General features: G+C 38.1%; 1 protein-coding gene and 1 long non-coding RNA gene across 32 annotated transcripts; both read right to left on the bottom strand.

Annotated features, from left to right (window-relative positions):
- Positions 1-1475: 1475 nt before the first annotated feature.
- On the bottom strand, positions 1476-3625 carry LOC141410235 (uncharacterized). The gene is made up of 2 exons (XR_012434499.1): positions 3465-3625; positions 1476-2723 (listed from the first exon to the last, which is right to left on the bottom strand). It is a non-coding gene; the product is annotated as an uncharacterized lncRNA (long non-coding RNA).
- Positions 3626-34583: 30958 nt separating this feature from the next.
- Positions 34584-59564, bottom strand: SLC35B3 (solute carrier family 35 member B3). 31 transcript variants are annotated; one of them, XR_012434490.1, is made up of 12 exons: positions 58775-59236; positions 58086-58131; positions 53265-53558; positions 51319-51440; positions 45935-46089; positions 44198-44305; positions 41046-41143; positions 40200-40341; positions 38854-38946; positions 38326-38437; positions 36386-36455; positions 34584-35208 (listed from the first exon to the last, which is right to left on the bottom strand). XR_012434490.1 is itself a non-coding variant. In XM_065544455.2 (12 exons), exons 4-12 carry the CDS (start codon positions 53463-53465, stop codon positions 35058-35060), a joined length of 1110 nt encoding a protein of 369 aa, XP_065400527.1. In that variant the 5' UTR covers positions 53466-53558; positions 54165-54288; positions 58086-58131; positions 58775-59236; the 3' UTR covers positions 34584-35057. The 31 variants fall into 31 exon arrangements, 22 of the variants coding, with proteins under 22 accessions (XP_065400527.1, XP_073895193.1, XP_065400526.1 ...); XR_012434492.1 differs by having other exon boundaries at positions 41046-41110; XR_012434491.1 differs by having other exon boundaries at positions 59042-59236.
- Positions 59565-72089: the final 12525 nt, after the last annotated feature.

The raw sequence follows: 72089 nt of genomic DNA, 5'->3' as shown, positions 1-72089 counted from the left end.
TTCTACTCTGATTTGGCTATAAACGACTTCCAGAGAATAAATAAAAGTACAAATCACTTGCTCTGGGGAAAGAGAGAAGGGAAAGGGGTTTATAGAGAGATAAAGGTTGAGTGAGATTTTTATTAAAAAGAAAGATTGGGATGCTTTGACAAAAGGATTTGAGGCGAGAGGGAAAAATATAAATGAAGGCACATTATTGGTATGAGTTCAATAAACATGCATCTTTCCACTCATCTTCATCACTTAGATAAAAGACACGGTCCCTGTTCTAGAGTTAAAGATCACACATACAATGCCGCAAATGCCGTACTAGAGCTAAACATGGCATGCTAATTGACCTCAAAGGAAGGCTGCATGACACAGCGGAGGAAAAATAAGAGGACAACAAAAAGCATATGCACCTAAGAGGAATCTTAAAACAAGAAGCGATTAGCCAGAGCAAGCAGGAGGGAAGGCCATTCTGTGCAGAGGGAATCATATGGTGAGGGTGAGGAGGAAAGAGAAGAGACACACTTCTCCAGTGCCTCAGTTTGGCTGGAGGGAGGTTTGTGTGCCAGGGAACAGTGAATGATGAGGTTGGAGACACAGGCAGGGGTGAGGCTGGGGAGGAACTGGCAAATCATACTAAGGAATTCTGATTTTACTCTGAAAGCAACATGGGACAAATATCACACTCAAAGAACAGCAAGAAGGAAGAGGGTCTGGTTGGAGCACAAGCTTCCGTGGAGGAAAATAAAAGGGGCGGGGGGTGAGACGAGGTAAGAGAAGGCTTTACTTGTCCTTCACAAGAAGTTTGGATTTGACCTGGGAGGTAATGCGACGTCAGTGTAGGTTTGTGTTCTTGTTCTGATTTTGTGTGTGTGTGTGAGAGAGAGACTCATTTGGTGTGAGTCTCACGTACATGATGATACGCAGTCAAAATAATCACACCAGACTGTGTGAATGGGGGCAATCAAAGTCATACTCTCTGATTTAGCAAACATCACTAAATGATGACAGGCAGAAAATTAAGGTTATGTCCTTAATAAGCTCAGTGAATGACAATCTTTCTCAAATAATGGGTTTTGTCCCAATTTCTGATGTGTTTAAATTCCTTATATAAAATAACTTGTACTAAAGTAAATCTGAACATTGCAACTGGTACTTAGAATTTTTTTTTAAGTCTCTACTTACAGATTAAAAAATCTTAGAAAGTTACTTTAAACTGGCAGTATAACTGCGAAAAGTCCATGAACATTGTCTTCCTTTCTGGATTTCAATCAATCAAGAATATTTTGGATGGCTTTTAACAATAAGGTAATAGAAAATGGAAATGTACAAGAGAAACCAGGAACGGAATATTTCATTGTGACCCTACAGCATGATTCTGAAAATAAATTCACGCCATCTTGCCATTCAGTTTACTAGCCTGTAAAATGCCCTTAAAGCTTTTCTATGCAAATGCCCTGGGGATGGATAATGCAACTAGTGGCAAATTTCTTTATTACATCAGGATTTATTGGTGAAAATGAAATACACTGTTTTAGAGATTTTATATACTGCAGGAATAAGTACATAAATATTGTCAATATGTGTCCTCTTACAACATAGGAGTGGGGTCTGAATATGATGAATATGATGAAAGATGAGACATTAGAATCTCTTTAACAGGCTTATGAAACAGACAGAAACTTATTTTCAGGGTATCTTAATGATTAAGGTAAAATGAAAAATAATCTAAACTGCCTAAAAAGTGTATATAATGTAAAATTTATAGAACTTTTTAAAAACATAGTACTTAAGTATTTAGAAAAAGCATGGCTGGGCGCGGTAGCTCACACCTGTAATCCCAGCATTTTGGGAGGCTAAGGCAGGTGGGCAGCTTGAGGCCAGGAGTTCGAAACCAATCTGGCCAACATGGTGTAACCCTGTCTCCACTAAAAATACAAAAACCGGCGTGGTGGTGCATGCCTGTAATCTCAACTACTCAGGAGGCTGAGGCACAAGAATCGCTGGAACCCAGAAAGTGGAGGTTGCAGTGAGCTGAGATCACACCACTGCACTCTAGCCTAGGTGACAGAGCAAGACTCGGTCACAGAAAAAAAGAATTTAGAAAAAGCAGTTGAGATGTCACAATATTTTATGAAATCTCCAAAGAAACGGTTGCAAAAAATAATACAAAAGGTGGTGGCATAGGAAAGTGTTAGTAAATGGTATTTCTGAAATAAATACAAGAGGTAAACATAAACATGTTCAATTTGTTCTAGGTTGTTAGAAAAATCTGGCAATAAGTGTTACAGTACAAGGAGGCACATGCAAATACAGATATTACACTCTAATGATGCTTAAAAGTGCTGATGCTGGAGAACAATGATAAACTTTCAAAGATACATATCAGTTCTGGAGATATGTTTGTTAACTGTCTCATTAGAGGCACCTTGCATGTGAGTTTAGAAAACATTTTTACAATCCACTGCACAGTCCTGCTCCTTGTATCAGTCTGCTCAGGTTGCCATAATGGAATACTGTGGTGGCTAAAGCCTGGGTGGCTAAACCAAAAGACATTTATTTTTTCACAGTTCTGAAGGATGGAAGTCCAAGATGAAGGTGCCAGGGTTGGTTTCTGGGAGCGCTCTCTTCCTGGGATACCTTCTTTTTGGATCTTCACATGGGCTTTTCTCGGCGTGCACGTGGAGAGGGAGAAAGCTCTCCGATGTCTTTCTCTTCTTACAAGGACAACAATCCTATCAAATTAAGTCCACATCCTTATGACCCCATTTAACCTTTATCACCTTCTCCCAGACCCCACCTATCTCTAGGTAGTAGCAGTTAGGGCTTCAGCATATACATTTTGCCGGTGAGGTATGGGGGGAACCATTCAGTTCATTCCCTCATCAATGTCAACTCTGAGAAGAGCTAAACCACAACTTGCGTTATTAGAAGTCTAAGACATTTTCTTCTGCTGCTGTATTTACACCTAAATAGTTTTAGTCACATAAATCCTTACCCAGGTATCACTTGTAAACCCCGGGTGCATTTATAAAACTATCAGCAACACAGAAATAGTCTTTGGAGATAAAGTAGCATTCTAATAAAGCAGCGGATATGAAATCTAAGCTGGGTCTCCCAGACGGAGAAGTGTAATGAGAGAGAGAGAGCTAGACAGATGTGGGAATCAGAAGCAAGGAGAGACCTGAGAAATGCTGTTCAGACTTGTTTCTTCAGGAAGAACAACAGGCTTGGCGTTAAAAAGCTCACTTTTATTATTTTCTCTGTCTTGAGCTTTTAAGTGGGAAAATGTGTTTCACAGAAGGCAGCTCAGCTGAGAATCAGAAATCCCAGGCCAGTCCTGCCAGTAACTCAGAGTGAGACCTAGACAGTTTGCATAATCTCCAGAGCCCCGAATTTCCTCTTCTATAAAGTGAGGTATAGATCACTATAAGACTGCATTTTAACAGCCTGATTTCTATGACTCTAGGACTTACTTCTGGAGCATGTATACGCTGGGTCCAATGTTTCTAGAACAGTTCTGAATAACACATGGAAATCTTCTCCTCTGCGATGCAGGTAGCTCTGTAACGTCAACACTTACGCACAACTTGATTAAACTCTCGAGTACAATCTGGAAACCACTACACTCTGAGAAGTAGTGAAGAAGAAAAACATAGTATAAAATCCAAGTAAATGGCCTTATTTCCATGGTGCCATTATGTAGTTAGCTTGTTTAGTTAGAAGTAGCTTAGTTTTAATTACCCCAATACTGTTTCTGTAATGCTCATGTTAAAAAGGACAGACTAAATTCAAGTTTTATGCGTTCAGGATAGAATGTTTTCTTTACCAGCAGTAGAGTTTTATTTAGCAAATGCTGTTTTTCGCTTATTAGACAATTCAAAATATGTTCACTTACATGGGACATGCCATGTTGTTATCACAGATAGAAAGACCGGAACCCTCCCACAGGGTTGAAGGAATGCTACTCAGGAAAACAGTATGGAAGCTTCTGATAAAATGAAACATATGACATGAAAATCCCGCTCCTAGGTATTTAAGAGAAATGAATCATGTTCACATAAAAACCTACTTATAAATGTTTATAGCAACTTTATTTGTAATTACCAATTACAAATATCACTATATGTAATTATCACTATATGGCTATCATTCATACTTTAGAGGAGAGATTCTAAATATGGCATCCATTTATGGCAGGTGTCAATCAAATTGCATGCCTTAGTGAATCTTTCTCAGAGAATCCTTTTCTTTCTCTGAAGATCATTTACCATAGCCCTCATCAGTCAGTATTATCAATGGGTGGTTCCTTAATACGAATAAGATCAATTCTATTCTGAGCTTCTTGGTGAGTTGCACATCTGTGTGACTTCTGGGGTCACGTAGACTTCAAAGTTGGGGTCTCATTTTGGGACATTCTTCATTAAAAGGGAGCAGAGAAAGCTGCTTTGCAGGAAAGGAAATAAGAGAGAATCAAGAAGCACTCATAGGAACAGAAGGAACACAGGATCGTTCTGGAATCCTGATGGCTGTCTTTGTCTTTCTTCCGGTCCCCAGGGAGGCTAATCTGCAATTACTGCTCTTAGGCTCTTCTAAGAGATACCGCAATGCCCTGGTAATACATTTGCCTCCTACCTTGCTCGCCCCCGACCAGCCCCACCAAAATTATTTAAAGTTGACTTTGTAGCATTTGTACTCAACAATCCCTTTATCACATTCTTCATCTTGGCAGACCACTCTAGAATGTAACCAAATTTTTATTACATTTTTTTTTCCAGCCAGTGTCCTTTTATTTGTCCCTCCCCAAAGCAATACTACATAGTATGCTCATTATTACGATAATCTGGCCAAGTGTGACCATAGACTGAATTTTAATGAGCTTCTAACCCCAGTTAGTAATATGGCACAATTTCCAACAAATATGTGCCACTGGCTAAAAAGGAGGGGTTAAGGTTTAGAATACATATATCACTACAAATCCATCATCAGAAATCCAACTGGAAATGCCTGATGAGTATAGGTTGTAGTGTCAGTACAAGAAATGAATTATGTCACTTGCCATATCTGCCTTATTTATTAAATAATTGATTTCCACAAATGCTTAACAGTGATTCTCAAACCTCACCAAAGACAGAACTATCCAAGGAAGCTTTTTAAATACAAATTCCTAGGCCTATCCCAGGAACTATGAAATAGCAACCTGTGGGAGATGAGGTCTGGGAATCTATTTATTTGTACACTTATGATTCTCCAGGCCATTTTGAAGATCAATCATGTTGGAAGACCACTGTTCTAGTATATATAATGTCTAGGAGGAAACTTGCAACTGAAATTCAAACTCCAATCAATATAGAAAAATAAATTGTGTTTCTACATACCAGCAGTGAACAATCGGAAATTAAAATTTCAAAAAGTGCAATTTATAATAACCTTCAAAACATGAAATACTTAGGTAAAAATCTGACAACATGTGCAAGATATATATGCTGGAATATTGTTGAATCAATGTATTCAACAATATATTGATGAAAGAAATCAAAGAAGACCTAAATAAATGACTATTTATACAATATTCATGGATTGGCAAATTTAATATTAAGATGTCAATTCTCATTAATCTATAATCATATACAGAGAGGTCTATAATTTCAACTCCATCCCAAGCAAAATCTCAGAAGCAATTTTAAAAAAGAAATTGACAAGCTGATTCTAAATTGTACAAGACAAAGGAACTAGAATAGCCTAAACAATCTTGAAAAAGCAGAACAAAAGGGAAGGTCTCACACTACCTGATTTTAAGACTTATTATAAAGCTACAATTACCAGACAGTGCAGTGATGATAAAATGACAGACACAGAGATGAATGAAACAGAGCAGACAGTTCAGAAGTAGACCCACGCATGAATAGTCAATTGATTTTTACAAAAATGCAGGGACAATTCAGGGAGAAAGGAATGTTTTTGAAACAAATGATGCTGGAACAATTGAATATCCATATGCAAAATAATGAACTTTGACCTATACTTCATATTATATGGCAACATTAGCTCAACAAGTGTAATAGACCTAAATGTAAAAGTTAAATAGTTTCTAAATTATTCGATGACTAGAATTATCTTCTAAAAAACAATTCTAGAAGAAAACAGATGAAAAACTTCATGGTCTTGGGTAAAAATATTTCTTGGAGATGATAAAAATCATGATCTACAAAAGAAAAACATGATAAACTAGACTACATCAAAATTAAAATTAAAAGCTTCTGCTTTTTGAAGAACATGCTTATGAAAAATGAAAAGCCATGCACTGGGAGAAAATATTTGTAAAAAATTTGTAAAAATATTTGCAAAATATGTATCTGATAAAAAAAACTTGCACGCAGAATACATCAAGAATGCCTAAAAATCAATAATGAGGAAACAACAAATAGGTAAGGATTTGAACAAAGACTTTACCAAAAAAAGATATACAGATGGACAATAAACACATGAAAAATACTCAACATCATATTTATTAGGGAAATTCATATGAAAACATCAATGAGATGATACCATTGCATACCTATCAGAATGGCTAAGATATAAAAACTTTATAATATCAAGTGTTGGTAAGGATGCTGAGCAACCGGAACTCTCCCACAGGGTTGAAGGGAATGCCACTCAGGAAAACAGTTTGGAAGCTTCTGATAAAGTGAAACATATGACATGAAACTCCCACTCCTAGGTATTTAAGGGAAATGAAACAAGTTCACATAAAAACCTACTTATAAATGTTTATAGCAACTTTATTTGTAATTACCAAAATTGGAAACACCCCAAATGTTCATCAACAGGCAAAATGATAAACTGCGATACATTTGTACAATGAAATACTACTCAGCAATGTAAAGGGACGTGACACTGATACATGATGTGATATGGATGAATTTCAAATGCCTTATGCTAAATGAAAGAAGCCAGGCTCAAAGGCCAGACACACTCTTTCATTCTATTTTATATGACATTCTGGAAAAGGCAAAACTACAGAGGCAGAAACCATATCATTGGTTTCCAGGAGCTGATTGGATAGAAAGGTTGATTACAAAGGCACAAAGATCTTACAGTACTCAGTCCTTTGTAGTGAAGAAGCTGTACGTTATACTGCTGTGTGTGTTTGTCAAAATCCATAGAATTTTATGTGAAAAAGAGTGATTTTACTAAATTATGCCTATATCTCAATAAACCTGTCTAAAAAGAAAAACACAATAAAAAGCAAAGTTCCAGTTTGGTGTGTCAAGGGATATGTACTTTGCTTTCAGGTTGATCCTTTCTAAGAATCAAATTATCTTTTTCCCTCTTCCAAATGACTAAGGTAACAAATGGTCTGCCAGTGTCCCCTAACATGGAAATTCTGAGAGGACAATGTGCTATGTGCCGCTCTATTTGCTGTTGTGATGGGCTTTAGTAGTAGACTAAATAGTCTACTATTATCTACTAAATAGTAGATAAATAATCTACTATTATTTATTATACAGGTTTAGGATATAATGTGGAGGTCACCTTCCAGCTGTAGTGAGATATTAACAGACTGGGATTGATGGGGGAGAGGAAGACCATTGTTGTGTTTTTACTATATATCAGAAAACCTGTTTATGTTTTGTTTGTATATGTTTCTGTAAACATTCTGTCAACATGTTGAAGTAAACATTCAACAATCCTATAGATAATGATTTTGGGGAAATTTCAATTAAAAAAATCTAGGATCTAACTAAAATGCTAAGTTGCACACCAATTATTATACTTAAAATGGGCATAGTTAAGGGTTTCTCAGCCATTTGACCTCTGCATACATTTGCAATAGAATCTTCACCAAGAGGGGAAGAACTTCTATGATCTCAGGGCCACCTGTGTGCTGCCTCTGCCTCATGCTAAAAGAAAATACTAGCTAATCTCCAGAATGCGTTCAAACTTTCTAATATTTGGAAGTATGCAATGAATACAAAAGAGTTGAGGAATACGAATTGAATTATTAAAATGTTACATCCAACATATTTAATTTCCAGAATTTGCCATCTCCTAATAGGACCTCAGAGAGGTTAAATGATTTGTCCACAACTGGTAAGTGACAGGAATATTTTAAACTCAGGTCCTCTGACTCTAAGGCAAGTGCAGATTATATTGCTTTACTTTTTCTCTCAAAAGTTCACAAATGTATAAGCCATGATGGTGTGGTAAATCACGCCAGGAGATGCCAGCAGTATTTCTTCTCTAGACTCTAGTGCTGAGAAGTTGAATACAACAATCTGTAAATTAATTCTTACTTGGCACTCCATTATCATTAGATTGATTTAACTCAGCCACATTTTTAATATTTCAAAGATAGAAGATATATGGCACCTGATTTCATCTTATGATTTTTAAAAATACGCTAGAAATGAAGAAGGAAAATACTTAGTAACATTCTTCACCAGAACATAAAACTCCTTTCTCTTGCCTTCCATGGCAGCAGCCTCCTAGCTCTGTCTTTCCAGTTCTCTTTAAGCCCCTTGGAGGATCATCTCCCTCTGCTTGCCCATTGGAGGCTGTGTTTCCCAGAGTTCGGCCCTTAGGTCTCCTTTCTTCCCAGTGTATGTGACGCCTCCTCAGTGAGGAGACCAAAGGTCACCTGGTGACCATCAAGCAGGCCACCCGAAGACAAAACTCCTTATCTGAGGAATTTGGAAGTAATTATGAAGCGGTTTCCTTGTCTGGGGTACATACCAGAGATTCGTTGTCTTATGGCCATGGAGAACTAGGATGTGGGCACACAAAGCGGGCGATTAAGAGCAGAAGTTTAATAGGCGAAAGAAAGAGGAGAGCTCTCTATGCAGCGAGTCCCAGAGAAAACGGGTTGTGGCTTCCGCAGTGGAATGCAGGTTTCATGGAGGAGCTTGAGGGGACGGTGTCTGATTTACATAAGGCACGAAAGATTGGTCGGACCAGGTGTCTCAAATGCACAGCACAGGAAGCAGCTGGCTGCCCCGCCCTAATCTTTTATTATGCAGATTGGCTCGCTACCCGCCTGGCGCCGTGTTGCCCGGTTCTTCGCTGTACGAGTGGTGAGGAAGAAACGGAAGACGAGCCTCCATGTTGAACTTGCCTGGCCCTCAGGTAGCCCTTTTCTATTGGCTCAGCTGCCGGCATTCACTAGTGCAAGTTTCCAGCTTGCTTATTTCTGTCTGCAGCTCCATTTTTCAGGCTGCTCTTTGTTAAAAAAGAAATAATTTCGGAGCTGCTTTTTGTTAAAAGGGAAATTCCGCCAAGGACTCTGTTGTCCTTACCATCTGCCTAAATAATTTCTGTCTCCTGTATCAATTAGACTTGCCTATTATCTAAAGCTGGCATCTGGTACGAAGCTTCTTTCGTACCAGATAGAAGTTACTCACAAATTCTGGTTACTTATAAATTTATTTTATTAATTTACTTATACATTTATAAGTAACTAGAATTTCTATACATCTCCAAAATGCATGCATGCCGAAACGAAACCCATTGTGCAAACCTGGCTGACATTAAGCACAAAAAATGTCTACAAATGTAATTATCATGACTTATGTTGCTAATATGGTCCAAATTACCTTCAGCTCCTACTTTAAGGTCCATAAATACCCCTGAGGAAGAATCCACTGTGTTGCACTCAGTCCTGTCTTGCTGAGGTGCCCCGCTGCAGCTGCACTCTGCCACAGCGTTCTTTCTACCTAATAAACCTTTCCTTTTTCAGTCCTATATGGTCAGTGGTAAATTCTTCTTACCAACCCACCAGTCGACCACCTTCTGATGTTGGGGCTCTTGACACCTTGCCTGGCTCTGGATGATTGCTTTCACTCAATTCCATGACCATCTGTAGACCGATGACTGCATCTCTGGTACAGACCATTCTGACCTGCAGAACCATAGATTCCATTTCTTCTTAGTGGAGAGTTCTGTCTGAATGACCACAGAGAACCCAATCTCAACATGCCCCAGTTGAATTTCGCTGCCTTCCCTATACTCTGCCCTCTGCCCTTCCCATCTGCCCACCCTCCCCTAAATTTCCAGTGTCATAAATTTAATGACATCGTAAATGAGCTGGGAGTCATGCTCAAGTGCTTTTCCTCTTCACATCCGAGTATCCATCTAGGCTTATTGTTCTGCCAGCATTCTGTCTCTCAAAGTCTTCTCCTCTGGATATCCCTTCAGTACAACCCTCATCAAGTCTAATCTGCCTTATTCTAGTTAATCTCCTCACTAGTCCCCCTCAGCTTTGTCCCTGTCTCATTCCTGAGGGATACCTCTGAAACATGTTACTTCCAGCCAAAGGCCTTACAATAGCTGCGTACTCCCAAAGAACCAAATGCAAACTCCAAGGCCCCCCTGCTTCCATCTGCAGCCGAACCCTAATTGAAATCTGAGTTTCAGCTGCACAAACTACCTGCAGCTATCTAAACACCCTTTGCTGTTAATCATCTACAATTATATGCCTAAGCTGCTCACTCCGCCCAACCTCTTAGTGCTGGCTTGTTAGATCTTTGCCTTTAATGTCCTTGTCATTATGGATTGGTATATCTTTTAATATTTAAAATGATTTTCTTTTATTTTCACCTTTTACTCTCTGAATTTTTCACAATGACTGAGCAAATCATTTTTAAGGAGAACATCTAACATTTATTAAAATACGTAGGTGAACAGGGAACGGCTTTCTCCTTTTTCTACTTTATTTTTGTGATATAATCCAGATGAATATAGGAATTGTAAAACTTCAAAAAAGTTATTGTTTTAGGTCTAGTCGTATGTGCAAGGTTTTCAATTTTATGAATAACTCATACCATTCTGGGGCAAGTTTTGGGGCTGAGGGTTTACACCCATATCTCCATTAAGAGAACCGGGTATTCCTTTCCTGCTGTGTAGGTGTTTTCATTCCCTTCTTTTTAATAAATTAATTAAGAGAGTTTTTATTAGTAGAGTTTAAGATTTACAGAAAAATTGAGTACAGTTCCATATATGCATCCCATTCCCACCGCTTATATAGTTTCTCTATTATTAACATCTGTCACTAGTGTGGTACATTTGTTACAACTAAGGTACCAATATCAATATATTATTAACTCTGGTCCATAGTTTACTTTCAGGTTCACTCTTAGTTGTACTTTTACAGGTTTTGACACATGTATAATGTCATGTATCTGCTAGTGTAGTATCACACAGAATAGTCTCACCTGTGCTTTGCCTAGCCATCCTCCCCTTCCCTTCCCCACCCCACCCAGCCCATGGCCACTCTCATCTTTTTACTATCTGTATAGCTTTTATTTTTTATTTTTGGAGACACAGCCTCATTCTATCACCCAGGCTGGAGTGCAGTGGCACAATCTCAGCCCACTGCAACCTCTGCTTCCTGGGTTCAAGCAATCCTCCTGCCTCAGCCTCCCAAATAGCTGGGATTACAGGTGTGCACCACCATGCCCAGCTAATTTTTTTTTTTTTTTTGGACTTTTAGTGGAGATGGGGTTTCACCATGTTGGTCAGGCTGGACTTGAACTCCTGACCTCAAGGGATCTGGCCACCTCAGCCTCCCAAAGTGCTGGGATTATATAGTTTTTCAACACAGACAGTCTGTATAGTTCTTCAACACCGACAGTAATCATTGTATTTTCAGCCAAAATTTCCATCACCTTTTTAGGCAGACTTCTTTCTATTTGTTTTAAAATGAAGAAAGAATGTCTTCATGAAACATAAGTTATTCTGCATAGTCAGAAAGTGTTCACAGATTGAATTTTTAAAGTTGGTAATCCTTTTTTTCCTCAAGATCTAGTTTGCATTTTCTACTCCCATTAACCTACAGTGAATACATCATTGGTCAACCAAAGTTACAGGATGAAGAAAGACTCCCAGGAAACACATGTGGTTCCAAACTTAGACCTAGAAATGCCCATGAGGGAAATTGATTTCTCTTGTCTCTTACCAAATTGCTATTGTTGACATCAGAGTAAGAAGTTATCATTTTCCTACTATGAGAAAATAAATTAATCTGATACACAATGTAGGCAATTGAAATGATCAGCATGATCATCTTTTCTATTTTGCCATCAGAAAAAAACCCAGTGGCTTAAATTACAGACCCCAGCATGGCTTTTTCAGATGGATAACAACTCATCTCTAGAACCCCTTCCCATTTAAATTTGATAGCACTGACACCAAAGAATGGGGGGAATGCTTATCACTACTTATTTTGGACTAAATAATTATAATACCCACTTAACAAAGCTGCTAAAAGCTTGGTGCATGATTGTGGTGTTACCTGTGCGCCAACTCACAGCCAAGAAGCAGTGGCACATTATAATCATTTGACAGGAAAGAATTTCAAAGGGACATAGAAAAATTGAAAGTCCACATGGGATATGATCAAAGTTAAAAGAGAATTTCCTTTTCAACAAATGAAAGCAAGATATTTAGGTCAAACCTCACGTTGATAGGAAACAAAAAAGGCAACTGCCCATATTAGAAACAGAGTGGACTGCAGGACCCATAGGAGTTCCTGTGGTCAGGTTAATGGCTTAACAAAAAGTAATACATTGAGAGTGCTTTATGGTTTTCTAAGTGCCTTTCCTCATATCTATCTTGATACAAATTGTCCTTATCAGATGTTATTAATATAGCAGTGTTTTAATATGCTGAAAGTCTGCTACAGAGAGCAACAGATTAGAGTGGTCAGAAATGATCCTGTAGTGAAAACATAATGGGTTTCCTCTTCATCTTTGCTTTAGTGAAATGCTTGAAAGCCTGCTCTCTCTCTGAACTGAGTATGATTTGTTATTTCAAAACTATTTTAGTCTCAGCAGAGATGGAGTTTGCACATGCATTTTCTATAACTAAGGCCGACTCCCATTAGGGTGGAAAATAAAGCCTATAATTCATAATAAGAGATTGCTGCCTTTGAAATCACTTCCTACCATAATACTGGCCACTTCATTACAGTGGTAATTAGAAAGAAAAAACCAGAAATGGCCATTTGAAGGGGAAATTAGTGCTTAATTTCCAAGACTGTTTTATTTTAATGGCTGCAACCCTGGCAAGATTTTATACTTCAATTGCAGGCCCAAGAATGATAAGGCTAGTGTTTCAGATCTGTCTTCTAAACGGAAAACACTAAATGCAGCATGTGATGAAAAAGCATCTAATGACTGAATACATCCCTTAAAGTCAAATATACTGTCTTTAAAGGAGGGTTTAAAAAATAAGTATGTATGTGAAGGTAGGCATGTGTGGGTGTAAGTTACATCCATTTAATCAGCTGCTACTGTCATTAACCAAGCACACAACTTGAGCTTGTTAAAATTAATCCAATTAAGAGTAAGTACTGTTAAAAGAAAATCTCATATTTTATTAAAAATGTCAGATGCAGCCCAAAAGGAAGGAATGGATCTTTTCCTGGAAGAGGAAAGCAAGATTTAAGACGAAGAAATAAGCATAGGTTGATCTAAGAGTCTCCATTTTTAGAGAGCTGCTGAGTTATTCTAAAGAATGTTTCTTTTCTTCCCCCAGCCCACTTCCTCTTTTAGAAAACTCTTTTATTGTGGAACGTAACACAGAAAACTCCACCCAATAAAAACACACAATTCAATTATATTTCTCAAAGGGCACACTAGTGTAAACACGACACAGGCCAATAAAACATTGCCACACCACACAAGCCTCCTCAGGCCAGTCCTCCCCAGCCCTAATCTCTCCTTTCCCCCAAAATACAATTGTCTTTTACATTATCATTTCTTTGCTTTTCTTGATAATTTTACCATCAAAACATGGATCCCTAACCATTGTAGTTTTGCTTTGCCTTTTTTTTTTTTTTTTTGGAACTTTACGTAAACAGAATCTTATAGTTTATACTCTTTTTATTTATGCTTTTTCATGTGACATTATGTATGCCAAATTATTGTTGCTATGAGTAGTGGTAAGTCTTTCCTATTCACTCAATTATAGGCATAGAGCACAATATTTTTTTAACCCATTGGACTGTAGGTGACTACTGTATTTGGGTGACTCAGTTTCTACTTTTCTGAATGATGCTGCTACGAATATTTTTTTATGTGTCTTTTGATAGACACGTGCCTACATTTCTGTTGTATGTGCTTGTGAGTGGAATTTCTGGGTCACTGGATGTACATTCAAATTTTTCAGATAATACTGAATAGTTTTCTGAACTGGTTATAGCAGTTTGCACTTCTAATAGCAGCATATGAGAATTGTCAATATTTAGCCTTTCTAGTAAGGTTGTAGCAGATTTTTACTCAGGGTTAAATCTGTGTTATCACTGAAGCATAATGAGGCTTTTCAAATGTTTATGGTTATTTGGCTATCCTCTTTTGTAAAATGCTTCAAGTCATTTCCCAACTTTTGTATTATGCTGTCCTTATTGATTTGTAGCGGCTCTTTATGTATTCTAGATACAAGCTCATTTTGATGACATGTATGGGAAATTTCTTCTCCTACTTGTGGCTTGCTTTTTTACTTTCTTATTGATGTCTTTTGGTGAATATAATTTTTAAATTTGTAAACATTTTATTGTGAATTAATTTTAGATTTACCGAAGAGTAGAAAAGAGTACAGAGAGCTCCAATATATCCTCCATCCAGCTTCCTCTAATGTTAACCCATTCCATCACCATTTACCAAACATAACTAACACTTATCAAACTCAGATATTAATATAGGTACAATACTATTACATAAACAACACAATGTATTCAGATTATACCTGTTTTCCGCTGTTATCCTTTTTCTGTTCCAGGATCCAATCCAGAATACCATGCTGTGTTCAGCGGTCAGTCTCCTTAGTCTCCCTCAATCTGTGGCAATTGTCTCAGTTCATATTTTTCATGACTTTAACACTTTAGTAGTATTGGTCAGGTATTTTGAGAATAAACCTCAATTTGGACTTCTCCAATGTTTTCTCATGATTAGATGAATTCACTAATTTTTAATGTAATATAGTTTGTCAATCTTCTCCTTTATATTAATGCTTTTTGTCTCCTTTTAAAATAACTTCCCGTCCCCACAGAGCCTGCTTTGCCTTGCATATCTTGTCAAAGCCACTGTTTCACCTTTCATATGTAGTTTATAAGTTTAGGCCAAGTTCCATAGTTTCCGTATCTAAGCCATCAAACATCAATTACTGGAAAAAAAAGTTCCCTCGCTTATCTGTAGTCCCATCTTTGAGGCAAATCAAATGTCCCAGTGTGTGTGGATTTGTTTGTGAGCTCTCCATGCTGTTCCAATAGTCTATTTGTCTCTTCTTGTGCCATAGTGCACTGCACTAAATACTGGAGCCCGTAACAAGTCTTGATATCTTGTGGTACCTATTTTGTTCAAGAGATCATGAGCCATTTCGGCACTTCTCATTGCTTTATAAATTCTAGAATCAGCTTATTTTCTCATATACACCTACATAGACAGGCATGCAGGACTTGAACTGAAACCATAAATCATTTGGGAATGACAATTTACTATATTGCAACTGCCAGTAGATGAACATGAATATACCTTCATTTACGTAGGGATTCTATAATTTTGTTCAATAACTATAGTTTACGGGTAGAGATTGTGCACATCTTATATTTATTTCAAAGAATTTCATGATATTTAATACTACTGTGAATAGAATCACTTTTTTTTTTTTTTTGAGACAAAGTCGCTATGTCACTCAGGCTGGAGTGCAATGGTGTGACCTTGGCTTACGGCAACCTCTGCCTCCTGGGTTCAAGGCATTCTCTTGCCTCAACCTCCCGAGTAGCTGGGACTACAGGCGCCCACCATCATGCCTGGCTAATTTTTGTATTTTTAGTAGAGACAGGGTTTCACCATATTGCCCAGGCTGGTCTTGAACTCCTGACCTCAGGTGATCCAACTGCCTTGGACTCCCAAAGTGCTGGAATTACAGGTGTGAGCCACTGTGCCCAGCCTGGAATCACTTTTAAAATTCAGTTTTTCTAGTTGTTTGCTGCTGTATATAGAAATACAGTTTTTGCATATTGATCTTATATTGAGAGACTCTGCTAAATCCTTTTTAATTTTAATAGTGTATTTGTAGATTGCTTCAGATTTTGTGTGTACGTAATTGTGTCAGTTGTGAATATACTTTTTTTTTTTCTTACAGTTATTTTTTCTTCCTTATTTTTTGGCTTTTTCTGTACAGGATAGGAACTCTAGTACAGCGTTGAATAAATGTACTAATAACAGGAATACCCACTTATTTCTGAAATCAAAGCAAATACTTTCTAGAATTTATCATTAAGTATCATGCTTACAGTAGCTTTATTTGTAGGTACTTACATATATGGAACTATTCAAATTTTGTGTCTTCCTATGTCAGTTTTGGTAGACTGTATTTTTGTAGAAATTAGTTGTTATTGTCTAAATTTTCAAATTTATTGGCATAAAATGCTTTAAGATATTCTTTTCTTCTTCCTAAATGTTCATAGAACATACAGTAATATCCTTTTTTCATTTCAGATATACTGCACATTTTTATCTTTTTAATTTCATAATCAGACAACACAGAAGTTTATTAATTTTAATTTTTAAAAAAATAACTTTTTTTTCTTTCTTTCTTTCTTTTTTTGTGACAGAGTCTCGTTCTGTCACACCAAGCTGGAGTACAGTGGCACAATCACAGCTTATTGTAGTCTTGATCTCCTGGGCTCAAATGATGCTCCTGCCTCAGCATTCCATGGAGCTGGGACTACAGGCATACACCATTGTGCCTTGCTGATTAAAAAAAAAAAAAATTCTTATTTTTTGTAGAGATGGGGTCTCATTATGCTGCCCATGCTGGTCTCAAACTCCTGGCCTCAAGCAATCCTAACACCTTGGCCTCTCAAACTGATGAGGTCACAGGGGTGAGCCACTGGGCCTGGCCTTAATTTTTTTAATTGCATATTTTTATTTACTATTTAATTTCTGCTCTTATTACATACTTCTCTCTGCTTTCTTTGCTCTTCATTTGCTGAATATTTTCCTCACTTTTTAAAATAGATGCTCAAAACATAATAAATGTTTATAAAAAATAGGCTGTTCTTTTATGTGCATTATTTTGTTTGATCTTCAAAATCACCTTGTAAAGGTGTGCTAATTCCATTTTTCTGGATGAAGAAAATGAGAAGGTAACTAATTTGCTCCAGGTTAATTATGAAGCTGGAATTCAAATTAGGTCTGTTTATATAGAAAGTCTATATTCTTTTTAAATATCTTGAATTCACATATGATTAGTATAAAATACATTTTTATCTTTTTCAAAAATTCTATTTTGTAATTAAAGAAAAATGGTAAATATTTAGAATATGGTAAATATTTGTTTGCATTATAAAGAATCTAGGGTCAGTAAAGAAATCTAATTGTTATAAATCAGTCTTTTTGCGGATCATGTTTAAACATTTTTTCATGTATCTCGAAAACGGCACTGACAATTTCCTCCCTTTTGACCTGTTTCTCCTTCTTTTGGCTCCTTGAGATCACGCTTTCCTCCTCCTCTGACCTCTCGTTTTCAGCCCCTGTGCAGGTCCCTCTTGCTCTGTTCACCACTAAACATCAGTGTTCCTCAGTCTTTGTAAAGACTCTCTTCACTTAAAAAAAACAAAATTGGCACTCTTACCCATGCTCATTATTTTAACTCCCAAATCCAGATTCCCAAGCCTCTGAAACTACATATTATCATTGCTTTCTGAAATTGTTCATCTGGAGTTTCCAAAGTAAGACTTTAAACTCAATCATGTCCAAACTATGCTTCAACTCGCTCTCCCCACTGACAAATAAACTCTTTCTCCTGAATTGCGTATCTCAGCAAGTAACATTCATCCAGTTTTCCAGTCAGAACTGCAAAAGTCATACTAACATTCTTCCTCTCCCTCATCCCCTCCCTATCAATTACCCTTTAGATATCCCTATTATTGGTTCCCTCCTCACCAGGTCCAATGCCTGAGTGTGTATTTAGATACTCACGATGTCTTACCTGGACTTGCTTAAATGCTACCTCTTAGAAAAAGTCTTTCAGAATAGTCCTATTATGCTTCATATACATTCACATTATAGAAATTAAAACACCTAACTCTAGGCCTGCTTCTCACTAAACTTTGAGATAATTAAGTGAAGGAGCTGTGAAACAGATATATAGTCTATCTCATATACATAGATATGTATTTACATATCTCCGAAGAGACTTGCAAATTACTTGATACATATGTGGTGAATGGTTGTCATAGGAAAAATAAATGGAAAGGAAAGCTTATGATTTTCTCAGTGGTTGCTACAATTGTGGATAATTCATACTTTTCAAAATTAAGTGGAGAGGTCAAGTGGCTCCATGGAGTGTTACTATTAATCCTTCTGAAAGAGTTAGTTTAGATGGAACTATTGAGTGGCCTTGTGTCAATGTCACATAGAAATAGAGCTGAACCCTTTAAGATAGCACTCTGCCATCCAGGAAAAGTCTGTTCATAAGGTCATAATAAAGCCTTCTGCTACTATAGCCACATCACTTGAACAGTCATGTCTATTCATAAGCAAAGTTGTATGCTTAGAAAGGCTTAGGATCATGGAATTTGAGTTTTGAATATTATAATTTCAAATTACATACCACTTACTAACAAAACTATCATAAAGAAGAAAACTCAATTCTACGAAGAAGATATTTTTAATCACCCCATTTTCAGTGTGGTGAGTGAAGCACAGTAAAATCAAGCAATTTATGCCAACTCTTATCACATTACTGACAATAATTCAGAAGTATTACTTCCTAATTCTAGAGTCTCCTCTTTCTTATTGTGGTGACATTTCCAGCTAACACAGGAGAGGCACATACAATCCTTAAGTACAACTTCTGATCTGGCACTTACATCCCATATTTTAAAAATTTCCAGTGTTAATTATTTTTAATCCCTGCTCCAACTTTAAGTTTATAGGTGTTCCTCGACTTATGACAGGTTACATCCTTGTAAACCCATCCTAAGTTGAAAATATCCTAATTTGAAAATGCACTTACTACACTTGACCTATGGAACATCATAGCTTAGCCCAGCCTGACATAAATGTGCTTAGATACTTGCATTAGTCTACAGTTGGGCAAAGTCACATAGCACAAAGTCTATTTTATAATAGGGTGTTGAATATTCTGTGTAATTTATTGAATACTGTACTGAAAGTGAAAGTAGAATGGTTGTATGGGTACTCAAAGTGCGGTTTCTACAGAATGTGTGTCGCTTTCACATTCTTGATCATAAAGCCAAGAAATCAAAAGTCGAACCTTAGTGAATTGGGGACCATCTGTAGTCCCAACTGGATCTCTTGCTAAGAGAGACAAAATGACCTAGGAGTTCACAGCTAAGCAAGCCAGATTCCCTTTGCTTCTTCTCTGAGTTCGCAGCCTACACTCTCTTTTTTTTTCCCCCAGGATTAAGCTTCTGTCTTGCCTTGTACTTCCAGTGATGTCCTCTCTGTCTGGACTACATTTGCCTTGGCTCCTTTACAAAGTATCTCACTTCAATTCATTGTAAAATCCTGACTGGTCCTTGGATTTTATCCCTTACCCCCAGTTGCCCCATTTCAACACCTCTCTTTATGGTTGAGTCCCATTACCTGCTGGTAAATGACTTGAAGTGTCTACCTATATGGGCCATCTCACTCATGCACAGGTGGATTTGGCTGACTGGGGACGTCAGGCAGGAAATCCCTTCTTCTTTCACCTCTGTGCATTCTCTTAAAACCTGGCTGAAGATGCTAATCTTCTTAGGTGGGTTAGTAAGTATGACAGCAGGACTGTCCACAAAAGTCTTCCTTGGAAAAAGTCTTGCTCCCTTTACGTGGTCCTGAGAAGGAAGGCAGTGTCAGGATTTTGAGAGGACACAAACAGCTGGAGAGGATGCCAGTCCTAACCTGGTGCTGTTGTGGCTGGAAAGAGCAGGAGTTGAAGAATGGTGGGTTATCAGCTAGGCATCAGAGTCAAAGAAACCGATTTAGGTGCGTTTTGCCATTTACTATGTGTTAACCTTGGGTACATCACTTGTCTTCTTGAGGTCTGTTTCCATGTCTTCAAAATACAAACTACTTCTTCCCTGCCTTTTCCACATGATTTTTACAAATGATATACATTAGACAACAGGAAAATTAGGAAATCTCACGAAGTATACTCATTGGTATCATCTCAAATAATCAAAGCTTTATGATGAAGTTTTCCAATCACAAACAATTATGCCTATGTATTAAAAACAATCTTACCTGATTAGCCATAATATGGGACATACATTTCTGGTTATTAGGACTGAATTCTGTTTTATATTTCTATTACTTAGTCTTCTTCTAGAAGATTTGAAATCTATATTTCAGTTAGTAAAATATTTTAAAATTACATTTAAATCAGTAATTAGATTTGTAATAAAACATTACAAATCTTACTGCCGAAATTTGAATTTTACCAATTAAAACTGGTAAATGAACCAATATTTCTGAAACAGATTGAATCAAGATAGCAGCCAGCAAGTTTTCATTTGTATCGGAAAGGCAAATTTGAGAATCATTAGCAGTATAAATCACTAAGACAAAGAGTTGGGGGAAATTCTCTTTTAATTAGTTTTGGCTCCTGTCAAGATGGTGAGCTTGGATAGGCTGCTGGCTTCTTCCAAAAACAATCCTAGAGGAACTAGGAGATGGGGGAGGGTGGCGAAGTAGGGAGAAAGGAAGGGAGAGAGGGTGAGAGACAGTGAGAGAGAGCGGGGGAGAGGAAGACAGACATATTGATTCAGACAGACAGACATGTGAATTCTAGGAAAAAACAAAACAATACCAAAAGTGAGATGTTCTGGGGAGACTGAGGCTGTCTTAACCTTGGAGTTATGGACTAGAAGCACAGAAGGCAGCAAGGTGCAGAAGGCAGTGAGAAGGCTTGGAGAGAAACTGCCAATGGCTATGCTAAAGTGTGTAATTACTGGTTAAAAAAAAAAAGACGACTAAAAAATATCTACCATTGGAAACAGAATGATTAGAAGAGAGCCCAAGAATTTAAAATAACCATGATAAAGATAACACAATTAGGAACAATACTGGTAGCATAAAGCAGAACCAATAAATCATTTAAAAAATCCAGGTAGAACTATTAGGTCTGAATACATAACAGTTGAAATATAAAAAAACGTCACCACGACAAAGGGGATAAACAGCAGGTTGAACAGATGAAGAACAAATTAGGACACTGAAAGACCAGACTGAGAAACTTGCTCAGAAGCAGCAAGAAACAGCAGAGATGGAAACCATGAGAGAATAGCTCAGGGATATGTAGATGAAAGTAGAACTGCCAACATGTATAGGAGTCCCAGAGGTGGAGGAGAAAAAATAATCAAACTATTAGATATTCCTAGAAACTGTGTTAACAGATAACCCCTTAGAATTATGAAAAAAAAATCACTATGCACGCTTTGGTTTTATGAGAATGGCAAACTGCTAAGAAATAACTGAACAAATAAAGTGTATGTTAGTAAGATTAGTTTGCAGAATTTACCAAACAGCTGGGACATTTAAAACAATAAATCTCTTAATTCAGTGTGTGACTATCAGCCTGTGAATCTGCACTCTTACTGGTCCCCTAGCCATGGACGTGGTTAAGCCTAATCAATCAATCACCTGTGTAAACAGTGCAGCAGCACTTTTCTGGTTCTATGCTTCTCCTGAATCCAGCATAACTCCTAGCTGTTTAGAGATGGACATCTCTATGACTCAAACTGGCTATGGATGATTCAAATTGGCTATGGTTCATACGCATCTTACAGTAAATTCCCCCAGCCTCACCCTGTTAGATTAAACCTTAAGAGTTTTCAAATATCTTCTTTGATTTAAAGACAGGTGCCCAAGCATCCAAACAGTCCTGAGATTTTATGATTCTGTGTTGTTTAACACAGATATCATAGACCAACATCAACAATTAAAATATAGTTAGACACTAGGGAAAAAGATGATTAGATGATTACTTGTGTTTATGAAATGTCTCTGGTTTATATACAAAAATTATTCTAAACAATTACAATTAAGATCTATCTATCAATGAATTTTGGAATGTATGAAAAAATCAATTCCTACGTGCTTATATACTGTTGAGTAAGAAATGAAACACAATAAACATTTTAATTGATCTGCTTTTCATTTCTTTCACTGGAACCAGTACTAGGAGAAAAATAATGGGGGGAGAGCCCTATAATGAGATCTATAATAATCAGACTCCAAAGTGTTATTGCTGTTATTTTCTATTGTGAAAAATTATCCACATTTCTTTACTTATCTATTTAAATCTTATCAATTGTGTAAAAACTGATTAAAATGGTCTATGTTTTAGAAATTTGGGGGGTTATCATAGGATTAAGATATTTAGTAAAACACATTTTTGTGATAAAAGACTCAGAAGAATCCCTTAAGTGTTAAGACCTACTTCCCTAACGCCCTGTAATTCACAGTTCATTCTGAAACAGCAGTAAATCACCGATGTGAATATTGTCTTCATAATGTCACTACAAAACAGCATAAAAACTATCTTAACTACATGCCATAAAATTAAAACAGCAGACCATGACTGGGAAAGAACTACAGGTTTATCTTACTTTCATGAAGATTTTTAAAAAGGTAACATTTATGGAGAAAGTTCGTGAATATTAAATCTTTCAAACACCTACAATGATTAAAAAACTCTTTCTGCTTATGCCAGCAACTCTCCAACATAAGATTGCTGTTCAGTTTGCTACGGCAGGCCACAGAGAATGTGAGGTTTGAAAAGCAAACGGAACAAACTGGGGTGAAAATTATTTTGATAATTTCAGATGTCCTGATATTGAAAACTTCTGAAAGTTTGTATGCTACACCCTAGATGCTCCACGTATGGTCCATGGACCAGCAACATTAGCATCACTTGCAAGTGTGTTGGAACAAAATCTCATGTCCCACCCAACCCTACTGAATTCAGATCCTGTTTTTTCTTTTTAAAAAACTAGATCCTCAGGTGGTACATGTGCACACTGAGGTTTTAGAAGCACTACCGCCGTGGCGAAATATTCTGAAAACTTAGGGTTAATGTGATGTGTTTTTATATAACAATAACATTATTTATATAACAATCATAGCAAATCTTCCCTAGACTGGAAGGTTTTCAATAGTATGGGTTATAGTTTATTCTTTTTGCATGCTCAGCATCCAGTATAATGCCTGGCTCATATTTGGCCCAGTGAAGATGAATGAATAAATGCCATTACAGTAAAAATAGAGCAGTCATGTCAGTGAGGCTACATTAGCTATTTACAAATGTTAAGACAGCTGGCTCAATGGGCAAGAATAGGGACATTCAATAGGAACAATAAAGCAGAATAAGTGAAAATGTAAAATATTTTCGCTCAGACACATAATAGAGAAAACTTATCAAGTGTTTAATCAGGAAGAAAACACACAGCAAAGGTTTTGAGTGTCAAAATGCATAACGTGATGATTTGATAACCATGTAATTAGTTTTAGAGTTGGGGCTGGCCATGCTGGAAAGACTAATGATGTGACCGTAGGTTTGGAACTTTGAGCCATGAGGTTTGGGACTTTGAGCCATGCAACACCAACCCAACCTCTGGGGAAGGAAGGAAAGCTGAAGATAAAGTTCAGTCACATGGCCAATGATTTAATCGATCCTATGGGCTATATAGTGAAACTCCAATAAAAACCATATACCAAGACTTGGGAGAGCTTCCCTGGCTTGAACACATGGATGTACCAGGAGGGTGATGCATTGTAAGGATATGGAAGCTAGTGTTTGCAACTATCTATATAAGAGCAAACGTGATTTTGTAATGCATACATATTTGCAGTGTGCTAAGCCACATTACTGGCCCATTGCTGGTCAAGTTTTACTAAAATGCTATGCTTACTGATCAAATAAGAATCTAGAATGTAAAGTGGGTTCAAAATCTAGAATATAAAGTAGGTTTAAGGTAAAAAACACTTGGGAAAATTAAAAGCATTTGATAACAGTTCAGACAATGTTCTTTAGCTAATAGTTCTTTAATGATAGTTAACAAGCATAATGCCTGCAGTACAGTTCTGATCCTTACTACCCAGAATTAGGTCAAATGTCACATGTATTAGTCAGGGCTCTCAGAGGGACAGAACTAATAGGATATATATAAAAAAATATAATATATATGTATGTATAATATATATAATATATATTTATATATTATATATATATGAAAAGGGGAGTTTATTAAGTATTAACTTACATGATCACAAGGTCCCACAACAGGCCGTCTGCAGGCTGAGGAGCAAGGAGAGACAGTCCGAGTTCCAAAACTGAAGAACTTGGAGTCTGACGTTCCAGGGCAGGAGAGCATGGGAGAAAGATGTAAGCTGGGAGGCTAGGCCAGTCTCGCCTTTTTCTGGGAGGCTAGGCCAGTCTCGCCTTTTTCTGGGAGGCTAGGCCAGTCTTGGACATTTTTCTGCCTGCTTTATATTCGCTGGCAGCTGACTAGATGGTACCCGCTAGATTGAGGGTGGGTCTTCCTTCCCCAGCCCATTGACTCAAATGTTAATCTCCTTTGGCAACACCTTCACAGACACACACAGGATCAATACTTTGCATCATTCAATCCAATCAAGTTGACACTCAGTATTAACCACTGCAAATCTACCCCTTGTTAACTTGAACCCATACATATCTCCTGAGATCATACATAATCTTCAAATAAAGACAATAATAAAGTCATAATCATGCCTAACATAATACAACTATCCTTCATACAACTGGAAATGCACCAGTCCCCAACCCAAATACTATTACATAAAGTTAACAATACTTAAATGCTGATATGAAGTCAATAAATCTTATGTCACATGATAAAGGAAAGGAAAATAAAATGAAGATACTTTCTTAGTACAAGTGTATACATGCATAAACATGTTTTTAACAAAAGGAGGAGGAAATATTCATGACAGTTACAGTCCTTGCTTCTGTAGCTGGTCATGTGGTCATAGCTGGTATTGATGACTACCTTCTTCTACTACCCATTCTGTATTCCTTTTGCCTTCAGCAAGCACCTCAGCAGATCGTGGCTTTTTTTCCTGGTGGAGTGACCCAAATCTTCATTCCAGAGGGGTCTGGATCATTTGTAGTCCTGCCTGGATTGGGCTGTTGTAGTTTCCCATCGACCTTAATCACAGGGGATGGTAATACTAAGAGACACTGATCTCCTGTATTCCATGCATACTCTTCCTTACCTCTGTTATGGAGTAATAGACTGATTTTTTTTTTTTTTTTTTTTTTTTTGAGACGGAGTCTGGCTCTGTCGCCCGGGCTGGAGTGCAGTGGCCGGATCTCAGCTCACTGCAAGCTCCGCCCCCCGGGTTTATGCCATTCTCCTGCCTCAGCCTCCCGAGTAGCTGGGACTACAGGCGCCCGCCGCCTCGCCCGGCTAGTTTTTTGTATTTTTTAGTAGAGACGGGGTTTCACCGTGTTCGCCAGGATGGTCTCGATCTCCTGACCTAGTGATCCGCCCGTCTCGGCCTCCCAAAGTGCTGGGATTACAGGCTTGAGCCACCGCGCCCGGCTGGTATAGACTGATTTCATCTTGATAGTCTGGGTCAATCACCCCAGTCAACACTGTAACTCCCTTCTTAGTCTGTTGACTTAAAGGTAGGAGGAGCCCAAAGTGTCCAGGTGGCAATCTTAACTTCCAGTTTAATGGACCATTGTTGTGTCTCCTGGTGGCAGCATTCCTCCCTCTGGTACTAAGAACTTTAGGCCAGCAGAATGTAATGTCACCAGAACAGGAAGCAAAAATTTTGCTAGTGGATCACTAGGGGTGATGGTGAGTGGTGCCACTTCCACTTTCATCCCTTGTTTCCTGGACCCGTGAATCCTGGCTATGGGAGAAATTGTACCATATATTGGATACTGATTCAGAGCATACACGGACTTTTGGAGAACTTTGCCCCAGCCCTGCAAAGTATTGTCACCTAGTTAGGGTTGTAATTGTGACTTCAGAAGGTCATTCCACCTTCTATCAATACAGCTTCTTCAAGAAGATGGGCAACATGGTAAGACCAGTGAATTCCATGAGCATGAGCCCACTGCCACACTCCTTTAGCTGTAAAGTGAGTGCCTTGATCAGAGGCAATGCTATGTGGAATACCATGACAGTGGATAAGGCATTCTGTGAGTCCACGGATGGCAGTCTTGGCAGAAGCATTATGTGAAGGATAGGCAAACCCATATCCAGAGTGAATGTCTATTCCAGTGAGGACAAACCTCTGCCCTTTCCATGATGGAAGAGGTCAATATAATCATCCTGTCACCAGGTAGCTGGCTGATCACGCTGAGAAATGGTGCCATATCTAGGGCTCAGTATTTGTCTCTGCTGCTGGCAAATTTGGCACTGAGCAGTGGCCATAGCAAGGTCGGCCTTGGTGAGTGGAAGTCCATGTTGCTAAGTCCATGAGTAACCTCCATCCCTGTCACCATGGCCACTTTATTCATGACAGGGGAGGCTGGGGAAAGAGGCTGAGTGGTGTCCACAGAACGGGTCATCCTATCCACTTGATTATTAAACTCCTCCTCCATTGAGGTCACCTGTTGGTGAGCACTCACATAGGATACAGATATCTTCACATTTTTTCACCACTCAGAGAGGTCCATCCACATACCTCTTCCCCAAATTTCTTTGTCACCAATTTTCCAATCATGCTGCTTCCAAGCCCTTGACCATCCAGCCAAACCATTGGCTACAGCCCATGAATCAGTATATAATCCTACATCTGGCCACTTTTCCTTCCATGCAAAGTGCACAACCAGGTGCAGTGCTAGAAGTTCTGCCCACTGGGAAGATTTTTCCTTCACTGCTGTCCTTCAGGGACGTCCGAGAAAAGGGCTGTAGTGCTGCCGCTGTCCACTTTCAGGTGGTGCTTGCATATTGTGCAGAACCAGCTGTGAACCAGACCCTAGTCTTCTCTTCCTCTGTCAACTGATCATAGGAAACTCCCCATGAGGCCATCAATGCAGGCTGGAGGAGGGAAGGCAGGGTGGCAGGAGTGGAGACCATGGCCATTTGAGCCACTTCCTCATGTAACTTACTCGTGCCTTCAGGACCTGCTCAAATCCAATCACATATATACCACTTCCATTTGATGATGGAATACTGCTGTGCACGACCCGCTTTATGGCTAGATGGGTCAGAAAGCACCCAGTTCATGATAGGCAATTCAGGTTGCATGGTGACTTGATGACTCATAGTCAAACATTCAATTTCCACCAAAGCCCTGTAACAGGCCAAGAGCTGTCTCTCAAAAGGAGAGTAGTTATCTGCAGAAGATGGCAGGGCCTTTCTCTGAAATTCTAGAGGTCTCCACTGTGATTCACCCATGGAAACTGCCAAAGGCTCCAAACAGCATCCCTGTCACTGACACCTCAAGCACCATTGGATCTGCTGGGTCATGTGGTCCAAGTGGCACAGCTGCTTGCCTAGCAGCTTGGACCTGTTGCAGACCCTTCTCCTGTTCTAGACCCCACTAAAAACTGGCAGCCTTTTGGGTCACTCGATAAATAGGCCAGAGTAACACACCTAAATGAGGAATGTGTTGCCTCCAAAACCCAAATACACTCACTAGGCCTTGTGCCTCTTTCTTGGTTGGGGAGTGTTGGGAGGGGGCGGGAAATGCAGCAACTTATCCTTCGCCTTAGAAGGAATATCTCCACAGGCCCCACACCACTGGACCCCTAGAAATTTGACTGAAGTAGAAGGTCCCTGAATTTTAGTTGGATTTATTTCACATCCTCTGGCATGCGAATGTTTCACCAATAAGTCCAGTGTGTTTGTTACTTCTTGCTCACTGGATCCAATCAGCATAATGTCATCAATGTAATGGACCTGTGTGATATCTTGCGGAAGCAAAAAGCAATCAAGGTCTCTCCAAATAAGATTCTGACACAAAGCCTGAGAATTGACATACCCCTGAGGTAGGACAGTAAAGGTATATTGTTGGCCTTGCCAGCCGAAGGCAAATTGTTTCTGGTGAGCCTTATGGACAGGAATGGAGAAAAAGGCATTTGCCAAGTCAATGGCTGCATACCAGGTACTAGGAGATGTGTTAATTTACTCAAGCAATGAAACCACATCTGGTACAGCAACTGCAATTGGAGTCACCACTTGGTTAAGCTTATGATAATCCACTGTCATTCTCCAAGATTCATCTGTCTTCTGCAAATGCCAAATGGGAGATATTTGAATGGGGATGTGGTGGGGAATCACCACTCCTGCATCTTTCAAGTCCTTGATGGTGGTGCTAATCTCTTCAATCCCTTTGGGAATGCGATATCGTTTTTCATTTACTATTTTTCTAGGTAAAGGCAGCTCTAATGGCTTGCATTTGGCCTTTCCCACCATAAGAGCCCTCACCCTACCAGTCAGGGAGCCAATGTGAGGATTCTGCCAGCTGCTAAGTATGTCTATGCCAATTATGCATTCTGGCACTGGAGAAATGACCAAAGGATGAGTTTGGGGACCCACTGGACCCACTGTAAGTCGGAGCTGAGCTTTATGAAACTCCATTACCTGATCTCCATAAGCTCCTACTTCTAACTGGAGGACCACAATGACATTTTGGATTCCCTGGAATCAGTGTCAGCTCAGAGCCAGTGTCCAGTAGTCCCAGAAATGTCTGATCATTTCCCTTCCCCAGTGCACAGTTACCCTGGTAAAAGGCCAAAGGTCTCCTGGGGGAAGGATGGGAGAAACAATCACTGCATGAATTGTTGGTATGTAGTGGGGTCCTTCCTCAAGAAGGACCTCCCCTTCATTCAAGGGGTTCTAGGTCTGTAAACTGGCTCAAGTCTGGAAATGGATTGAGGGGCCGTGATTCTCTGTTTTTATAATTCAAATTAGTCTTTTATCCATTTGATCTAGAAGTTTATAAATTAAGTAGAAATGCAGTAGGCTTCCTATCAATTTCACTTCTAGGAACATCGTGATTAATTAGCCAATGCCACAGCTCTACACGAGTCAGACTATTCTGATTGTTGCTTTGCCTCTGCTGTCCATTATGTATTCTCAATGTATTTAAATTTTGTAGTGAGTGACTGTGGTTCCCACTTTTGGATCTGGCATACAGAGAAGAGCAATTACAGGAATCTTCAAAGATGCAGGTGCTGCCCTCACAAATCTATTTTGCAAGGCATTGGTCAAGGGTATATATTCTGGACCCTCCCAGCTGGGATGAGTAGATCTAAAGTGGCTAATCCACTCCACTATTCCACACTCCCTAAGCCTTTGGATCCCTTCCTCTACATTAAACCAAGGGACATCAGGCATTTCCAACTTGTTCACAGTGGGCCATCTTTTAATCCATATTTCAGCTAACCAAGCAAATAAACTACTAGAACCTTTAACTCCCCAAGCTGCAACATTAAAATCATAGTCCCTACTTAGTGGGTCCAAATCAATAAATTCAGCCTGATCCAACTCTATGTTCCTTCCACCATTATCCCATACCCTTAATATCCATTCCCATGCCTGTTCTCCAGATTTCTGTTTATATAAAGAACTCTAAACAGTTCGAGTGGAGCACACCTCCTCATGGGTCACACTCTCAACCTCACCTCTAGAGGCCTGCTGGGACTTTAGTTATAGGTCTAGAAGCAAACAGGGGTATTAGGGGTGGCTCCGGAGGAGAATTGACATTATTTTGCCTGGCAACTGCCTCAAGGGAGGCCATCACTATTGCATCAAGTAGCGCAGGACTTATCTCCTCAGACAAAGGTGGAAACGCTGATGGCAGCATGGGTCAGCGAGATGTTGCTACTACTGGGGATGGGGAAGCTGTTCCTTGTAGCAAAAAAGGTTCCTCAGTGTTTACAAACTCAGTGTTCCCAGCTTCATCAGGGTCCTCCTACACATCCCCATTCCAAGTTGCAGGATCCCATTCCTTTCCAACAAATGTCTCACTTTAACAGTAGACACCTGGCAAGGCTGTGCGTGCACCTTTCACTGCAGGTCAGCCAGTGACATGAAAAAAGCTTGTGTTCATTTTTCCACAATTTCAGCTCTATCTCTACAGGAGATAAGACTCTGACTCAGTGCAATCTTAGCAGATTTGAGGCTCAGTATCTGCTTCTGAAGCCAGAAGACAGAGTCCCTGAGTTCATCATTTTCTTTCATCACATTGTCCACTGAACTTAGGAGGAACCAACCAGCTTCATTATGTTCCTTGGTTCTCCACATGTGGACAAAGGTATCCCGGCCCGCGGGATAGTCAGAGCAGGCCCTGGAGGAGGGGGTGGGAATTTGGGGAACAAGAGACACGAGAAATGGAGACAAGACAGTGCTCTGATCAAGTCTCGTTTAATGGCGGTAATGCAGTGCCTTATATACATTTGGAGGGGAAGGGGTTGGGCTAAGGTGGAAATGATCTCATTGCCGAGGGCGTGGCCAGGTTAGTTTCGGTTTCTCCGGTCGGACGTCATGTTGCGCTTGCGCTAATAGTAACAATTTTCCCGGGCGCGGGAAAAGTGAGTGAAGAAGAAGCAGGAAGAGCGCCATCTTTAATGAGGTATTAGTACAGGGGAAAAAAGGCAAAGATAGGGAGAAGGTGTGGGGTGGAAATGAATATAGCTCAGGCGTTTAATCCTCAATTATTATTCGCTATGGCCGGGGCGTGCAGCTCCGGACACAAAGGTATTATGTACAGTCACTAAACTCCTTGCCTCTCATGAGTGGTGAATCAGGAGTGTCAAATGCATTTATTTTGCATAACTCTTTAAACAGTTCAGGCCAAAAGGACTATCAGTGTTCTCCACACTATTGGAAGTAGAGTCCTTAGCATTTTTCGGTTTAATCATATTAAGCAGCCAACTCCAGAAACCCTAAAACCAACGAAAGAACTCCATCCTTAATATTCTGTTCCTCTAGAACCATTCCTGGTACCAAAATCTGTATTAGTCATGGTTCTCTAGAGGGACAGAACTAATAGAATAGAATATAGTATTTCATATATATATATATATATATAAATAGGGATCTTGTTAAGTATTAACTTACACAAACACAAGGTCCCACAATAGGCTCTCTGCAAGCTTGAGGAGCAAGTCCAAGTCTCAAAACTGAAGAACCTGGAGTCTGATGTTCAAGAGCGGGAAGCATCCAGCATGGGAGAAAGATGTAAGCTGGGAGGCTAGGCCAGTCTCACCTTTTCCTGGGAGGCTAGGCCAGTCTTGCACATTTCTCTGCCTGCTTTATATTTGCTGGCAGCTGATTAGATGGTGCCCACCAGATTAAAGGTAGGTGTGCCTTCCCCAGCCCACTGACTTAAATGTTAATCTCCTTTGGCAACACCCTCACAGACACACCCAGCATCAATACTTTGCATCCTTCAATCCAATCAAGTTGACACTCAGTATTAACCATCACATCACAGGTGAAGGACACACTCTCCACGAGACTGCCCTCACTTCAGAGAACAGTTGCAAGCTTTGGCGTTCCCAGGCCATTCACACTTCTGACAAATGGACTGCAAATTCAAGGGTTCTCGTTATCCTTAGAGGTTCAACAATTCATGAGAATGCCTTACAAAACTCATGAAAGCATTGTACTTTCAATTTCAATTTCATTATAAAGAATACAAATCAGGATCAGCCAAAAGAAGAGATCCATAGGGCAAGGTCTGGGAGGCTTGCAAACACTAAGCTTTTGTGTCCTGAGGAGACACATCACCCTCCTGAACACCCACGTGTATCATGAACCAGGGAAGCTCTTTCAACCTCAGTGTACAGTTTCTACTGGAGTTTCACTATATAGCCCATAGGACTGACCGATTAAATCATTGTCCATGTGACTAAACTTAATCTTCAGCTTCCCTTCCATCCCTGAATGTTGGGCAGATATGACATGGCTCAAAGCCCCAACCCCACAGTCACATCCTTAGTCTTTTCAGCATGGCCAGCCCCAACCCTGAAACTATCTAGGGACCAACCATGAATAACCACACTCCTATCAATTGGAAAATGCCAAGGACTTAGAGGCTGCCTCCCAAGAACTAGGGACAATGGTCAGCCAACCTCCTTGTTATGCAACATGGTTGTACTGAGAATTCTGGCTTGGCTGGCTTACCTCTAGGTCAGTCTTAACATAGTGATCGCAGAAGCTGGCCAGTTTCTACTATTGTTGTTGTTGTTGTTGTTGCACTGAATATTATGCCATAAAATAAAACACGATATGGCAGAATTTAGAACATCATTTCTCCAGAATATTTTTGATCTACTGGTGCTTGTCCTTTGATTAGTCTTGCATGACAGATATTTACTGAGTACCTACTGACAGGCACCTAATGTAAACACAGCTGAAGAAATAGTTTCTATCTATATACTGCTTAAAACAAACACATCTACCTATATTGTAATGTCTCAATCAAATGATCTCACATATTCTTTACTTAGAAACGCTTTCTTATGCGTTGTCTTAATTTGGGCTGCTCAGGTTGATACCAGAAAGCACCATGGGCTGGGGGTCTAAGACAACAGAAACTTATTTCTCAGTTCTGGAGACCGAAGTCCAAGACCAGGGTGCCATCATGGTTATGTTCAGGTGAGGGCTCTCTTCCGGGTTGCAGACCGCTGACTTCTTGTATCATCACATGGTGTGAAGAGGGCAAGAGAGCTCCCTGCGGTCTGTTTTATAAAGGCACTAATCCCATTCACAAGGCCTCCACTCTCAGTATACTTTCAAATGTTGATTTCCTTTACTACAGAAATCATTCCATATTTCAGACTATTCATTACAAATTAGTGAGGTGAAGTTTACTTCCATCTAAGGGCAAATGATAAAAGAAATGGAGTTTAAAGGGTAAGACTGGCAAGTAGTGATTTTCAAACAGTGCTAAATTGTTTAAAATTGAAGGGTGGAATGATGTTGATAATAGGGAGACAGAGGTAAAATATTAGGGAAGTGTAGAGGCAAAATAATGCTTTGATAAGTCAAATTTATATTTTATTAAAGATCTGAGAAAGTTGATAAGGTTTTTTTTCAAGCACAAACCCTTTTTTCTTAAAAGTTTAAGGCAGCATAATGAAATATGCATTAAGATCCCTTCTATCTTAAGACAGGAAAAATTTAAAATGATTACCACTAGGGAAAAAACAACAACTGTATCTTAGCAAATGGGCAAATGAAAACCAGTCAGAATTCCTCATGCTGGACCCCTCCATGATACAGGCTCTGTTGTACCTGCATATGCACATAATAGTTTAAAGCAGCCATCAGAATCCAACAGAATTTTAAGAATGAGAGTAACTATTCCAAGTATATTATACTCACAAAATATAAACAGTGTCCCCAAGAGCACTAAGCTTTTTAAACCAATATTATTTATATTGAAAATGAAGAATAACAGAATTAAAAAAAAATACAATAGAAGCAATTCTAAAAATCACTGCTAAAAATAAGTGCCCAAATCTTTGAATTTAAACTCGAAACTATACATGCAACATTGATATGGTCTGAATATTTGTGTCCCCCTGAAATTCATATGTTGAAATCCTAACTCCCAAAGTGATTGTATTAAGTAGTGGGGCCTTTTGGGAGGTGATCAGGTCATGAGGGCAGAGTCCTTGAAAATGGGATTAGCACCCAAGGGAGCTGGTTTGGCCCTTCATCACATAAGGACATAATAAGAAGCCTCCTTCTATGAACCAGAAAGCAGGCCCCCACTAAATCTGCCAGCACCTCCAACTTGGACTTCCAGACATCAGAACTGTGGGAAATAAATTTCCATTGTTTACAAGCTACCCATTCACGGTATTTTACATAGCAGCCTGAATGTGCTAAGGGAGAAAATATTGTCCCAATTTGCTAACTCTACTTGTTTCTTAAATTTATTCTATTTTGTCCTCAAACTTCCAAATTAAATCTCACTTTTATGGAAAAAACTAGGATAATTTTATAATTATTTTATTATAATTTTGAGACATCAATTACTTTTTCTTCAATTAAAAAAAATCCAATCATGAATCCTTTGGTATTACTTGGGCAAACTGTAGCACATTTTTCTTATGATACATACTTCCATGATGCAGAATGATGTCTGTTTTTACTACCTTGCCTATATTCTACATAAAACTTAAAGCATGTCTTCTGTAAAACAGTGGTCCCCAACCCTTCTGGCAGCAGGGACCAGTTTTGTGGAAGACAATTTTCCCATGGACTGGGGCAGGGGATGGTTTCAGGATAAAACTATGAAACTGTTCCACTTCAGATTATCAGGCATTAGATTCTCATAAGAAGCGTACAACCCAAACCCCTCGCATATGCAGTTCCTAACAGGGTTTGTGCTACTATAAGAATCTAATGCTGCCGCTGGTCTGACAGGAGGTGGAGCTCAGATGGTAATGCTAACTTGTCTGCTTCCTAACAGGCCACGGACCAGTACCAGTCCACGGCCTGGGGGTTGGGAGCTCCTGCTCTAAAGAATAATTTTAAATGAGAGAAAACTCAAGTTTTAAAGTGCATGTTAAGCCTTACTCCAACTTTCATTTCTCTCTTTATAACAAAATTCTATTAACACATCTTGAAAAAAGATCACAGAATAATTTTATTTATAATGAATGTTATTCTCTCCAGACTTCAACTCATCAGTTTACTCTTATAACAGAGAATCAATTTAAATAACACCATCAAAATGGAATGAATATAAAACAATCTGCTATTACATATCGATTTCTTTGATATGTCATAATTATAGCCAGTTAGTCTTGCAACACGTGGTCCATTTCCAGTGAAATTCTTAATAAAATGCTAGGAATTACAGTCCTTCATATTGACATTTTATTGTAAAGCGTGCTAGATGCGGCTGTCTTGGTCGCTTTGGAAGTCAGTCAAACAAGTGCTCTGAAGAAAAGCCTGACACCGCAAATAACTTCATATGAAATCTATCCACAAAGGGGATAGCAATGCCTCCAGATCCTTTGGTTTTTATCAGTCCCTTTGGAAAGTTAATTGATTGTTCCCTTAAAATTCTATTTTAAATAGGACAAATCACTGTCTATACAGTTTGTGCCAGCGTCCTTGACTTTCTTGCTTCCACTGATTTGTTTATCAAATCATACAGTGATGGTAGTCTTACTTTATCCATATTTTTGCTGTAAACATTGAGAAATATACCAAGGACAACTAAGAAACCAGACCATACATACCTAAGAGAAAGAAATAAGGAAAAAAAATATTAAAATTAGCAAAATAACAATCTACTGTTAACCACAGAATTTGGTAATTTGTCCATAATAATTCTTCAGTGAAGTAAAATTCTGCTATTCTACAATAATAGCATTAAAATAAAAATAGTATTCTTAGATGATTAGAATCCTGTATCTTTTATTAATACATATTAATACATTGAGTATATATAAAGATATTTTATAAAAATTTATATGACATAGTTAATTTGAGCTTTGGGGATAATAGTATATTCAAAGTACAACCCCCTACCAAAAGTCTGAAGAGTACACTTAAAGCATTGGATATGTATATCTACCAAAGGCCGTTTTGGGAATTAAACTCAGCTGTCTAACTCGTTGTCTCAGTTGGGTAGAATATAAAGGAATAAAAAGAGAAACATCCCTGAGAAAGTAGGGAATCATTATAATTATATTTATGTATGACATAATACTATTATGTATTATACCTAGTACATACAGAAAGAAAAACTAGTTTATAGACAAATAACATTGATGGAAATTAATTTTATGTTTCCCTCTAAACTTACAGATTGTTAAGATTTTGGTTTGAAACTTCACAATCCTGACCAATGTAAGTTTAAATGATGCTAATGTCAAACAAACAGTAAAGACAGTAAATATGATAGTAAACACTTTCGCACACACAAAAAATACAAGCTAAGTAAGTCTTTGGGATGTAACTTATAGAATACTTCTCTGCCTTAAATCCTTTGTGGAAACAGGCATCAAATAAACTAATACTTTTTAAAAGCATGTGCTATAAATACGTAATTTATATATTTGCAGTAGGGCAAAGGGGAATCTCTTAATCTCAACAACGTACACATCACTCACATTCACTCATAATGGAAACAGGTCACATTTGCACTGGACTCTGGTTAGGCAATTTAAGCATAAAAATGATAAATTCAAAATAATAAACTACCGACATTTCCAAAATAGCAGAAGATACACTGATAGTTAAGAGAACAAGATGACAAAGTTTCTTTATAAAGCATAACAGGAAAAAAAACCCACATTAATTTATATAAAAATAAATACACTTACTACAAAAAAGAAAAAGTAGAAAAGTTGAAATTAAGATTAAGAGGAAATGTGAAACACAGTACCTAAAAACTGAGTAAAAAGTACTTACTGAAATGTGAATGGTTTAGCGAAGAATATAAACGAAAGTACAATGGTCATTGCTTTTCTTCCTGTTGTCACTGTAGGAGCAACAAATTAGTTTAGAATGTGCCTATTATCTTGACAATATTTTAGAAATCATTTATTCAGCAAATATTTACAGAGCTGACTGCCAAAGTAACAATGGAAAGTAAAAGCCAACCAACCAACCAAATGCACAAAACTCACTGTTCCCTGTTACTATGGAGTTTAGTCTTGTAGGGAAACAGACATTAAATAATTAATACAGTTAAATGTTAAAGTATAACTGTAATAAGTACTTGATGGAGGCCATGGTATTATGTAGCCACAGTAAGTCTTAGAGAAGGGCTTTCCTATGGAAGCTATGATTAGCTAGAGGCAGGGGTTATTCTTTAAACACAGTAATCTAAAGGATATACTCATATCTTAATAGGGGTCATCTCTGGATAAGACTATGAGTAATCATTACAATCTTCTTTACACATCTGTATTAACTTTCTCCTGTCCTTTGAAGTACTACACTTTGAAGTGTGCCGTAAGGCTGGAAGCCTTCCTCCCTGGTCCCAGGCGGAGCGGGGAGATCTGCATAGATCTCCATGACAGCCCTTTCCTCCTCACTGCACATCAGCTGCCGTCTTCCCACTAGACGACGTGCTTTACTTAGTTTCTCGCCTTATTCATCTGTATATTCCAAGACTCTACAGTTCCTGGCACTTAGTAATTTATGCATGAATGAATGAATTCCAAAGAAGAAGCTGTTCTGGAAACATGCCAGAGTCAGATTCCCAATGTCTATTTTCATTTCTATAGTAAAAGGACCCGTATTTTAAGCTGGGTATATGTTCCGCTTCTCCTGCTACTAGGTTTGATCATGTGTCCAGGCTGTGGTGAAATGTGAGCAGATGTGCTGTTTCTCGGAGTATGACTTTTAGGATTTTCATCTTCTCTTACTCCATCCTACTGCATAGCTTGAGGATGAAGATGGCACAGCGGACAGAAAGAATGTGGGTTTCTCATGACTAGGGAGTCACCATACTAGCTTAGAGGCAGTATAATGTATGGCGAAGAGCACAGGTGTGCAGCCAGACTGCCATCACTGGAACCTGGCTCTGGCTGACTATGAGACGAGTCACTTAACCTCCTTGTGCCTCAGTTTATCCATCTGTAAAATGGAACAATCATAGTGCCTAATTTATAGGACTGTTGTGAGATTAAAATAATGGTGTCTGGTACATACTAGGGCTATATACGCATTAGCTATGATTATTGCCAACTCTGGCTTTCCTTTACGTGAGAAAGAAACTGCCTGCACCTCTAAGGCAAAGGCTGTACCTTAGAGTTTTGGCAAATGACACAGGTGACACACTGACTCATCTGTTCCTCTCACTAGGCTGTACAGTCCTCCAAAGCAGAACAAATACAACTGGTTTTTCTATAGGGCCAAGCAAAGACCCTGCACAGAGCAGGGGCATATGCTTACTGGTGAAAAGGGAAGCTAATCTGGTTGGTGTCCTAGAAAATGTATACATGAAAGGCCTAAAAAGCTTATTTAAAGTGTACCTCTCATACTGAAATGCAACAAAATTGAAATTTTCAGTTATAGGTTAGAAGAATATAAAGGTAGTACTTTCTTTGGAGGTCTTCATCTCATCATAATTTTATAGAAAGTTCTTTTAATGCGTTTAAGGGTTACTATTCTGATAAATGTATATGATTGATTTTAAAATTAAATCATCAAAATAAGAAATTAAGACCAAAAATAATTTTCTTTAGCATTATAAAGAAACGCCATAAGCCAAAGAATAAATTGGTGAAATAGGATAATTTTCTTTTTAATGTAAAGCAGATGTTGCCCTTATGTTTTGAAAAAGAGCATCAGAGAAAATGTGAATGCTTACTTTATAACCAAAGCAAGTAAATCCCTCCTACCTGTTACAGCAATAAGTGCACCAAAAATTTTAATCAAAGCCAGAACAAAGGAGATTCCAAAATATCCAGTGAGGGAAAAAAGGAAGGCATAACCATAGGTCCGAATTGGATTCTGCAAAAAATAAAAAAGCCTGTTAGAAAAATGTGAAACAAACCCCGAGGTATTACAAATACAATAAAACTACAGATTTTAATCAACTTCTTGAGCAATAATAAGCTGTCTGATAATGCAGTCAAGCAAAAATTCTTATTTTGATTTAATGAAAAAATAATGTTGAAATTAAAGATCCTCAACTTTTCTACATTATGAACAGCTTAAAAATCAACTCATAGGGTACAGCAAGGATAAAATAAATCTAAATACGAATCATTTCATTTCTGAAATTAATTTCTGATTGGCATATGTTATATTAAAGGAGGTATCATTATATCTATGATAGCCTCTTGTGAACAAGGAAAATTAGAAATACAGAAAAAATTATTTAAGAGAAGATATTTATTTGTTTTTAAATTGTGATTACTGTTTACCTTTGCACAGAATGTTACTGCAGGGCCTAATCCACTAGTGCATGTCAATCCCAGTAAAATGTATACAAAACCAATTGAATACGAATACAATACCTAGAGCAGATAAAAATAAAGAAGAAAAAAGTACTATCAAACAGAAAGTAGAAGACTAAAGGTTTTAACTCTATGGCTCAATTAGGTCTGCAGAACAAACATTTTAAAAGAAACATTATCATTTCAATATGGCCTAAATTTCCAGAAATGATATTTGATTCTAATGTTTTATAAGTCTATGCCTCAATTTTATGTACAAAATAACACCTAGTAATATTAATCCTTTCATATATGCTTACATATTCATTTTTTTCTAGACAATCACTGAAATCAAACCAGATTTTCATATTAGAGTTCTTAAAAAAAACTTAAAGAAAACAAAAAGCTTTAAAGCTACTTATAAAACCTAAAAAAATCCAAACATTAAGTTCTAAAAGACATTAAAATATGATGAAAATAAGCAGTATATGGCATATCTACTGCTTAACTTCTCTATTTTCCAACCAACCTTTTAATCCCAATTTACTATGCTTTTCATAAACAGAATCAGCAGCAGCAGTAGCAGCAGCAGCAAACCTAAATATCTGCTGTGTCAGGTACTGTGCTGAAGCTCGGTACAGATTATTCCACTTACTTCTCACAACCATCCTAGAGATGGGTATTCTTAGTCATCATAATCCAATTTCCAGATGAAGAAACTATAACTTAGAGATATTAAGTAATTTTCCCCAAATGAGTGCTAGTAAAGCCAGGATATGAACTAAGCTATCTTATTCCAGAGCCTACCATCATAACCACTGCATTATATTAACTTTCTAACAACCTACAGTCCCTCAATTCTCTCTGCGCCCATCCTGACCTTATCTACAACGAGTAGTGATGATGATGAAGAAAATTCTTAACCAAGTTCCTGTGTTATTAGAAAGTACTTAAGTTGCCCCATTCTGTGTTAAGAAAATAACAGGAAAGAATAGTCCTGTCTATCCTTAATTCAGTATGCTCTTTCTGTCCAGCAAGGTGGGTGGTTATAAAATTAATGTAAACACACACACACACACACACACAGACACACACACAATTTTCCTATATAAAAACCAGTTACAAGATATACAAAAAGACATTATTTGCAAAAAACACCAGTTACAAGACTTACAGAAAGATATTATTTGCAATAACTGCAAAAAGATGAAATAACTTTAATAAGTTATTATTAACAATACCTTTAATAAGAAATGTGCTGGATTTACATGAAGAAGACTTTAAACTCTAATGGACATTAAAAAAAGACCACTTGAGTAAAAGAAAAGTCATACCTTATTCTTGGACTGAAATAATCAAGATGCCATTCTCCCTAAATTAATTTATAATTCAATGCCATACCAATCACAATACCAATGGAATTTTTAGTTTATTTGGGAATATAAACACCCCAGAATAACTACTGGTAGTAATATTCTGCAAAAGAAAAGGAACAATGGTAGCTAGTCCTAACAGATAATAAATGTATGATAAAGCTGCTGTCATTATATGTACTATTGCAAAAATAAATTCAAATACAATTCTGAATGCCACACTAGAGTGTGATACGATAAAGAGGGCATTTAAAATGAGCTGAAAGTGGATTATTCAATAAATGATATTGGAAAAAATGGGTAGTCATTTGAAAGAAAAGTTCTTTTTAAAAAGTTTTAGATTGGATCAAGGGCTTAATAAAAAAGGAAAACACAAAACTAGTAGGCAACAGGGATGAAATGTTCTAAATCTCAGGGTTGGGAAAGCTCTTTTCAACCATGATACTTAGCCAGAAGCCAGCAAGGAAAAGACAAACTGGGCAATATAAAAATTACAAACTTCTACATGGAAAAATACTACCCACTAGAAAGAGATAAGAGAAATGACCTAACAAAAGATTTTATTTTAATACATAAAAACTAAATCAATGAGGAAAAAATTTGTTAACTATGCAACAAGTGGTTAGCACTGCTAGTTGTAGTTTTAGTTTTTACTTTCCTATAATGTTTGAATGTATTACTTTTATAAAAATGACCGCTTAAAAATGCAATGCCAGTTATAATGATATTATAATTATTTCATCACATTACGTACATCACCATTGTTTAAGTCTGTCTAATTTGAAGAAAAAACACTAGAGTATTTACCATTTCAGAATTGGAAGCATTATGAAGTTTCATAGCTTTCTCTTGAACATTTCCAATGACAGCATCTGCACATAAGGCCAGGGAAATAAGCACCACACCTTCAAGAAGGTATTAAAAAAACAAAAAAACCTCCTTATTTAAACATATTAACTATAATCAAGCTTTATCAGAAATTTCATTGGTCTAAAAAACAAAAGCAGATCTTCAACCACGTTTGTTTGGTAATCCAGAATATTCTTATTCACAATCAGGTGTAATAAGTACAAAGGTGATGATATTAAAAAAGATACACTAATAAACTGAGTGAGTTCTGTCACCATTATCACATTTCAATAGCGTATCAAATAACAGTTCCACAAATATTCCACTAGTCTAATAGTTCCACTAGTTCTGAAAGTGTAGAAGAAACTCTTAGCTATCTGTCTATTGGGATTGGTGGCTAGTCAGTTAATTAAAAAAACAAAACAAAACAAAACAAAAAAAAACAGATGAAGAGAAAAGCGATTTTTGAAAAACCCTATTATTGCTAAAATGTTTAATTTAAATCACATAAACATGCACGCAGCTGTCAGGGCCTTTTTCTTTGAGCATGGGTCCTGAATAGAATTCCGTATTTTCTCCTTTGTATAAACACGCTAATAGCACACATTTTCTGTGATTTCCAAGGTGTTTTTGTTTAAAAGTGCCCTGCAGAGTACAGAATCCTTTCATATGTTTATGAGCTTCCCTCCAATATTCACAGTGGTTTTACCCACACCTCATTCAATAGTGATTTTATTGCTTGTCAATCAAGTTGTGTCAGTTAACTCAGTTTTCACAACAACAATTCTTTGTTCATACTCATTTTTGAAAAACTTAATACTGAGTTATGACATAATTATAATAAAGGTACAACTGACATAAACAAATCTGAGAGTCAATACTATTCATTCCTGAGAAGCATCAAGTGCGCATGTGTACTTGGGAAGCAGGCTAGTAACTGACAGTGTCTAGGACGCAGGGTCATCGGTCACTGTGCTTTACAGAAGGAGGCAAGAGCAGTCTTAGTTGTATCTATGAGTCTGATGGGGTTTAGAGAAATTATTTCTTTCCTTTTGTTAACGCATAAGCAGCCATAGGTAGCAGAAAAGTGTATGGCCACGTGTGTATGCACCTCAGTCAATTAAGATTTAAGTTTTTATACTTATTCAACTTTGTATCATCTAACTTCTGATATATATACACATACACACATACATACTTTATACATTCAAAGTTTTATTTATACCTATCTTAAATAACCATTTTAACAGTTAACCTCCTCTCCTTTAGATAATATACTCTAATATATCAGAATAGGGATTTAAGTGCTCATGGATTATTCTTAGTGATGAAGTATGGTTGGGTTCTAATTCTCTACAAAAATATGTCCATGGAACTCAGATAGGGTTAGCACTTAAGTTACAGTGAGAAAGTACAGAACCACTGGATTCAGCTCTTTCCATCGCTGTCACCATCACCACGCCCTCTGCCATCCTGTGTATGTAATTTCCCATTCATTAATCCTTCATCTCAGTCTGTCCTCCCACTATCTTTCCATGTGGGGAGTTATTATTCTCTGTTTTATGGGTGAAGCACAAAGGGGTGTAGCAATTTACCTGCGGCTATATTTTTAAGTAATTCAAATAGAATTTGAAGCCACGTCTCTCACTGCTAATTTGGTGCCTTCTCTAATATTGCCTTTTCATAAGTACAAGCGTCACTTCTCTCAGTTTTCAAGTATAATCTTCCTTGAAGCAATCCTGAAAGATCTAGACCATGGGTCCCCAAGCCCCAGTCCTTGGCCTATTAGGAACCTGGCTGCACAGTCGGGGATGAGCAGCCAGTGAGCGAGCATTACCACCTGAGCTCTGCCTCCTGTCAGGTCAGCTGCGACAGTAGATTCTCATAGGAGTGGGAAGACTACTGTGAACTGCACATGTGAGGGATCTAGGTTGCACTCCTTATGAAAATCTAATGCCTAATGATCTGCGGTGGGAGAGTAGTTTCATCTGAAACCATCCTCTCCCACCACTCGCTGTTGAAAAACTGTCTTCCATGGAACCAGTCCCTGGTGCCAAGAAGGTTAGGGACTGCTGATTTAGACCATGTTAGAAACATCTGCAACTATACACTTTCTCTAAGATCAAGCAGTGAGTGAGTTCTGGTAGTTTCTACCAGAACCTTGGGGTTGCTAAAGGGTTGCTACAAGATGCAGAACTGGTTACAGTTAAATACATTCATTCAGTTTGGTTAACCAGGTTAGTAAGATTGACAACAGGTAAGAAGTTCTGATTCTTAGGAAGAATAGTGAAGCTGATGTGAATAATTTTTTTCATTATGTAATAGTTTGGACTTTTTCTCAAACATACTTTGTACTTGCCGATGTTATTATGATTATTGCTGTTCTCTCAGTTTCTATAGAGTCCCAGATATTTTAAATTCTATTTTTGTCAGATTAGAAGATGGAATGTCACTAAGTTAGTCTTATTAGTAAAACTGACAATATTGCATATATAAACACCAAAGTACTCCCAATTTCTTTTCCAAATAAAAATAAAAATAGAATTCCAATACTTAATTCTCATTTCTAAAAATACTGCAATAACTAGTCTGCTTTTGAAAAACCTAAATTTAATTTACAAAATTTCACACAGCACACTATAGAGAAAACTTACTTACAGTAGAAACTTCAAGCACTTTAAGGTAATGTCTATATTTATATTAAACTGTTTAATATAACAGCACAGCATACCTTTCCTTCTTTAGCTAAAACAGTTACATGCAAATGTGCAAGTTTCAAAGTTTTTTTTCAAATGATAGCTGAAAACAATTACTACTGTTATTCCCCTATAACTCATATGTCTATTTCCAATTCAGCTTATCAAAGATTTTGACTGGGCAAATAGCATCCTCTCCTGTCAAAATGCAAGCACACTAAAAAACAAACAAACAAATTGTTTTATCTACAGAGCTGTGGTACTTTCACTGCACCTTATATGGAAAGTCCAAAAGCTTTATGTTAGATATGAAAATTGCAGCTGTCATACTATCATTTAAAATGCTTACAAAATATTCAAAATTCGTATTCTAAACTAAAATGCCTATAAAAGCTAGGAATATAAATTGCTTACCTGTCAGGTTGAAATTTGGTGCAATTGTGCTGTCAGCGAGGGTAAACCATATCAGGCCAAGGCTCATACATATGGCAGCAGACACATCTGCAACATTGTAACGCTTTCCTGTATAAAACAAATATAAGTCGGCTTCATTATGCAAATACCCACCCAGCTTTGTGTTTGCTCTAGGTGTTAAGTAGAACACGGATCCGTTTTTTTATATCCAATGCCAAAAACGTGAACACTTAGGTCAAGGCAGCAGACAGTCACAAGAGGGCTTCTGAAAACTACCAATGGGAAGCAATATGTCCCTGTACGTTAGAAACAAGAGCTACTTTATCTGGTATAATAGTGATACTAAAATACATACTCTGGCAAAAACTGACAGCAAGAATAATGCACATCCACAAACATTTAAAAAATTTCCTGGAAATTTAGTGTCTATTTTACTTTATGCATAATAAAAGGTTACGAATTTTCTTGTAGTTTCTAAGTTTACAAAGTAACCAGAGTAATGAATCTGGTTACATAACTAAGTTTGCAAATATCATAATGAGATTAACTTCCAGGCAGGTGAAAGTTATTTTAATATCACCTTATTAAAAAAAAATATAGTATGACTTTTTTGTAAGGTTTATAAGGACAATATTATATATGCCTAGTCAGTTGGGACAATAAATGTGATTTTTAATAGGGATTGAGGTTAATTATTTTTTCCTACATGAAGTTATCCTGAAGTGATACATGAAGTAGTTGAAAACACTTTCATTTTTAAAGGCTTATTCTGGGATGGTATCTAATGCATAAATGAAATCAGGCTGTATAAGAACTTCAGTGATACACAAACACCCGACTATTAAAACACGAATATTCCTGATGACAATTAATAAGAACAACAGAAGCTACTTTCACTGTTTGTTGCTATCACTACCTCCTCTTTTACTCCTATTTCCACAAAACTCGTCACTTAGCTGGGGCTCTAAAAATCACTAAGCCAGCAGGGTTGGTAAAAACGCAGTTCTGCTCAGATTAAACTCTACTTCAATATGAGAACTGCCCATGTACAATGGAGGTGAAGTGTGCAGCCCTGGAGAGTAGAAGAATGAAGGACCTGAAAAAAGGGACTTTTCCAGGTACTTCTGAGCTAGACCTTTAATACGTAAATATAGTATTGCTGGAAATGTGGTAGATTCCAAAATAAAATAATAAAACGAAGTATTATCTTTTCTTTTTCTTAAGTCCTAATTACTGACTTCAGACACTAAGGCATATCAGCGTTTTTTTTTGTTTTTCGTTTTTTTTTTTGAGACGGAGTCTCGCTGTGTCACCCAGGCTGCAGTGCAGTGTTGCGACCTCGGCTCACTGCAACTTCTGCCTTCTGGGTTCAAGCAATTCTTCTGCCTCAACCTCCGGAGTAGCTGGGACTACAGTCATACACCACCACACCTGGCTAATTTTTGTATTTTTAGTAGAGACAGGGTTTCACCATATTGGCCAGGCTGTTCTTGAACTCCTGACCTTGTGATCCGCCTACCCTGGCATCCCACAGTGTTGGGATTACAGGCGTGAGTCACTGTGCCCGGCCATCAGTGTTTTTAGAATACCTTATTTTGGTAAGATATCATTCAGAATTGTTACAATACCTAGAATGCTCATTGAAAATATAATAAAGTTTAATGTTTTTCCTAATGCTAGATGCCATAACATAGCCTATTAGTTTTAAAGAGTATAAAAAACATGTAATTACTATACCTTGAATAAAAACTCCTCCTAGCATAACAGGAATCAATTTGCAGCACTTGAAGATGACTTGGGTAGGGTAATTCAGGTAGCCCAAGGAAGTGTTTGATAACCCCATAGTACCCACAGTTAGAAAAGCTATTATCATGTAGGTTTTTCCTGGTATTCTGTAAAAGACAATTTTTAAAACCTTCATTTTGGGACCCAATTCATACTACTAAAAGATAATGTGTTCACAATGTGTAAATGTCTAATTACTTTTGTAATTTCTGGTTACTATTTCTGGAAATATTAGTAAAAAAAGTTTATAAAAATAACAATTTACCTTTATTTAATCAATCATAAATGAGGCCACTCAATTATGTAAAAAAGAGTTTAGATTTTTACCGAAGGTATAAATGTTGACAAAAGGGTTTTTTTTTTTTTAAAAACAGCAGTTCTAGCCACAAATAAAAACCATCTTAACCAAAGTTAGAAAAAAAGAGCTTCTTTTTTGTTGTTTGCTTGAGATAAGGTCTCGCTCTGTTGCCCAGGCTGGAGTGCGGTGGCACGATCTCAGCTAACTGCAACCTCTGCCTCATGGGTTCAAGAAATTCTTTTGCCTTAGCTTCTTGAGTAGCTAGGACTACAGGTGTGCACCACCATGCCCAGCTAATGTTGGCCTCCATAATGGTAAAAGGTACCTTAACTATTTTAAAATGAATTTTTAACTCTTGAATTGTTGTTCTGTTTCCTAATGTTTCCATCTAGCATTAGGAAAAATACATCTATCCATTCTGTTAAAGTAACCCAAGAAGAATTTCTCTAGGAAAAGTTCATGTGGTTTAAAACCCTAGATACAATTTTTATTATAATATCTTATAGATCATCTCTCTGTATTCCATGTTGTAATAATCAACTTTTAAGAGGAGGTATCTGACTCTCTCCTCATGATTTCAAGTCTTTTAACTTTGGCTCTATCTAAAGTTCCTAAAGGAGATTCTTAATTCAGCATCTTCAGAATGTTCAGCCATTACTGTGAGCATATGCTCACTTTGACTAGATATTTAATGGTCTAAACTAATAATCTTGTACGCTGGTATGATGAACACAAACACAATGAGGCACTATTCATACTGACAATGCTGGAGAGTTAGATGTAATTTCCATTTTAGAATTTGTGTTGACATTGAAATTAAGGCAACAAAATTCCTCATCTTTTATATGGTTAGATATAAGGTAAAATAATTTACTGGAAAAAGTCAATTAAAATGCATCATTTACATTTTGATTCTGAGGGTTTTTTTTTCCTACTTAAGTACTAATAGAGTAGTTAACCACGAAAATCCACGTGGGAACAACTTGGCATGCCCATATGCATCAGTGTAAATGTGTTCATGCCATCCATGGGGTTTGACCCTCACTGGCATATCATCAGTGATGGTGGAGCACCACTTCTCCAGGTAAAATGATAAAAGTCATGGTGGTCAGATTTCCTCAAAGATAAATGGCAAATCATTGGCAGAGAATAAAAATTCAAGTCAGAAAAATTACAAGGAATGAGTAGAAAAGTAGCACGGTACAGGTAGAAAGAAAACCAGCCTGAAACTCAGGGGAACCAAATCCAAAAGTAGCTCCAAAAGGAGCTCAAAAAAATTCTCAGCAGTCCTCTAGGTCTTTGTTTTCTCATTGGCAAATGAAGAAATTAGATTTGATCAGCTTGCCTCCAGAATACTCACTATTTCTATTTTATTTAATATGTCGATTGCTTGCTTCCTTAGATATGGGGAGAAACATTTTTTTGAGACCAAGTCTCGCTCTTGTTGCCCAGGCTGGAGTGCAGTGGTGCCATCTTGGCTCAATGCAACCTCCACCTCCCAGGTTCAAACCATTCTCCTGCCTCAGCCTCCTGGCTAATTTTATATTTTTAGTAGAGACGGGGTTTCACCATGTTGGCCAGGCTGGTCTTGAACTCCCAACCTCAGGTGATCAACCTGCTTCGGCCTCCCAAAGTGTTAGGATTACAGGCATGAGCCAGCGCGCCTGGCCGGGGAGAAAATTTTAACTTTGAAAATCTCTTCAAGACAAATCTGAGAGCTCTCCTTAATTAAAAACTCATAGTAATTAATAATAATGTTACAAGGTATTCTTTGATGAAAAATAATTAGCAGTACATTTAGGATATTACAGTTTATGATGTACTTTAGCATGCATTACCACATATGATCCTCAAAATAAAATTTAGAGTATTACAGAAACTTCTCTGAGGTCTTGACAGATGTAATAAGACCCAAGGGCCAAGACCCAAACCCATGTGTCTAACTCCAAATTCTCAATGAGTATTGAGGTACTTATTCCAGTATGTCGGTATTCATATAAATTAGGAAGAAGAAAAAAAATAACAACAGCAAAGAGTTCAGCTAATTAAAGGTCTGAGTAGCAGTACCATTAAATAAATTCAGATATGGGTGTATACGCAGAAATAAATTCAGAAATAAATTCATTACATTTATTATAAATAAAGTCTTCTCCCAAATTGTTTCACTTACAAATTATTATTTTTTAAAAATATGTTATGGTCATGTGATTTAAAAGTTGGGATAAACATGGCTTGAGGCCCCCTCCCCTCTCATCTGGGTAGCTTATAGGGAGGTGTTTCTCTCTGAAATGTAACAGGACATGCATTGTCATTGTATCATTTTTCACGTACAAAGACAGTATTCGTGTCTTTTACCTTAGAAGCAATCTTACCTTAGAAGGCCCAGTAGTTTGCAATAAGTAGTGAATCATCATCAAGCTTCCTTATGTATTAGTCTTGACAGATATATTTAATTACTTCCTATTCTATCACCTATGGCTATTCCCAGTACTCCTCTAGGTCTTTGTTTTCTCATTGGTAAAATGAGGAAGTTGGATTTCACTGGCTTGCCTCCATGATTCTATCATGGAGAATCATGATAAAACAAAAAAATAACGAAGATGAAACTCTCAGGTTCAAATATTTTTACAATAATTCCTACAGTAATTTATTGGCAATAAAGACAAGTTGAGAGGCAAAATTAGACCCATGAAGAAACCTATAATATAGATTTAAATATGTAAAACTGTATTACCTTGACACAAACTTCAAAACGATTTTATGATTTAAAAAAAAAAAGCTGCACAATTTTTGAAATCTTCACTAAAGGATTAAACATTTGTATAAAGGTATGTCAGTATTCCAGTCGTTATTATATTTAAACTGCCCAATAGATACATGATATATACACACATTAGGGTATGACAGAATAAGCACACTTCTTACATTAACCAAGAAAATTTTATATTCAAATTCTTAACCACTTTCTGTTTGTAATCAGAGACTAAGTTTTATTGCATATTGTTCTATATGTCATTAAAAATATGTCAAGATACTTCTCAAATCTAGATGGTTGCTAACTGAAATGATATTGTCAAATAAGCACATTTGGTCTTGATGAAAAGGAATGATATATGTTTCTCTAATACTTAAGAATGCAACCTCAGTTATCGGACATCTTATGGCAATGTCAGCTGGGGCATATCCCACAAAAACTTCACATTCTAAAAAAGCATTATAACAACAGATGCAGACTTGGTATCCCTCATCCAAATTGCTGGGGACGGACTATAAGTGTTTCAAATATCAATTTTTTTCAGATTTTGGAATATTTGCATCTGCATAGTAAGGTATCTTGGGGAATGGGACACAGGTCTTACTATGAGATTTATTTATGTTTCATATATACATTATACACATAACCTGAAGGTAATTTTACAGAACATTTTTGATATGGTTTGGCTGTGTCCCCACTCAAATCTCATCTTGAATTGTACTCCTGTAATTTCCATGTGTTGTGGGAGGGACCCAGTGGGAGATAATTTGAATCGTGGGGGGGGGTTCCCCCATACTATTCTCATGGTAGTGATTAAGTCTCACAAAATCTGATGGTTTTATCAGGGGTTTCCACTTTTGCATCTTCCTCATTTTCTCTTGCAACCACCATGTAAGAAGTGCCTTTTGACTCCTGCCATGATTCTGAGGCCTCCTCAGCCATGTGGAACTGTAAGTCCAATTAAACCTCTTTTTCTTCCCACTCTCGGGTATGTCTTTATCAGCAGCGTGAAAACGGACTAATAACAGTACAGTGGTACCGGGAGTGAGGTTGCTGAAATGAAACCCAAAAATATGGAAGCAACTTTGGAACTGGGTATGAGGCAGAGGCTGGAAGAGTTTGGAGGACTCAGAAGAAGACAGGAAAATGTAGGACAGTTTGGAACCACCTAGAGACTTGTTCAATGGCTTTGGCAAAAAAGTTGACAGTGATATGAACAATAAGGTCTAGGCTGAGGTGGTCTCAGATGGAGATGAGGAACTTGTTGGGAACTAGAGCAAAGGTGACTCGTTATGTTTTAGCAAAGAGACTGGTGGCATTTTGCCCCTGCCCTAGAGATCTTTGGAACTTTGAGATGATTTAGGGTATCTGGTGGAAGAAATTTCTAAGCAGCAAAGCATTCAAAAGGTAACTTGGGTGCTGTTGAAAGCATTCCATTTTAAAAGGGAAACAGAGCAAAAATGTTCAGAAAATTTGCAGCCTGACGAAGCAGTAGAAAAGAAGAACCCATTGTTTGAGGAGAAATTCAGGCTGGCTGCAGAAATTTGCATACATAACAAGGATCTGAATGTTAATCCCCAAGACAATGGGGAAGATGTCTCTAGAGCATGTCATAGGTCTTCGGCAGCCACTCCCATCACAGGCCAGGAAGTCTAGGAGGAAAAAATGGTTTTGTGGGCTGGGCTCAGGGTCATTACGCTGTGTGCAGCTTAAGAACTTGGTGCCCTGCATCCCAACTGTCCCAGAGCTGGTCACGGTGCACATTTAATATAATTTTGTGCACAAAACAACATCTGTGTTAAGTATTTATGTTTGGAAGTTTCCACTTGTGTCACATTGGCACTCGAACTTTTCTAATTTTGGAGCATTTCTAGATTTCAGATTTTTGGATTAGGGATGCTCCACCTGTACTGATATTTCATTTCACCACTGTGATGTTAGTTGTACTATAAATCAGTAACTGCACCTATTTCAGCAGAATTTATAAAAACCAAGTATGTACATCATGTTTTTTATCATGTTTTAAGAAGATGTAACACCGTAAGTTGAGCTTAAAACTATTATTTTTTTATTTTGTAATACTGCATTTAAGGAGAGACTTCATTTTTTCCAGTGTATAAATGAGTAAAATGTATTTAGTATTATTAAGTTGGTTATACTGACAAGAGATCATGCTTATTAGGTATTTTGTTAATAGAAGTATAAATTTCATGCATATTCAGTATGCCAAAAAAAATCAACTAATACGAGTGAAATATCAAAAAATAAAAACAAACCACATACCTCCTCCTTTTGTCCTGAATAAGCTGAAGTTCTATTAGGCCAAATATGGAGTAAAAGGCAAACTGCACTAAGGTAAGGTACCAGCCATAGGACTTAAAACCCTCCACTGAAAATATTAATTCCTGTCAAAAGACACATGAACACTGTTAAGTCCAAGGCAGCACATTAATTTCCTAAAAATAAATTCTTACAAACACAACATTTTTAAAGAAACCAAGCCCCACCTCCAACAACAACAAAATGTAAATTAGAGAGGTCAGAAGCTCTTTCATATTGACAATGTTATTTTTTGAAATTCTTGTGCCATAGATGATATAAACCTTCTTTTAGAGGAAATGGTTAATTTGCCTAAACATATTATAAAGTAATATTTATTATCAATTATTAATAAGCCATTCTTAACAAGTCACTAAGAGGTATTCCAATAGTTATCTGGTTTTTTTAATTGAATAAATCAAATTGATCAATAAATCAAATTGAATAAATGAAGTGTATGTATGAATATGCATACATCTATTAAAAAATACTTCATTACCAAACCCCATTTTCTCTGAACTATTTTGATATGTAATTATATGTAACAGTAGCAATGTCAGTTTTCACAAAATGAAAGTGGTTAAGTTATAAACATAATTAGCAGGGGTTTGTGTAACTTAAAAAAACTTTGCATAAACCAATTATAAACTAAAATACCTGATTATTTAGAGAAAATGTATTTAATGAGACTTACAGGGCAAATTTCAAATTCATTTTCCATTGCAATGGCTAACTCTGTTCCCAAGCTATTTTGGTAACACTGGTATACTGAAGAAAAAAAGGTTTCTGAAATGTTTCTCAACAAGAAATTCTAATCTCTATTTTTAATTGTTCTTCATTGTGGCATCTCAAGTTTTATATCACCTACTAGTGGAATATCAGTTATTATAACTATTTAAATTTGTAATTCGTTTTTGTTTTACATTAACATTCTTCATTGCATTCTTGCAAGCTAGCTAACTAAAAAAGTCACAATTCCGTGTTCACTTACATTTCCCTTGATATTTCATCTCTACAAGACAATGAAAAAGAATACAATTTTTAAATTCACTAACTTTTGAGTATTAAAGAATACTGGAAATATTATCTGTGTTTTAAGAAAATACATCATTTTCCTTTCCTTGAATTACAAAGGCTTTCTCTTGTTATAGGAAAATATCCACGAATTAAATGACCATTAATAAAATTAGAACCCATTCCAACATCCTGTTTTCACTAGCCCGGATCCTCACCCATCCAGCCCATGTCTTTGAAGGTCAGAAATTTGCTCCTGGCCAAAGGTATACAACTTCTCCAAATATAATGTAAATATGAGACAAATTGTTGCAGTGTTAGAAATGTTTTATGCCAGCAAAAAATCACAGAACAATAAGATTCTGGCAAAGTTAGAAGACAAAGCAAGTAAGAATGAGAATATAAGAGGTGTTTAAAAAAGAAATAATTCAAATATTATAGGATTAAAGAGATACCTTTAGAAAACCATAAAATATCCTGATATATTTTTGCAAGAATGATCTTTTATTATCGAGCTCCAAGAATCGAGTAAACTACACTATCATTCAATAATGTTCCAAGATATCAATCAGTACTTGAATCATTTATTTCTCCTGGAAACACATGGTTGCAATTATTACCTACATTTTGTTAAATATTTAAAAATTAATTTTCATAATTACAATTTTTCAAGGTAGTCTCTACATGTGTCTTCTCCCCACTTAAAATATTTAACTCTTGAATTTTGATCTGTTTTCTGTTTTAAGAAGCTCTTTTCTACTACTATACTAAAAAATTCAAATTTATGAATCAGCCAGTATCCTGTAAGTGACTATCTCGGGCAAAACTAGTAAGTGCCCATACTGACTGCAATTATTATAAATAATTAACATATTACAAACATATAACTTTTTTACCTGTAAATACCCATAAATTAGGTAAAATACAAAAACTCCAGCAACACATATGAAAAACTGAGTAAGTTTGTTAAACTTGCTGAGATTCATGCCAAGCACCACGATGTCGTCAATTGACTTGATGTGTGGTGACATTGTTTGGGTTTTGGATGGCACAGTGATAGAAATATATTTCCTGGAATTGTTGAACTTGAGATCCATTGTTATTTTGCTGCATTCAATGCTTTCAGAGTTATCTTTGTTGGTTTCCTCAACTCTTTTGTTCTGTATGTCTCTTGCTTGCTGTGTCAAGTCCTAGAGAAAGAAATAAGCAAGTAAAAGAAAACATTTAGATGATAAAGTTTAATCCTCCAAATAATATTCCAAATCATACTTAAAAATTATACAAATGTCTGCTTCTCTCTGGATATTAGTATATTAATTCCTGTATTCTAGGTTCCAAACCACCAAAAACAATATGCCTACAATCTTTAAACAATTTTTCTACCGCTGATAAAGATTAATACATCACTAAACTGAATATAAACCATACTTATTTCCACGGTAACAAAAGCTAGTATTTCATCAAAGAACACGCCTTTGCGTCTATATATATAGTTGATGCATAACATCTTCAACATTAAAGTCGATCTTTATTTGTAGAAGAGTAAAAACTAAGTAATTCTCCTTTAAATACTAAGACAATTCTAAGATATGTTTGCCAATGACATTTAAAAAATAAACTAAAAAAACAAAGGCTGGGTGTGGTGGCTCATGCCTGTAATCCCAACATTTTGGGAGGCTGAAGCAGAGAGATTGCTTGAGACCAGGAGTTCAAGACCAGCCTGGGCAACATAGCAAGACCCTCTCTCTACACAATAAAATAAAATCAAAAAATTAGCTGGGTATGGTGGTGCACACCTGTAGTCCTAGGTACTCAGGAGGCTGAGGCAGGAGGATCACTTGAGTCCAGGAGTTTGAGGCTGCAGTAATCTATGATGACACCACTGCACTCCAGCCTGGGCGACAGAGCCAGACCCTGTCTCTAGAAAACAAATGAAAAAAAAAAAAAAACCCCAAAACTAAGGTCCTTAAAAAGCTAGATTTATCACAAACTACAGAAAGCACAATATGCTTCAGCAGTAGCATCTCTTAGGTTAAAAAATATTTTCTTCCTCTGGAGCAAACCATTTTAATTTAATTTACATTCTTCTGGGATGTAAAAGGCTGGAGAAAATATGTCATTTTTTGTCAGTCTAAAAAAAGTTATGAAGCCACCAATTTCTCTTTGGATTTATAAAAACTGAAAATATGAACTCCATGTAAAGACTGAGGAAAGACTGAAGAATTATGACAAAGTACAGAACAAACCTATGTAAAATAAGTTATTTTCTTAGAAACGACTCATCTATTTTTAATTCCAGTGGGAACAAAAATTTAAACTCTGCAGCATAAAGAGAAATAAGAATAATTTTGACAGTGTTTTCCTTTGGTAATTTTTTTTTTTAAACTGTTACCAAGATGGTTTAAAATGGCCAAAATTAGAGTTGCCTCTTCATGATCACTTCTAGTTTGCTAATTTACAGAGGTTAACCAGGTCATCCTTAGGAATTAAAGGAGGGGTCAAGGATCTGAATACCACTTGTAACTAAAAACACGCAGTCACCACAACATTTTATAGGGCATCTGCCATATTCCTAAATAGAAAAGTAATTTCATGAAGTTTACTGCGTTCCTCTTGTTTATTCTTCGCTTTCCTTTGTTCTTGCTACCCACATTATGTTTCAATCACTGTCATTTGTAAGACTTTTTATGTAATCTCGCAGGACATCTTTAAGATGTGACTTTCTTTTAAAACCATGCTTTAAATTACCTCTCCTAAATATGTGGTCAAATCTGTGCTCGAATCTACATTCAAAACGAAGAGATGAAAACCTTAACAATTTACTCTTTTCTCTGTGTGGGCATGGATATAGAGTACCATTCAAATAAACCCGGCCTCACGTAGGTTTCTAAGTTTGCTCTCCCACCACTCTCAATAAAGTCGTAAACCACCCATGTTTCATTCCTGAAATACACCAGGGACTTTCAAACACCCCTGCCTTCTGCTCATGACGTCCTTTCAGTCTGAGGTCTTCTTAAGGTCAGGTTTGGAAGTTCAGCTTTAATATCCTCTCCTTTGTGACACCATCACTAATCCCCCCAGTTATTAGAAAACAGAACTTGAAAGGCAAGATTCAAATCTTATTTATCTCTGTGTCCTTGATACCTGGCATATACTCTGACGTGATATTCAGATGAACCAAATAAACTGATCCTTCCTATTGATACCCTCAAACTTCAGCTTGTAGTCACTCACCTTCTGCTTGGGTATGATTTTTGAAATGGATGGTGGTACTGGCAAACTTTATCAGTAAAACTGAAAATATTATAGAAAAAGAGTGGGGAAATGTACAAACAATGCTTATATATTTACACATACATACAGAATAAATAAAACTAGAAAATATCTTTCCTGCTTTTATTGGCATCAAAACATTTCTCCAGAAGGTCACGCTCTCCCAAAGTCACCTTCTTCTGAGATGTTTGTAATTTAGAAAACTGCCAAGCATATTGTAATGACTCAATACAATTATAGATAATAGTATAAGAAAGCAGTATAACACAATGCTTTCCCCATGCTTTGGAATTTTGACAGATATGAGTTCAAGTTCTGGCTTTGCTACTTATTAGCTGAGAAGCCTTGGGCAAATCGTTTAACTTTTCTGAGCTTTAGGTTCTGTACCTTCAAAAGTGGGAGGAGTTAAAAATGTGCCTATCACAGGATTTTGGTTAGGACTGTATGAAATGAATGTAACATTGCCTGGCATATGACAGTACAAAAGTGTGTTAGCTGTCATCCTTCAACTTTTTAGAAATATTGCTAGGGTGATACGGTGTGCTCAAGATGACTCACCCCTTTGATGTGCAGCTGGAAATACAGACCTGGATTTCCAAGGCTGCCTTCTCTCCTGAGATCCAGAGTTCTATGTCTAAATGCTTCTTTGATACCTCCACTCATAAGCTCTGCTGGCACCTCATATTTAAAATGGCCAAAGCTGATTATTTTCCTCTCAAAACAAATCTACTGTTGGTTCCTATATTCCCAATCTCACTTAACAGTACCTAGTATGAAACACAAGCTAAAAATCTGGGAGTTATCTTAACAATCTTTGCTTTTCCTCACGTTCCATACTTTGCCAAGATTCCTGTTAACTCTGCATCTATAACTATATCTAAAATCTGTTTTGGACCCTACTCCATCAGGCAGCCATTTTCTCTTGCCTAGATTACTAGACAGTTCATAATCAATTTTTCCCTTTCTGACCCATCTGTCGCATGGCTCAACGTGAAGTCTGATCGTGCTGCATCCATGAATAAGGCCTCGAAGTTAAAAACAAGTTGATGTCCTGAACCCTAATATCATATTATACTTATTTTTCAAATTCCTAAATTATAATGGTATAGCTTTTTTGTTTTTATACTTGTTTCTCCTAAAAGTCTATGAAATCCTTAAGGCAAGAGGTATCTTCATATGATGTTCTAGCACATAACAAAAATGTAAGATTAAGTGAAGGACTCTACCGCTCTTTAGCAAGCACCATTTATTTATTTATTTATTTAATTTATTTTGGGACGGAGTCTCCCTCATCGCCTAGGCTGGAGTACAGTGGCGCAATCTCGACTCGCTGCAACTTCCTCCTCCCGGGTTCATGCCATTCTCCTGCCTCAGCCTCCCGAGCAGCTGCGACTACAGGCACCCGCCACCACGCCCGGCTAATTTTTTGTATTTTAAGTAGAGACGGGGTTTCACCGTGTTAGCCAGGATGGTCTTGAACTCCTGACCTCGTGATCCGCCCGCCTCAGCCTCCTAAAGTGCTGGGATTACAGGAGTGAGCCACCGCGCCCAGTCAGCAAGCAACATTTATTTAATCAACATTATTCAGCTCCTTTCCAACACTTTACCACTTCTAACACACTTCTTGGCAACTTTATGTGCTGCAGATCTACGCCACATGTGCAGAATGAAATCTCTCTAGCACTGTCTTTTCTACATGTGTGCCAAAATACCGACATCGCTACTGAAACTCCCCACAAAACATTTGAAATGAACATGAAAATAAATTTGCTTTTCCTCTGCTTGAGGCATCAGTCTCATAAAACTTGCCCACCAAAGCCTTGCATTTAGAATGCTGTTTTATTAATAACATCACTAGTGAGAAAGTGTGACTGATGAAGACCGCTGATATCTAATAACTGGGATCATTGGGGAATGTTTGCCATATCCCTTCCACTTCAAACATTAATGATATTAACCATCATCTTAAAAAAAAAATTGGCCAAACTCCTTGTGGTGCAGGGGCCAAAAATGAAGCATGGAATTAAAATTAGTTTTCAGACTAAATGATCAAGATTGTGCTCTGCTTTTGAAGCTCACAGTAATCCTTGAAACTAAAAAATATATATACATATATTAAAAAATCACAGGTGTGTATCATTGCCTGAGACCTCTTCCTAAATTCAACAGATAATCAACTTCAACTGCTAAAATGGAATAAAAAGGTACCCTTTCCGGCATACAATGTGATTTAAAAATTAAAATTAGTGATAATGTTGAGTTACAATGACCTATTGAAGTCACAATTATTTCAGTTTTTGAGTTTTCCAATCTGAAGGACAAAAGTCCCACACCAAACAAGGTAGAATATGGAAAAAAAATGTCATTACGGTGTCATTAACCTGAAAAAACGTCATTTTAACTATATTTTGCCACGCTCAACGTTACAAATAAAAGAATCTTACCATGCCATTATGCCTTGATTAACTGCGCTCCGGAATCAATCATGGCCTATGGTGTACGATTATAAAACAGAAAAAAACAAAGTTCCATCTCATTTCTTTGTACAAAGGTGGAGAAACCCTGTGCTAATTTTTGAAGACTATTCTTTTTTTCTCTTCCCAAGAGAAAAAGATAACATTAGGACTTAATCTATATATTAAATAATTACGTAAAAATAACGCTGTCTAAATTATTTTGAAATGCTGGCTCTCTTCCAAGTTCCAAACTATCTCAATTTGCTTAGAAAAACGCTTAATTAAAAAACAGTTCTAGCCTTCTGATATCCTAATGTAGAAAAATGCAGATACTCAACACTTAAGATTTTGTTAGCACACCAAATCATTCCATCTTTTACTTTCAATATTCCTTAACAAATAATAAAAAGACGGGAGAGGAAATTCAGTTGCAAAGACTGGAGGAAACCTGCAGAACTTCTAGTGGAAGTTTATGCCATAAATTTAATAGCCCAGCCAGAACAATCACATTCTACAGAAAGCCAAATGAAGATAAGGGTATCTTGGAATGCCCCTACTTAATAAACACGGAACCAGGAAATAGTTAACTGCAAAGACAGTCTAGAGGTATCCAGGTGACTGACAGTTCTCCAGAGACCCCCGAGAACAGCGTAAAAGACCCCTTGAGGTCACCTCACCCCTGCGAGTCCACGGATTGGGATCTGAGGGAGTCTCGCCAGCCCGAGGGCGAGAAACGGGCGAGGAGGTACAGATGCTCCTGCCTGGAAACCGCCCGGCTGGTTTCCGCTCTTTAAAAAAAGGGAGTCACCCGTTCCTTCCATCCCGACCTCATCCACTCCTCTAATGCTCCTTGGCTGAATGTGGAAGATGGACAGTGTCAAGGTTTTCTGGAGGAGAGGAGATCTGGGTCCCAAACACAGGAAAGGCCCCGAAGGCACGCGTACCCCAAGGCCGGTATGTCACCCGGAAGGGTGACCGCAGCCTGGGTAGCGCCTCAGCCAGACGGAGCATCTCCCCCTCCCCAGGTCCGTCGCCATCACCTCCTCTTCCTCCTCCTCCTCCTCTCCCACTCCTGCACTTTCCACCTCGGCGGTCGCCTCCCCGGAAACCACTCTCAACTCCGGCGCCCGCGGGACACTTCCGCCTATGTGTCCCTGCGCGCGTGCGCAGACGCGTGGCCCCGCCTCCCGACGGGCCTGTGGCCGCCGCCGGCGTGCGCGCCGTTACCTCCCGCGCAGGCTCTATCGGGTAGAGACGCAAGGCAGGCACTGCCAAGGTGGCCCGGCGGTGCGAGGGTCACCTTTCAGCCCTTACCTCTACCCGCTGAAATGGAGTAGGGCGGTGAGCGCCGATCTGCTGGAGAATCTCGTTATCCCATCGGCGCTCTGCCTGCTCCTGGCCTCCAAGCCTCTGAAGTCCCCCGGATTTCAGCTGCCGGCTACCCCCGAGCCCGTGGTGCCCACGAGTGGCGACTTTACGTCAGCGGCCCTGGGCTGAGATTTGAGAACGCGACCAAATGGAGAATGTTGGAGCCAGATTTCAAAATCCTTGACTTCCTTATTCTTGCTACTTGATGTAAATGAGATACGGCAAAGTCACAGTACCTGTTTTTATGTTTTTGCCGGATTCATAGGGGCTTCTCCGGTGAAGATGGGCCGAAGTAAAGCTTGTGTTGCTTCTGACGTTCTTACTCATCCTGTAGCTGCAGCAACTGTGGTCCTTGCAACCTCATAAAAATGTTGCCAGCATTGTTTTGATAGTGCTGCTTAATTCTTGGAAGGTAAATCTCAAAGCTTGAGGACCAGCCATCAAAATTTTTGTAAACGTTTTCCCCGCATTTAGGGCCACATCTGTCACTACTGAGATGTAATAATGTAAAATCCAAGACGGTTTGGGGATGAGCCGTTTTCAGAGAACACTTAAGGAAAATATTACTGTAACGAAGATGGACAATTTTTGAAAGCATGCCTTGGATACCGGAAAGGGATAAATTGGATTAATATATATGTTAGAATCCAGTCAGTTATGTACAACTTTTAAAATTTTATAGGCACTCTTCAGAAAGGGTAACGTTTGTGTCTTGTATTGGGATTGAGAGTTTGTAATAAAACAAGGCACCTACTTTGGTGGTGAGAAAAAAAGGTCTGGGTAGACATTTTCATTTAATACTTGCCAACCTTGTTAGGCTGGTGGTAGCAACATTTAGGAATGTTGAAATTGAGGCTTAGAGAACTTAAATTTCCTCAAGAGATAGTAAATGACAAAATCTTTCGGTGATGCCATATCGTCACTGTATAATGTGGATTTAGTACTACTGTTAGCCATTTATATGATGGTTATTTATCAAGCCTCTATTAAATGGGCATATGTATAGGTCATATTCATAAACTATGCGTATGAGCTTCCTGTCCTGAAGAAATTAGGGGTTTCCATGAGAAAGTAAATGGCAGTATAAAACAACTTAAGGTCCAAGAGGTGGTACAAGGTACCATCTGCTCATGCCTGGACCACTGCTGTAGCTGTGAGCATAGCTTTCTACATTCCCTTTATTTCTCTACATAGTTGCCTTCAGCAGCTAGAGTGATCCCGTTAGAACTTGAATATGCCACTCCTCTGTGCAGAACCTTTTAGTGGCTTACCAGCGCATTAAAGTTCAAAATTCTTATTCTGACTTTTAAGACTGAACTTGTTCTTGAGGGGTCACATTCAAGCTACACTGCGGAGCTTTTCTAATTGTCTCCAAGCACAGCAAGCGTCAGTGCTTTGTAGCTGTTGTTCCTTCTGCATGGAACACTGCCCTCTCAGATGTCCACAGAGCTTGCGTCCTCATTGTTTTCCAGTCACTGCTCAAATGTCACCTGGCTCTTCTCTGACTACCATGTCAGTGAAATACTTTTACATGTCAAATGTGAAATGTACGAGAGACTATCTGGAGTAGTACTTATTACAGAGTAGGTGTTTAATAAATATCGACTCTCTTATGATACTTCTCATTTACTCCTCTGATAACCATGTGGTAAAAAAAAAAAAAAGGCTTGCAGCTATAAATTGGTTTTTTACTGATTGATTGATTGATTGATTGAGGCAGAGGCTCACTCTGTTGCTCAGGCTGGAGTGCAGTGGAGCATCTCAGCTCGCTGCAACCTCTGCCTTCCGGGTTCAAGTGATTCTCCTGTCTCAGCCTCCCAAGTAGCTGGGATTATAGGCGCCTGTCACCATGCCCAGCTCATTTTTGTATTTTTAGTAGAGATGGGGTTTCACCATATTGGCCAGGCTGGTCTCAAACTCCTGACCTCAAGTGATCCACCCGCTCGGCCTCCCAAAGTGCTGGGATTATAGGTGTGAGCCACCGCGCCTGGCCCTAGGAATTGGTTTTAAATTTTTAAGAAATTAATAATCCTGTCGTGTCAGAAACCTTTGGTGTCATGACTCACATCTTCTGAGCATCACCTCTCATTTCTGACTTGGTTGTGGGGGGGCAGTTTCATGCAGTCTTCCACATTCTTCTCCCTGACAGCTTCTCCTCTCCCACATTTACCAGGCCTCTTTGCTTTCTTCCCTGAGGTTCTTCGGACTTCACAGATTCCAGCAGTAGCTCTCTCAGCTCCTGCCCTGCACAGTTTTGAAGTGCTGGTAAGTCAACACATCTGGGGCCCTTCAACCAAGGGGTGACAGTCGCTGATGGATAAATTCTCCTGCTTCTTACGCTTGAGCAAGATAGTTTTGTAGGCCATTCTGTGTGTTTTTCAAAAAGTCCTAGTGAAATTGAATTCCGGTTTCTCACAACAGCAACTTCAATAACGCATTCTTGTATTGTGTCTATATTCTCCCTTCTGTTCTCTCATTGTTTCTCACTAGGATCACATCCCAAATTACCTGTCCCCACATAAGTAGTTGTCTCAGGTTTTGAGGGAAACCAAGCTAAGAAATTTGATGTAAGAAGAAAGTCTAGAATGCAGCTCCTCAGAACTCTGGAAGTGGGTTTCTTTGCAGTCAGAAGACAACAAGGACTTTCTTAATGATATTAAGGGGAGGACATGTGCATGACCTAACAATTAAGGCTCTTTGTTACTAAAGCTGATATGACTACTGCCTCTTTGGATGTCTAGCCCATCAGCAGCAAAGATTGATGGTAAATTCCATAAGGAGAGCAGACAGTTGCTCGACTGATTACACAAAAGTCCTTCCTTCCTGGAGAGAGTCGTGGTTTGTACTTACGGAACTGACACTTCTCTTGATATGACTGGTCTTGTTCACGGTGCTTCTGCCAATGCCATTATCTAATAGAGTTACAAACACATGATTGACTGACTTTCTTTCTTTCTTCCTCCCTCCCCCCCTCTCTCGCTCCCTCTTTCTTTTCTTTTCTCTTTTCTCTCTCTCTTTCTTTCTCTCTCTCTCTCTTCCCCTCCCTCCTTCCCTTCCTCCCTCGTTCCCTCCTTCCCTCCCTCCCTTCCTTCCTTCCTTCCTTCCTTGACACAGAGGCTCACTCTGTTGCCCAGGCTGGAGTGCAGTGGTGCAATCTTAGTTCACTGCAACCTCTGCCTCCCAGGTTCAAGGCATTCTCCTGCCTCAGCCTCCCGAGTAGCTGGAATTACAAGCGCCCGCCACCACACCTGGCTAATTTTTTTGTATTTTTGGTAGAGACACAGTTTCACCATGGTGGCCAGGCTGGTTGTGAACTCCTGACCTCAAGTGATCTGCCCACCTCAGCCTCCTAAAATGGTGCAATTACAGGCGTGAGCCACCACACGCAGCCCAAACACATGATTTTCTGAAGTATTGCCTCCAATTGAAGGATACACTTTATGGTAAAAGAAGTGTGACAATGACACATGACCATGGGATTCCACTGCTCCTACCGTATATTGTGTCAACTGGAGGCAATTGGCCTGATAGAACAGTGACATTGTTTTGTGAACATCAGCAAGTCTCCTGTTCAGGAACAGTGCTCAGATAGGGTTGAGATGCCATCACTCATGATACACACACACACACACACACACACACACACACACACACCCCTGGCCCTTGGAAAGTTTGGTGGAATTAACACCCCCAGGCAATGATCCACCAATGGGGAATGGGCAGCTGTGGATAAATGCCTGCCTTCCATTTCCCAGGGGCAATTTTTGGGACGTGTTTTTTATGTATTTTAGGATGTCCTAGATAATCAAGTCCTGTGATTTGTGGAAGAGAGAAAGAGAATCCAACAGTAGAGACTTAGAAGAAGCAGCTATTGACATAGGATGGGTCCAGGAATGTACAGTCTTCTAAAAGCCAGCTGAAGACACTGTTTAAAGGAGGAAGGAGTGATCAACAATGTCATTCGTGTCAATTGGTGTTACTTAGTCATGTGTCTGTGAAGAATCATCTTGCATAGTTAAGCCTCAGGTTTTAGTGTCAGATTAAATTTAAATCCTTGCACCACCCCTTACTCTTAGAGTGTCTTTGTACAAATTGCTTAAATTCTCTAAGTCTCAATCTCCCCATCTGTGAAATGGGAATGACAGTAGTATCTACGTGGTAAATTGTGGTGATGAGTAAGTGAAAGACGTTTAAAGATGGTTAAATGGTTAGTACAACACCTATTATTTGACAAACACTTAGTAAAAGTTAGCTATTAATATTCTTATTAATATCATCTACTATCATTGGAATCATCCATTTATATATAGTCATCAGTTGTTACTTTTCTAGCTCTTCCATAAGGAATAGGTTATATAGCATTTTCAAACTAGGAAGTTCATTGATAGATATATGGTTCCAGATGCACTGAGCAGAAAAACTAGTTTATTTGATTTTCATTAAATATCCATTTAAGAAATACTTACTGAGCACTTATTCTGCATGCTACTGTGTATTGTAGATATGTGGATGACAAGACACATGGATCCCTGCCCTCACAAAGCTCACAGCCTTGTGTGGTGGAGATAATTAATTACACAAGTAATTACAGTGTGATTTGTGTTAATGATAAGGGAATTAACTACAGGATGCAATGGGAGCTATAGGCTGTGCTAATGAGGCTATGGTTATAGATTCAGTTCCCCTGTAGGTTGCTTGACTTCCAGGGCTATCAGCTTTTCTCTGCTGTCTCCTAAATGGATAGAGGTTCACAGAACTGGGCCACCTGGACACCAGCCCTGACTCCTCTTCTTTGCTAGTACTGATAATTTGCATGGGGCAAAATTCTTCATAAAGAGGTAGCATACGTAATGAGATGGAGAAATATTTTGCTCGTTTAACACCTGGCTTTTAAATCCCTTTTGGGTCAAAGTTTCTGTGTTTTGTTTTCTTTTTGTAAGAAGCAATTTGATTAGCTTCTTAGAAGATTATTCTTAAACTGCCTTCCATGGAGGGTTAGTCTTATTAACATGAAGTCCTTTTTACTTCCAGAACAGTGCTGTCTAATAGGAATATAATATAAGCCTTGGAGGCTACTTTAAATTTTCTGCTAGCTACATTAAAAAGGTGAAATGAGGCCGGGTATGGTGGCTTATGCCTCTAATCCCAGCACTTTGGAAGGCCAAGGCAGGTGGATCACTTGAGGTCAGGAGTTCAAGACCAGCCTGGCCAACATGGTGAAACCTCATCTCTACTAAAAATTAAAAAAATTAGCAGGGTGTGGTGGCGGATACTTGTAATCCCAGCTGCTCAGGAGGCTGAGGCAGGAGAATGGCTTGAACCAGCAAGGCAGAGGTTGCAGTGAGCTGAGACAACCTGGGCAACAGACTGAGTCTCTGTCTCACAAAACAAAACAAAAGGTGAAATTAATTTTAATAATATATTTATTTAACTCAGTCTAACCAAAATATTATCATTTCAACATGCAATCAATATAAAAAGTTGTTAATGAGATACCTTAACATCCTTTTTTTATACAAAATCTTGGAAATCCAGTGTGTATTTCACACTTCCAGCACATTTTGGTTTGGTCCAGCCACATTTCAAGTGCTCAGTAGCACATATGACTACTATCTACCACTCGGGACAATGGAATTTTAGAGCACTTTAATTCTTGTTCACCATTTGGAGGTGATGGAATTTAAAATGCTAGAGAAAATCCAGGCTGAGCGCACTGGCTCACATTGCCTGTAATCCCAGCACTTTGGAAGGTCAAGGCAGGCAGATCTCTTGAGTCCAGGAGTTCAAGACCAGTCTGGGTAACATGGCAAAACCCTGCCTCTAGAAAACAAACAAACAAACAAACAAAACAAAAATTAGCTGAGTATGGTGGTGCATGCCCGTAGTCCCAGCTACTCAGGAGACTGAGGTGGGAGGATCCTTCGAGCTTGGGAGGTGGCGGTTGCAGTGATCCCAGATCACACCACTGCACTCCAGCCTGGGTGACAGAGTGAGACCCTGTCTCAAAAAAAAAAAAAAAAAAAAAAAAAAAAAAAAGAACAAAAGAGAGAGAGAATAGAGAATAAAGAGAATCACCAGTGTGGTTTGGCTGAGAAGGGAGCTTTTGGGAGACTATAGGTTCTGTATCTAACTGGAGTCTTTAAGTTGTTTTATGGAGGCTGTGATTTATAATTCCAACACTTCATATTCTTAAAAAGCTTCAGTAAATCTGCATTGTTTGTTAATTCCCCAGCATAGGTGCATTATTTCAGATGAATTTAAAGAAGGCTAAATTCTGTGGCCAGGTGGGTGTGGAGTAAAAATAAAGATGGCTGGCAGGGACGCAGGGAAGTAGGAGCATAGGAGCCAGTGGGTGGGAACTGCTATGGCCTGTTTTTACATAAGATAAGCGTTTAACTTCCCCCACTCCTCTACTGTGAAGTCTTGAAGGGTTTATGACACTAATTGTTCAACCTAAATAAACATTTATTAGGCCTGTTCTTTATGGCTGCAATTAGAACTTTTGAGAACCAGCTGCATTTTGCAACTTCGTTCTTTCTTGACTTCTGTACTACTGCACTGACTGGCTCTCCTACCTCACTGTTCCTTGTCCTGTCCTCAAAATGTTCATGTTTCAGTCTGTTTTCCTGATCTTTTGTATAAACTCCTCTTTAGGAAATCAATTTAATTTAAGATTACAGACTTGTTCCCAAGTTTATATCTGTGTAATTAACTACTCACCTATGCTTTATTCTCATTTTTCAGACTGCTTGTTAGACATTGGATGCAGTGATATAACCCTGTAGTCATCCTAAGTGTGAACTTGGTTTCTTTCACAAGGCAATATTTTCCTTCCTCCTTTCTTTTCCTGTCAATAAAAGTCTCATTATTTGTTATCACTATTTCTTTTTTCCCATCCGTTCTAGAGTTTGAGTATCCCTTATATGAAATGTGTGGGACCAGAAGTGTTTCACAGAGTTTAGATTTTTTTTTGAATTTTGAAATATTTACATATACATAATAAGATATCTTGAGGCTTGGGCCCAAGTCTAAATGCAAAATTCATTTATGCCTTATAAATACCTTGTACACATAGCCTGAAGGTAATTTTAAACAATATTTTTAATAACTTTGTACATGAAACAAAGTTTGTGTTAAGTACTTATGTGTGGAATTTCCCACTTGTGATATTATGTCAGTGCTCGAAAGTTTTGGATTTTGGAGCAATTCAGATTTCAGATTTCTGAAAATATTAGGGATGTTTAACTTGTATTAGTACACTTTGGTCCATCTTGTGCATATAAGTAACTGTATTAGCTTTCTATTGCTGCTATAACAAATTACCACAAGCTTAGTGGCTTGAAAACAGCACAGTTTTTTTATTTTACAATTCTATAGGACAGAATTTCAAAGTGGGTCTTAGCTGGGTACAGTGGCTCATGCCTATAATCCTAGAGCTTTGGGAGGCTGAGGTGGGAGGATAGCTTGAGGACAAGAGTTTGAGACCAGCCTGAGTAACATAGAGAGACCCCATCTGTACTAAATACATACATCCATATATTACATACAAACATAATGAGCCTCACTGGGATACAATCAAATGGTCAACAGTGCTGCATTCCTCTTGAAGCAGCTAAGTTGTCTGGGATATATACCCGGGGACTGTAGTCTCACACCAGGAAAATTTAGGACACAGACACTCACAAAGAGTTTAGGGGTGGAGGCTTAGTAGGCAGAAGAAAAGAGAACGAAAAACAGCTCTCTTATCTATAGAGAGGGTTCTTCCGAGCACAAAGGACCAACTGGCAGTGAATGTGCCAGATTTTATAGTCCGGCTGTGCCAGATTTTATAGTCCGGCTTGAGGAGGTGGTGTCTGATTTATGTAGGGCTCACAGATTGGTTCAATCAGGTATGATGTTTACATAGCACAAGGGGAAGGCTGGTTGCCCCACCCTAATCTTATTATGCAAATGAACTCTCCCCTTGGCCAGTGCCATCTTGTCTGCTCCTTACTGTACACAAGGCTGGCAGAGAAGGGTAGATGGAGCCGCCATCTTGAACATGTCACTAGTCCCTAGTTCCTGATGGCATTCACCCATGGAAGCTCTCAGCTTGCTTGTCTATTCTGTCTATGGCTCAACTTTACAGGCTGTTCTTTGTTAGAAAATGATTTGGGGCTGCTTTTCATTAAAAAGAAAAGCCTTACCGAGAACTCCCATACCCTTACTGTCTGCCTAAGTGATACCTTAACTCCTATATCATTTTCTAAGGGCTCTAGGGGAGAGTTCATATTCTTGCTTTCTCCATCTTCTAGAGGTTGTCCCCATTCCTTGGCTTGTTGTCCCCTTCCATTTTCAAAGCCAGCAAAGCTGTTTGAGTCTTTCTCACATGGCTTCAGTGTGTACTGACTTTTTCACCTCCTCTTATACATTTTAAAGATCCTTGTGATTATACTGGGCTCACTCAGATAATCCAGGATAATCTCCTTTTTTTTTAAAATTATACTTTAAGTTCTAGGGTACATGTGCACAATACGCAGGTTTGTTACGTAAGTATACATGTGCCATGTTGGTTTGCTGCACCCATTAACTCGTCATTTACATTAGGTATTTCTCCTAATGCTATCCCTCCCCCATCCTCCCACCCCACGACAGGCCCCAGTGTGTGATGTTCCCCTCCCTGTGTCCAAGTGTTCTCATTGTTCAATTCCCACCTATGAGGGAGAACATGTGGTGTTTAGTTTTCTGTCCTTGCAATAGTTTGCTGAGAATGATAGTTTCCAGCTTCATCCATGTCCCTACAAAGGACATGAACTCATCCTTTATTATGGCTGCATAGTATTCCATGGTGTATATATGCCACATTTTCTTAATCCAGTCTATCATTGATGGACATTTGGATTGGTTTCAGGTCTTTGCTATTGTGAATAGTGATGCAGTAAACATATGTGTGCATATGTCTTTATAGTAGTGTGATTTATAATCCTTTGGGTATATACCCAGTAATGGGATGGCTGGGTCAAATGGTATTTCTGGTTCTAGATCCTTGAGGAATCACCACACTGTCTTCCACAATGGTTGAACTAATTTATACTCCCACCAACAGGGTAAAAGTGTTCCTGTTTCTCCGCATCTTCTCCAGCACCTGTTGTTTCCTGACTTGTTAATGATAGCCATTCTAACTGGTGTGAGATGGTATCTCATTGTGGTTTTGATTTGCATTTCTCTGATGGCGATGGTGAGTGATGATGAGCATTTTTTCAAGTGTCTGTTGGCTACATAAATGTCTTCTTTTGAAAAGTGTCTGTTCATATCCTTTGCCCACTTTTTGATGGAGTTGTTTGATTTTTTTCTTGTAAAGTTGTTTGAGTTCGTTGTAGGTTCTGGATATTAGCCCTTTGTCAGATGGGTAGATTGCAAAAAATTTCTCCCATTCTGTAGGTTGCCTGTTCACTCTGATGTGGTAGTTTCTTTTGCTGTGCAGAAGCTCTTTAGTTTAATTAGATCCCATTTGTCTATTTTGGCTTTTGTTGCCATTGCTTTTGGTGTTTTAGTCATGAAGCCCATGCACATGCCTATGTCCTGAACGATATTGCCTAGATTTTCTTCTAGAATTTTTATGGTTTTTATGTCTAACATTTAAGTCTTTAATGTATCTTGAATTAATTTTTGCGTGAGGTGTAAGGAAGGGATCCAGTTTCAGCTTTCTACATATGGCTAGCCAGTTTTCCCAGCACCACTTATTAAATAGGGAATCCTTTCCCCATTGCTTGTTTTTGTGAGGTTTGTCAAAGATCAGATGGTTGTAGATGTGTGGTGTTATTTCTGAGGCCTCTGTTCTGTTCCATTGGTCTGTATCTCTGTTTTGGTACCAACACCATGCTGTTTTGGTTGTGGTAGCCTTGTAGTATAGTTTGAAGTCAGATAGCATGATGCCTCCAGCTTTGTTCTTTTTGAATGGGATTGTCTTGGCAATGCGGGCTCTTTTTTTGGTTCCATGTGAACTTTAAAGTAGTTTTTTCCAATTCTGTGAAGAAAGTCAGTGGTAGCTTGATGGGGATGGCATTGAATCTGTAAATTACCTTGGGCAGTATGGCCATTTTCACGATATTGATTCTTCCTATCCATGAGCATGGAATGTTCTTCCATTTGTTTGTGTCCTCTTTTATTTCATTGAGCAGTGATTTGTAGTTCTCCTTGAAGAGGTCCTTCATATCCCTTGTTGGATTCCTAAGTATTTGTGAATAGGAGTTCACTCATGATTTGGCTCTCTGTTAGTCTGTTATTGGTGTATAAGAATGCTTGTGATTTTTGCCATTGATTTTGTATCCTGAGACTTTGGTGAAGTTGCTTATCAGCTTAAGGAGATTTTGGGCTGAGACGATTGGGTTTTCTAAATGTACAATCATGTCATCTGCAAACAGGGACAATTTGACTTCCTCTTTTCCTAATTGAATACCCTTTATTTCTTGTCTGATTGGCTTGGCCAGAACTTCCAACACTATGTTGAATAGGAGTGGTGAGAGAGGGCATCCCGGTCTTGTGCCAGTTTTCAAAGGGAATACTTCTAGTTTTTGCCCATTCAGTATGATATTGGCTGTGGGTTTGTCATAAATAGCTCTTATTATTTTGAGATACGTTCCATCAATACCTAGTTTATTGAGAGTTTTTAGCATGAAGGGCTGCTGAATTTTGTCAAAGGCCTTTTCTGCATCTATTGAGATAATCATATGGTTTTTGTCTCTGGTTCTGTTTATGTGATGGATTTCGTTTATTGATTTGCGTATGTTGAACCAGTCTTGCATCCCAGGGATGAATCTAACTTGATCTTGGTGGATAAACTTTTTGATGTGCTGCTGAATTTGGTTTGCCAGTGTTTTACTGAGGATTTTCGCTTTGATGTTCATCAGGGATATTAGTCCAAAATTCTCTTTTTTTTTGTCGTATCTCTGCCAGGCTTTGGTATCAGGATGATGCTGGCCTCATAAAATGAGTTAGGGAGGATTCCCTCTTTTTCTATTGATTGGAATAGTTTCAGAAGGGGTGGTACCAGCTTCTCTTTGTACCTCTGGTAGAATTCGGGTGTGAATCCATCTGGTCCTGGAATTTTTTTGGTTGATAGGCTATTAATTATTGCCTCAATTTCAGAGCCTGTTATTGGTCTATTCAGAGATTCAATTTCTTCCTGGTTTAGTCTTGGGAGGGTGTATGTGTCCAGGACTTTATCCATTTCTTCTAGATTTTGTAGTATATTTGCATAGAGGTGTTTATAGTATTCTCTGATGGTAGTTTGTATTTCTGTGGGATTGGTGGTGATATCCCCTTTATCATTTTTTATTGCATCTATTTACTTCTTCTCTCTTTTCTTCTGTATTAGTCTTGCTAGTGGTCTATCAATTTTGTTGATCTTTTCAAAATACCAGCTCCTGTATTCGTTGATTTTTTGAAGGGGTTTTTGTGTCTCTATCTCCTTCAGTTCTGCTCTGATCTTAGTTATTTCTTGCCTTCTGCTAGCTTTTGAATTTGTTTGCTCCTGCTTCTCTAGTTCTTTTAATTGTGATGTTAGGATGTCGATTTTAGATGTTTCCTGCTTTCTCTTGTGGGCATTTAGTGCTATAAATTTCCCTCTACACACTTCTTTAATTGTGTCCAGAGAGTCTGGTACGTTGTGTCTTTGTTCTCATTGGTTTCAAATAACATCTTTATTTCTGCCTTCTTTTTGTTATTTACCCAGTAGTCATTCAGGAACAGGTTGTTCAATTTCCATGCAGTTGTGCAGTTTTGAGTGAGTTTCTTAATCTTGAGTTCTAATTTGATTGCGCTGTGATCTGAGAGACAGTTTATTGTGATTTCTATTCTTTTACATTTGCTGAGGAGTGCTTTACTTCCAACTATGTGGTCAATTTTGGAATAAGTGCGATGTGGTACTGAGAAGAATGTACATTCTCTTGATTTGGGGTGGAGAGTTCTGTAGGTGTCTATTAGGTCTGCTAATAGACCTGATAGACAGAGCTGAGTTCAAGTCCTCGGTATCCTTGTTAACTTTCTGTCTCATTGATCTGTCTAATATTGACAGTGGGGTGTTAAAATCTCCCACTATTATTGTGTGGGAATCTAAGTTTCTTTTTAGGTCTCTCAGGACTTGCTTTATGAATCTGGGTGCTCCTTTATTGGGTGCATATATGTTTAGGATAGTTAGCTTTTCTTGTTGAATTGATCCCTTTACCATTATGTAATGTCTTTCTTTGTCTCTTTTGATCTTTGTTGGTTTAAAGTCTGTTTTATCAGAGTCTAGGTTTGCAACCCCTGGTTTTTTTTTTGCTTTCCATTCACTTGGTAGATCTTCCTCCATCCCTTTATTTTGAGCCTATGTGTGTCTCTACACGTGTTGAGTCTCCTGAATATAGCACACTGATGGGTCTTGACTCTTTATCCAATTTGCCAGTCTGTGTCTTTTAATTGGGGGCATTTAGCCCATTTACATTTAAAGTTAATATTGTTATGTGTTAATTTGATCCTCTCATTATGATTTTAGCTGGTTATTTTGCCTGTTAGTTGATGCAGTTTCTTCCTAGCGTCAATGGTCTTTACAATTTGGCATGTTTTTGCAGTGACTGGTAACAGTTATTCCTTTCCATGTTTAGT

Source organism: Macaca fascicularis, chromosome 4 (genome assembly GCF_037993035.2).
Source record: "Macaca fascicularis isolate 582-1 chromosome 4, T2T-MFA8v1.1".
Taxonomy (NCBI): domain Eukaryota; kingdom Metazoa; phylum Chordata; class Mammalia; order Primates; family Cercopithecidae; genus Macaca; species Macaca fascicularis.
Note: the sequence above shows the minus strand (reverse complement) of the source record. Positions and strands in the feature narration are given on the sequence as shown.

What these genes read in the sequence shown, in the direction of transcription:
- SLC35B3 (XM_015449913.4), bottom strand. Translation starts at nt 58,918, where the DNA reads ATGGAAGGAACGGGTGACTCCCTTTTTTTAAAGAGCGGAAACCAGCCG. An exon ending in CAATCCGTGGACTCGCAGGG is followed by an intron (nt 53,559 to 58,774) that starts GTGAGGTGACCT and finishes TTCTTTCTCTAG; the next exon opens with GACTTGACACAGCAAGCAAG. An exon ending in GCTAAACCATTCACATTTCA is followed by an intron (nt 35,209 to 36,385) that starts GTAAGTACTTTT and finishes TCTTTCTCTTAG; the next exon opens with GTATGTATGGTCTGGTTTCT.